The 72,089-nt window shown below is 41.9% G+C and overlaps 2 protein-coding genes across 2 annotated transcripts; one reads left to right on the forward strand and one right to left on the reverse strand.

Moving 5' to 3' along the window:
* Nucleotides 1-593: 593 nt before the first annotated feature.
* On the reverse strand, nucleotides 594-34,965 carry syn2a (synapsin IIa; the record flags this gene model as incomplete). Its single annotated transcript, XM_084068083.1, has 12 exons — nucleotides 34,887-34,965; nucleotides 32,766-33,141; nucleotides 11,440-11,497; nucleotides 11,188-11,279; nucleotides 10,376-10,532; nucleotides 9,830-9,919; nucleotides 9,634-9,696; nucleotides 4,492-4,634; nucleotides 3,360-3,434; nucleotides 3,038-3,140; nucleotides 2,709-2,855; nucleotides 594-728 (listed from the first exon to the last, which is right to left on the reverse strand). The coding sequence occupies exons 2-12, from the start codon at nucleotides 33,131-33,133 to the stop codon at nucleotides 594-596; spliced, it is 1,431 nt and encodes a 476-aa protein (XP_083924209.1). The 5' UTR covers nucleotides 33,134-33,141; nucleotides 34,887-34,965.
* A 2,641-nt stretch (nucleotides 34,966-37,606) lies between these two features.
* LOC311052935 (transcription cofactor vestigial-like protein 4) lies at nucleotides 37,607-50,512 on the forward strand. The gene is made up of 6 exons (XM_084068252.1): nucleotides 37,607-37,753; nucleotides 39,650-39,784; nucleotides 42,394-42,559; nucleotides 43,881-44,106; nucleotides 44,739-44,853; nucleotides 47,051-50,512. The coding sequence occupies exons 2-6, from the start codon at nucleotides 39,703-39,705 to the stop codon at nucleotides 47,251-47,253; spliced, it is 792 nt and encodes a 263-aa protein (XP_083924378.1). The 5' UTR covers nucleotides 37,607-37,753; nucleotides 39,650-39,702; the 3' UTR covers nucleotides 47,254-50,512.
* Nucleotides 50,513-72,089: the final 21,577 nt, after the last annotated feature.

The following is a 72,089-nucleotide window of genomic DNA, read 5'->3' on the forward strand; positions in this document are numbered from 1 at the left end:
GTAATTTTTTTTTCTCCTATCAAACATGCAAAACAAAAATAAATATCTATTCCAGCTATATGTATGAAAATAATCACCACTACATACATACGCACCCACGTGTACATTATTCAGATATACACACACATCTCAAACTGCACAAGAATGGACCACAGTCTGAACGATATTTAAAGGTACACAGCAAAACGGAGAACGGAAAAAAGGGTGGGAGGGGGGATAGCTGGGTCACACAGAGCAGCACTGAGTGTAGGCACAATCATCATCATCAAACAGCCCCAAAGAAACAGAATCCACATCAGCTTACGGAAACAAGGGTAGACCTCTACAAGCACACGAATCAACAGGTCAACAAGTAGACACAGTACATATTGACACTGCATAGAGGAAAACAAAACCCAGTCCAGGACGGCTTTTTTTCAGCAGCCGGGCCCGAGCCAACGTCACCAAGATCGGAGTCTAGCTAGTATCAGCATCCCCCACACGCAACACACATACCACTTCTTCTTAGTGTTTGTGTGTTTGGCTAATATACTGTACATCATGGTTTATCTCTAGACGTTTATACTACCTCCCTTTCTCTCCGGGTGACGTGTTTAGTTGGCCTGGACTGGTTTTGGCCCCACTGCAACGCCATTACAGTCCAGAATGTACTGCAGGCAACCTTGAGGTGGGTGTGCGGTACCGTTCTTAGTGGGTTCAGGCACCAGCTCTCCCTTCTGGCCACCACCCTAAAAAACAGAGGCGGATAAATAATTAATGATATTAAAGGTCTCTCCACCGCTTTAATAAACGGAAAATGCATTTTTCAGGGGGGTTGCCAATTTCAACCAATCAGGAGAGAGTACCCAGTTTATCAGTTTCAATTTTATAGTGTTCCAGTTAAAAAAAAATTGTGTCTGCTCATTTATTTGTGTCAGCACTTCCAATTCCACTTGTTTATCCTGTATGTTGTGTGAGTTCTCTCTCCTGATTGGATAAAATTGATATCGCGACCTGTTTCCTAAAGAGCTGGAGAGACAGGGAGACTCCTGTTATTGAACAAAAACTCTATAGCAAGGAGTACAGAATATAGACCTGTTTAACACATATTTTAACAAAAATAAAATCACTTACCCTACCTTTAATTCAGTGACATTTTGATAAATGGTAATATGCATTGACTACTGTGATACATGAATGACAAACGCTTTTTGTTGTTTCCTGTGCCATAGTACAATTTACAATTTTGACATTTAGCAGACCCAGCAAATCCAAATCCGACGTACAAGGTCAGAGTAACTGCAATGACACTTATCTAACTATCAACCCAAATGGTAAGTGGTCAAGGTGCTAAGATAACAAGAGGTGCTAAGATAACAATATGCAGTGGTGGGTGGAAAAAGTACTCACATTTTGTACTTAAGTAAAAGTATCAATAGCACAATCTAGAAATACTCAGTTACAAGTAAATGTCCGGTATTAAAAATGTACTTGAGTAAAAGTACAAAAGTACAATATTAAAATATACTTAAAGTACCAAAAGTAAAAGTACTCATTATGCAGAATGTCCCATTTCACAAGTTCAATATATATACAAATCTTTTGAAAATAGCAGATCTACAAGCTCACAACGCGTTGCATCACTACGCGTTGTGAGCTTAGAGATGAGGCTATTTTCAAATAGCTGAAGTATATATAAGGCTAAAGTGGTTCATGCATGTTTTGTAATAATAATCAGAATCTACAAAGTAACTCGTAAGTCGTAACTAAAGTTTTCAAATAATTGTAGTGGAGTAAAAGTACAATATTTGCCTCTGAGATGTAGTGGAGTAGAAGTAAAAGAGTGCAAATTGGAAATACTCTAGTAAATTAAAATATACCTAAACATTTGACTTAAGTACAGTACTTGAGTACATACACTTAGTTACTTTCCACCACTGCAAGTACAGTATGCGCTTAGGATGCATATAGGAGCTGGATATAACAAGCAGAAATCCAAACGTGGCATCTATCCAAATACCATTGTTAATATCTGTCGACAAGTAAACAACACACTGCATCCCAAGCTGTTAGTTGGCTGAGGAGGCATTTCTCGGCATGCCTCGGGCTGTGTCTGTTTCTGTGTGTCTTGTTCTATTGCTGTGCTATTGTCTTGTTATAAAGGAAAGTGCTGGGGGGAGATCTATGTTGTATTTGTGATGAATGTCTTTGGTTTATGTTCATTTAGAAGAGGAAGGGAAGTCCGCACACTGTGTAATAGCTCCCAGTAGAAACCTTTATTAAAGTTTAACAGCCCTAGCGGGTCATCATCAGGTGATGAAGACCCGCTAGGTTTGAAACGATGTTAAAGTTTAATAAATGTTTCTACAGGGAGCTATTACACAGTGTGCGGACTTCCCTTCCTCTTCTAATGTACGTATTTTAGTTCAGCTTATGTTCATTTAACCACATGAACCCTTGTGTCCCTCCCTGTTCCAGGGCAACCGTTTGGTGAACCGAATAGCTGATCTACAAGCTCACAACGTGTCGCAGGCGCGACTGCGAGTCTGTTCCACTGTGCAATGTAAGTCAATGGGTAGGCTATTTCGGAATATCAGTTTCTAAACAGTGGAGCAATTATTGAAGATATCTCATCAGTACTTGGAACGACATCATGGCACGGCAACTACACGACCCAAACCTCTACCAAAGTGTCATTGCGCTGTAAACTGAGCTTCCTATTTGTTCACCTGAGACGGCTGTATGGTGGTGGGTCTCTGGGCCGTGTTCGCTGTCTTCTCTGAAGTCTGCTCCATTCTTGTCAGCACCAGGTCCGCAATGAGCTGCCTGTCCTCAGCCTGGTGTTCCCCAACCAGAGGCATGGAGGAGCCCACCACCTGAGAGCATTTTTGAACAAATAAAATAAGATTCTGGAAAGCTTTCACCTGATGTGCTTGAAATAAGCAAGGCTTGTACTAAGACAGTACATAGTGAAATAAGTTGTAAATACCCAGGCATGGTAAATTAAGCAAATTCCTTTTTAAATTCAACATAAACCTGTAAAACAGTGGCCTAGTACCTCTGTGATGTAATCTTTCCCATCTTTCCCGTGGATGGCTTTGACCGCGCAGATTTCCAGACCACCGAAGATTTCTGAGCAGGTATCCACCCACAGCTTGTACCTAGACACAAGAGGACGAAAATCAATGCTGACAATTGAACAGCCTGTCTTCTCAAAAAAACAGCACAAGACTAGACTCACTGCCAGAACAGTTTTGAGAGTTGTCCTCTCAAAATGCCCTTCTCATGTTCGATCGTACTGATTTGCTCTGTCAGTGCCAGACGTTTGCCAACCTGTTGCAGGGTGCGAGACATTCACAGGAGGGCCTTCCAGAACTCACCTGTCAGTCATGGCCACCTGTTCCAGCATGGCTGAGCCGGTGTTGGTTTTCCAGTTACCAGATATAGACGTTCTCCTGAAGTGTAGAAAAATGACATCACGAAAGATGTTACCAGATTTTAAAGAACTTAACCCGTTCAATCCGAGAACGCATCTGTGTCATTTTAGATTTTGGCTGATAGACATTATTTTATTCTTTGGCTATTCAAAAATAGATAGATATACAAGCTCATAGCATGAGCTTGTAGATCTGCTATTTTTGAAAAATCATGACAATGTGTTCAAAACTTTGAATATATATATATTTTAAAGCAAACATCTGTAACTCAAATCTTTGCTTCTGGGGGGACCCTAGAACAAAATATTTTGGTCCACGACCACATACATATAATTTTGGTGGTCCTTGACATGAAAAGGTTAGAGAACCACTGATGTTATAGCAACATACAGTTTTCAAGAAACTGTTAGGGTCTAGAAGACATTTGTAGATGTGTTCCCGGATTGAATGAGTTAAGTTTGACCGTTTACTCATAAGCCCTATTATATATGTTACAGGGAAATTGGAGAAGGCTTGCTCGTTTTTACCACCCACCCAGCAATTCTGTAGAACCAACACTAGAGGGAGCCACGAATGCAAGGCACGAGCCAGGCTTCCCAACAAAAGTGCACAAACATATATGGCCGCGACCACACACACACACACGCATCCACGCATCCGTGGGGGGATATGCGCACATGATCTGGCAACCCGGGAGGCAGCCACGTAACCATGGCGACAGTGTTTTACACAAAAACGCTAATACAGCTGAGATTTGGTGATATCGAAAAACGGCAATGGCAATTGCTCAAGCCGCTGAGGAGAACCGGAGCAATTTTGGCCTCACCAACCATGACACCAACCATGACAGAGGTTTGTCAAATTATAGAAGGATTGTCATACGAAGAATAGCGAGAACAGCCGATCTACAATCTCAAAAGTTTCGACTGCCGCCTTAAGTGGTCAAATGGGTGGGTCGCATGCATTATCAGAGCATATATCATTAAAATCTTACGGTTTTGACAATTATTTGGGGGTCCACATGTTGAGAATCACTGAGATAATGCATGCCCAAAGTGGTTAAATGACATCATACATGTACGCTTTGTAGTCGCTGCCAATCTTCTGGATTCTGACGTCATACTTGGAGTCGATCAGAGGTTCTGTGGTGGTGTAGGTCTGGGTCAGAGCCACCACACTGGCAATATCCTGGAACTTAGTATGGTTCTCCACCTTTACCTGTCAATAAAACATATGTTTTCACTGATATCAAATGAAGGCATTGTATTGAATTGCTTTTGATGACCAAAATAAAACTACTACTACAACTAATAATAATAATAATAAACAGTCAAATACCCACCCAGCACAAAAGGACACATGGATTTACAAAAAGCAAATATCTTTTTCATAAATAATTCCCCAAATAGAACTATTCTATACTTTGTTGCAAAAGTAGCGAGAATAACTGTAAGAAAGGCCATGCAGGTGTTGCCAATAATGATTACTAATGATTCAGGTGTTCTTACTTCCAGTTAATTGTGTATCATGCCAGTTCCTTAACAGACAGAAGGGCTTTATTGGGCAGTTGGATATTGAAGCCAGCCTACTCCAATTATCATTTATTGTGTTCAGGTTAACATGGCCCAGAGTGTCAGTCTAGTTTGTTTGCCTCCAGAGCAGACTGTGCAGTATGTGTCATTCCTGATAAGTGAGTACTTTATGTTGTAGGTTGTGTGCTTCTGTTCTGTATTTAATGCAGTTTGTTTGTACTTTGTGCTAATTTGTTAGTTTGGTACAGTGTTGCTTTCATGAATATGAACGTGTGTTTTTACGGGGCCAGGCTTCCAGCATGGACCCGTATTGTTATTCGCATTATTACGGGGCCAGGCTTCCAGCATGGACCCGTATTGTTATTCGCATTATTCCATTTCTTCTTCTTCTGCCGTTTTTGCCAGTTCTGGCTGAACCGTGCATACGCTTTTTATGAAACTCGGCCATATGATAGATGGTCATGAAAAACGATCAAAAAATAAATCTCACAATCTTTCGTCAAAAGGTGGCGCTATAGCACTCAGTTGAAAATGCCAACTTTGAACAGGTACAACTCATGCCCTGTTTTACCTACAGCCATAAAACTTCAATACACACATGCGTCTCCTCATGATGAACAACTTTCACACTCTGACTTTTGACCTCTGACCCTTAGATCTCCCACCATTTCGAATTATATGAAAAACAGTTAAAACCTATCTCCTCCTGGGATTTTTGAGTAATCTGCACGAAACTTTTTACACATGAACTTTGGACCTATACCAAAAAACGTTTGCAAAATATCTTCCATAAGTGAAAAAATGAAGCTTTAATGAGCCAATGAATATTGCAGTTTTATGACAATTATTCATCTGCCCCTAACACATACATGCAGACTTACCATTCTTTGAAACTTTGCAGAAATGTAAAGGGCCATTCCAAATATCACTGAAACCAATCTTACTCCAATTGGTCAAACGGGGGCGCTATAGCAATTTTTTGAAAATTGAAACTTTAAACAGACAAAAGTCATGCCTCGTTTGGCCGACGGCCATTAGACCTGCTTACACATGTGCCTTGACTAATGAGGAACACATCTATCACGTTAACCAGTAAGCACCGCCCTTATATTGTCCGCAATCTTGAGCAGTTTGAAAAACCCAGGATTTTTCAGCTATTTGCGTGAAACTGTATCATCTGTGTGATCTCCTTTCACAGGTTCTTGTCTGTTGGTGGCTTCTCGCTTAAATGTGTGCCCCACAACCTGAAGGTCACCAGTTCAAGCCTCACTTGGTGCAGACTTCATCTAAGTTGCATTTCACCCAACATGACTATCAATGAATACATCTGCAATTGTTAAAGATAACATGAAATACTTAATTGAGTGTTTTTTACATACTTCATTGTGAAAATAGCTGATCTACAATCTCACAACTTTTCAGATAGCAATGAGAGTATGTTTTTTCAATGTATAACATACTTCATTGTGAAAATAGCCGATGTACAATCTGACAACTTTTAAGGGTTTGTGAGCTTGTAGATCGGCTACTTTCACTAGTTTTGGTTCTGAGGAGATGTACAATTTCTTCATTGGTAAATGGTTTGTGAACGAGTGATCTTTGTGTTAGTGAAACAGGGGCTTGGGTCATGACAGAAGGCAAGAGTTTGTGATCCTCAACAGACAATATCAGCCTAGACAAAGCTATAGCACTATAGGTAGTGTTTCAGCTACCTAAGAGTGCCTCACGATCGCAAGGTTTCCGGTTCAAGCCTCACTTGATGCAGACTCATTTAAGTTGAATTGCAAAAAACATGACTCAATCTATTCCGTTTCCATGGCTCTCTCTCTCTCTTCAATCTATTCCGTTTCTATCTTCAATCTATTCCGTTTCCATGTCTCTCTCTCTGTCTCTTCAATCTATTCCGTTTCTATCTTCAATCTATTCCGTTTCCATGTGTCTCTCTCTCTCTCTCTCTCTCTCTCTCTCTCTCTCTCTCTCTCTCTCTCTCTCTCTCTCTCTCTCTCTCTCTCTCTCTCTCTCTCTCTCTCTCTCTCTCTCTCTCTCTGAGGGTCGGCCATAGCTGAGTGGTTAGGGAGCCAGAGGCTCTGGTTGACCCAGGTACGATTCCAGGCCAGCAAATGTGTCGACGAAATGAAATGTGTCCCTGAGCAAGACTCTTAACCCCTAATTGCTCACAGGCCCTCATTGGAAACAAGACCGCAAGGACTTTCATGAACTGACCTGTTAAAGGAATTATCATTTCTCTTTCTCTCTCCTGGCCCCGTATTATCGCTGCTTGCAGCTATATTTCCATTTCTTCTTCTTCTTCTTCTGCCGTTTTTGCCAGTTCTGGCTGAACCGTGCATACGCTTTTTATGAAACTCGGCCATATGATAGATGGTCATGAAAAACGATCAAAAAATAAATCTCACAATCTTTCGTCAAAAGGTGGCGCTATAGCACTCAGTTGAAAATGCCAACTTTGAACAGGTACAACTCATGCCCTGTTTTACCTACAGCCATAAAACTTCAATACACACATGCGTCTCCTCATGATGAACAACTTTCACACTCTGACTTTTGACCTCTGACCCTTAGATCTCCCACCATTTCGAATTATATGAAAAACAGTTAAAACCTATCTCCTCCTGGGATTTTTGAGTAATCTGCACGAAACTTTTTACACATGAACTTTGGACCTATACCAAAAAACGTTTGCAAAATATCTTCCATAAGTGAAAAAATTAAGCTTTAATGAGCCAATGAATATTGCAGTTTTATGACAATTATTCATCTGCCCCTAACACATACATGCAGACTTACCATTCTTTGAAACTTTGCAGAAATGTAAAGGGCCATTCCAAATATCACTGAAACCAATCTTACTCCAATTGGTCAAACGGGGGCGCTATAGCAATTTTTTGAAAATTGAAACTTTAAACAGGCAAAAGTCATGCCTCGTTTGGCCGACAGCCATTAGACCTGCTTACACATGTGCCTTGACTAATGAGGAACACATCTATCACGTTAACCAGTAAGCACCGCCCTTATATTGTCCGCAATCTTGAGCAGTTTGAAAAACACTTAAACCCAGGATTTTTCAGCTATTTGCGTGAAACTGTATCATCTGTGTGATCTCCTTTCACAGGTTCTTGTCTGTTGGTGGCTTCTCGCTTAAATGTGTGCCCCACAACCTGAAGGTCACCAGTTCAAGCCTCACTTGGTGCAGACTTCATCTAAGTTGCATTTCACACAACATGACTATCAATGAATACATCTGCAATTGTTAAAGATAACATGAAATACTTAATTGAGTGTTTTTTACATACTTCATTGTGAAAATAGCTGATCTACAATCTCACAACTTTTCAGATAGCAATGAGAGTATGTTTTTTCAATGTATAACATACTTCATTGTGAAAATAGCCGATGTACAATCTGACAACTTTTAATGGTTTGTGAGCTTGTAGATCGGCTACTTTCACTAGTTTTGCTTCTGAGGAGATGTACAATTTCTTATTTTGTAAATGGTTTGTGAACGAGTGATCTTAGTGTTAGTGAAACAGGGGCTTGGGTCATGACAGAAGGCAAGAGTTTGTGATCCTCAACAGACAATATCAGCCTGGACAAAGCTATAGCACTATAGGTAGTGTTGCGGCTACCTAAGAGTGCCTCACGACCACAAGGTTGCTGGTTCAAGCCTCACTTGATGCACACTCATTTAAGTTGAATTGCAAAAAACATGACTCAATCTATTCCGTTTCCATGGCTCTCTCTCTCTCTCTTCAATCTATTCCGTTTCCATGTCTTTCTCTTCAATCTATTCCGTTTCCATGTCTCTCTCTCTGTCTCTTCGATCTATTCCGTTTCTATCTTCAATCTATTCTCTCTCTCTCTCTCTCTCTCTCTCTCTCTCTCTCTCTCTCTCTCTCTCTCTCTCTCTCTCTCTCTCTCTCTCTCTCTCTCTCTCTCTCTCTCTCTCTCTCTCTCTCTCTCTCTCTCTCTCTCTCTCTCTCTCTCTCTCTCTCTCTCTGAGGGTCGGCCATAGCTGAGTGGTTAGTGAGCCCGCCTAGAGAGCCAGAGGCTCTGGTTGCCCCAGGTACGATTCCAGGCGAGGTAAGCAAATGTGTCGATGACGTGAATTTGTCCCTGAGCAAGACTCTTAACCCCTAATTGCTCACAGGCCCTCATTGGAAACAAGACCGCAAGGACTTTCATGAACTGACCTGTTAAAGGAATTATCATTTCTCTTTCTCTCTCCTGGCCCCGTATTATCGCTGCTTGCAGCTATATTTTGGTTTTGTATTCCAGACCATACTGTCAGACTGTCATACTATTCTACTGTCACTAAAGTCAGTAAAGTGGAAATCAACTATACCAAGGTGGTAGTCCTGTGTCCATTTGTTCTAACCGACAAACAGGGCGAGTGGCAAATCTCCCCCATATACAGTCCTTTAATTAACCCTCAGCTACAATAACCGAACTACAAACTCACAACACGGCGCACAGTGACTGTTGTGAGCTTGTAGAACGGTTGTTTTTGAAAAAAATCAATCATTTCATCTGCCATGACATGCCAAAAATATGGCATACGACAGGTTCAAAGTGGTTAAGTCCGTCTGTGGGTTTTATAAATATTGAACCAATAAAAAGCAATGACAAGAGCTTGGGACTAAATAATAACTTGTAAAACATTTCCATACCTTTCCAATGCCAGAGTGGGCGTGTCCAATCTTCACAACAACAGGGAACGTTGGCATGGCAACCTGGTGTGACAGAAACCTGACATTGATGTTTTATGTTCTGCTACATTGTTTTGTTTCACAATCTCCCCCTTTGAAGATACTGAGTTTATTGCCTTTATTGTCAGTGTTGGATGTGAATGATGATGATGCTCACCATCTCTTTGTAGTTTGGATAGAAGGTTTGTTCAATCAGAGGGAACTTCTCTGAACCCAGCTTCCTGAAGGTGTTGATCAGCTGGGCAAACTACACGCACGCACACGTACACACACGCACATGCACACGCACACACAAAGGCACACGCACACACATATAGAAAGAGGGTCAAGATGCTATTATTGATGATCTCTAAAAGCCGATTGCACCTATTTACGTGCATGCGTGCGTGCGTGTGTGTGTGTGTGTGTGTGTGTGTGTGTGTGTGTATATACTGTATGTCGAAATTGAGATGGAACACAAATATTATGTTTGGGTGTATTATTTTAAGTTTAATGAGAATGCATGCAGGCTGTATGCCTACTGCACAGGGCATGTGTGGCAGAGATTGTAGATGATAACCAGCAGGCTGCTGCTGTGTGCCTACCGCCCAGGGCTTGTGGCAGAGGTTGGAGATGATATGTATGACAGTAAACCAGCAGGCTGTTTTACTATTGTAGATGATATGTATGACAGTAAACCAGCAGGCTGCTGCTGTGTGCCTACCGCCCAGGGCTTGTCGCAGAGGTTGTAGATGGAGTCCAGGGAGTTGATGCTGGGGACGCCTCCATACTGCAGGCCAATGATCAGATTGCGGAAATCCTCGTTCTGGGTCATGCTGAAGGCATGTTGACGGATGAGGACAAAGTCTGGCTTGAAAGACCTGTTAAAATAAGAAACATAGAAGAGATGTGGGAACCACAGTAAGAGGCTTTGTTCAGACCGCGGGCAAAATCTGATTTGTTTCACTAATCTGATCTTTAGGACTAAGTAAAGATTTGTGTTAAAAAAAAATCTAAATAATTAAAAAAAAATCAAACACTTTCAAGATCTTTCAAAAATACTCAGAAAATATATTCAAAAATACTCAGAAAATATATTCAAAAATATAGCAGAATGTATTTCTGCTATTTTTGAATAGCCAACGTATAACATATGGATAAAGGGGTTTAAATGTATTAACACATTTTGCTGGGGACCCCCTGGAACAATAATTTGGAATCATTTCTGGCCATGCTGTTCTTTTTTAGTCTGAGGAAGAGCATTTAGCTCGAAACGTCACAGCTTTCTTTGGTGCAATAAAGCATCTGTCGCATTGGAGCCCTCAGAGTACAGTGCGAGCCTGTATTTGTTTTCTCTTTGTACTGTTCGTTGCTCAGTACCTGCCTAAGTTAATTGGGTTGGGACTGTGCATGTTGTTTCCCCCCTTTTCTCTTTCTTCATGCCGTTCTTTTTCCCACCCTTGTGGCAGTATTGTGTTGTCTGTATGTTTTTGCGTGCGTGCGTGCGTGCTGTATGTTCACATGCACCCATCTCACCTGACAACCTTGGTACCATTCCTCAGCACCTGCATGTCAACGGTGCAGGTCCCATTGGCATAGGCCACGATGTTGATCTCATTGAACTCTGCCTGAAGATGGATAAATAGATTCATAATTAAAAACAAACTCCACACAGAAGGTAGAAAAATACGATTCTGAATTCAAAACAAACACTGCCCCGAAGCTAGATAAATATATAGACTCCTAATTAAAAACAACAGACAACGTGTGAAGTAAATATTATATCACCTGCTCCACTCTGATGTCAAAATCTCCTTGCACTTTCTTCCCCCGGAACAGTTTTGCCCTAAGAAACAGAAACACAATGAAGTGAACCTTTGATAGAATACACCCAAACACCACAAGTCTTCCCTCTATCGATCATCTACATTGTTGCTTATGTATCTCTTGCAAACAGCACACAAAAAATAACCAAGAACTGAATCTAACACAGTTCATTAACTTAATACATCAGATTTACAGGCTTTCGCTAAGCACATTCGATTCATATTGGCAAAACAATTTCATAAACACAGCAAGCCTTTGAGATTGATGAAGGCAAATGTGTGCATTTTAACATTTCTATTCATTGCTTCTACTCAATACACTGAGCTATTTTCCAGCAGTGCGTAATCCATATACAATAGATTCTATTTGGCATTTCACTATGAATATTACAATGCCATTGCCACCTAGTGGGATATTGGTGAATGATGCAGTGCAGTCTTATATGCCTTCTGAACAGGGCAATGGCATAAAATGGCTGCAACTCACTGAGCAATTTAACATTGTTCAAATTCAAATCACATCTCAGAATCACAATCTCTTCATTTGCAGTATGCTCACATAGGAATTTGACTCAGTCTATTGCACACAGCCAGACAGGGGAAACAGATACACAAGATAAGAGATAATAAAGTATATAAAAGCAAAAGGTATACGAGTATAAAAGTAAAAACAGGAACATGAGGATAATAGGTGTATTGGATGTGTATGCTCCACTGTGATGACATGGCATTCTGTCATCATACATATCATCTTTTAATAAACAAACCAATACATACATTAATTAATTAATTGTAATGAATTGAACAATATGTATAAAATGCTCTGATGAGACATGTATCATCTTCTGCACAGACCAGTAAGAAATACACCAGTAACATTGAACAACAGGTTATGCTACAGGTATTGTACAGTACAGGTGGAAACCTGTGCTGTCCAGAACTGTTACTTTTGTTTTCAGCATTCAAATTCAAGAATAGCAAAAGTAGCAGATCTACAAGCTCAAAACGTGTCGCTTCGCGCCACGTTTCGAGCTTGCAACAGATCTGCTACTCTCGATACTTATGTGTGACGCTGTAGTATGATCAAGTAGGGCATTCATTTACGGGAAAAAAAAACAAAATATGGAGATAAGAGGTTTCTGCCCGACAGCAACGTTATTAGACATTGCACGTGCTTAGAATTAACCGTGACCCGGCGTCCTGTATGACGTTTCAGTCTGCTGAAAACAAGTCTGATGGATGGGGATTGCTGAATGTTGAACAATGTCATTATACTGGTACACTGACACTGATATTAACTGTGGTCCATCGTGCACACTGCAGCGGCAAACACTTTAACAACACAAACTAATGAGCTCTGAAGCCTAGTATCGGGGTGGGTAACATTAAAGCACTCCCATCTCCCATTCACTCAAGTTGCCATGGTATGGAGTTAGTCTCAGTCAATTTATCCCATAAAGCTTCCCAAGGTACAACTTAACTTGGCAGGAAGCCTTAACGGCTGATTTATACTTAGTCGTGTGACGGTGCCTCGCGCCGGAAACAGGCGATCTGCGTGCTCCCAACGCGCCGCGGCGCCACACGTTGTGGGCTTGCAGATCTTCTGTTTTCGGGGTGCGAGACACGATGCACGACCCAGTATAAATCAGATCACTGAATGGCAGTAAAGTACTGGGAGTGTTAAATTGATGTCACACTGAACACACATTAGCCATTGAAAAGCTGTGTAGCTGTGAAGAGACATTCAGAGGATCTGGGAGCCCTAGCAGGCAGAGGGTTACACATTTCAATGTCTCATTTAGTTAGCCTACTTAAAATTCACCTTTCCCATTCGGGCATGTAAATGATGTCGGGGTGAGGTTAAGCCATCAGTACAAAAAAGCTCCCTGTTTGATTTGATCAGAGGTTTAATTCCCTTTGTCGGAATCCCCTCTGCAATATCAGCTGAAACTAATAGGCCCCCGTGTTAAACAATTATGTCCCCTCCCGCTCGTATGTGAGTGACAGACTGAACTCTCTACTTTATTTTGAGTCGCGGTGGGAAGACGCAGACGGTGAACAGAATCTTTATTCTGATAAGTGAGACAGCACCATCTGTTTTCCCTGCCGTTGGAGCAAATATGGGGCAGCTCTCCTTGGAGCAGAACACGCTTTTCTGTGACTGACATCTTAATATGATAAATGAGCCGGGGTAGGTTGTTTTGAACCAAAACAACAGCTCCGCTGTCTCTATATAATTAGGGGAGATCAATTCATTTCACACAGCACCGATGTGATGATTTCTCTAGGGACATCGCGACCCGGCCGCCGCGACCACGTCCTCTAATGGTGATTGCATCTCGCCCACAGCCCTGTCATCCACGTTCACAATGAATCAATGCAGAGACACAGACAGAAGGCCCTGGGTCTGATAGCAAAGGAAGGTGATGCCAGCAACCAGGCAAGTGTCTGTGGATGGTCTTTGAGTGAATTGCCATGTGCCGTGAGCTTGTAAATCTGCTATTTTCGGTGAGCGACACCAACACCATTGTTTTCATGGAGTATAAATTAAGCATTACACAATAAAGATTCTTGCGTACACACACCTGCGTAGCCTGCTTGATAATGTTGACTGGGCTACTCAGAATCTGTAATGGCTGTCGCCGCGCTGCGAGCGCGTACACACACCCGCGTAGCCTGCTTGATAATGTTGACTGAGCTAATCAGAATCTGTAATGGCAGCTGGGGGAGGGGGGGGGGGTTATTTATGAATTAATTAATTAATTAAACGACCATTTTTGTCTCCGCCAGGAGACTATGTTTTCGTTCTCGTCCTTCCGTGTGTCCACCAAGCTAACATTGGTCACGTGACACGTGACAATATGTTGAAAGGGTGTGCTTTGATTGGCTAGCGAGACGCATGATGAAATAGAGACCTATAAATAGGTGTGTCACTTCAAAAGATCATTTACATCTTTTGAAGTGAGGTAAGACAGGATTAATCAGGAACAGTACTGGCGGAGACCTGTGCTCCGAGGAGCACATTTTCTAGTTTTAAAATACATCTAAAATAGCAGATGTATACCGTGTACATCTGCTATTTCAGAACATTTTAGAAAAATCTTGAAAGCGTCAGTCTATTCAGGGGGTCTTTTGAGAGCTAGTTTGACAACTACTGATTTAGAAGGCATTTGTAGAATCTGCCTCAGGTCTTAATGGGTAGGCTACTGTTAAACCCTAGTTGACCAGAGTAGCCTACTCCAGGGGTCTATACTCGGCCCCCCCTCCCTTTCCCCCTGTACACTAAATATCTTTGCCAAAAGTAGCCAAGCTACAAAGCCGCAACGCATTTGGAGCCATTTTTGCAGGATGTTTGCCCAGTATGACATGCCCAGAATAGGGACTCTAGGGGTTCAGGAGGTTCAATGGCTTTGTTCTCACCAACCTCTAGCTGCACGTGTGTGTGCGTGTGCACCAAACAACACATACACTGAAAAGCTACTCAGTAGTTAGTTGACCTGGTCGACCTATGTGGATTTCTAGGCAGTGATATTGATGTAAACTATGTCAACTGTGAGAGCAGCCTGAATAATAACTCTTCCACAGAGGAGGAAGTTACAGACGGGGTCAGATATGCTCTAGTCTAGTCTGCCTAGATAAAGAAAAAAAAGAAAAAGGGCGGACAGAGAGACTAAAATGATGCAACAAGGGATCTAAAAAAAGATCGGGCCATTTTCAAGGAAAAAATAATATTTGTATTCATTGGTTCATTCATTGTGTTTCCGTCTAATTGCTTTTTGATTAGATTAGCTTGTAAGATCACACAGCACTAATGGGGGTATGATTGGAGGTCATTTTCGGCCCTCATCGCCTTGTTTTGCTCATTATAAGGGTCTGTGATTAGCCTTCTTTCAGGCTCTTTGTTTAGCACCACTTAAACTCTAATCAAGTTACATACGTGTTTCAGCCAGGAACACTCACGTCAAACAAAAGTGAGGAGCTACTTGAAAAGTGCAGAAAACTACGAAACGTAGTTACTAATTTGATCAGAAATGCCAAAAAGAATTTCTTAAATGAGAACATAGAGGCTAACAAAAGCCACCCACAAAAACTGTGGGATGCACTAAAACAATTAGGCTGCAACGGAAAAATTCAGACAAAATCTACAAACATTTGCATTATTTCAAGTGGCTCGCTCACTACCGACAAGCAATTGGTAGCGGACTGTTTTAACAGTTTCTTCACCACAGTTGCAACCCAGTTGGTAAGCAAACTCCCTCAGCATTCAGGTCTGTATGGCCCCGACCACATTCAAGCTCACTATGAGAAACTAGGGGCTAAAAAGGATTCTTTCTCTTTCAAACCTGTTTTGACTGTTGATGTGCAAAACAAACTCCTCGCCCTACAGCCAAACAAGGCCACCGGCCTTGACAACATCCCCACCAGATTCCTCAGAGACGCAGCGGTCTCCATTGCTCCCTTAGTAGCCCATATTACAAACTTATCCATAAGTCAGTGTCATGTCCCACAAGAATTCAAGTTGGCAAGAGTAATCCCTCTATTTAAAAAAGGAAGCAAACTAGATCCTGGCAACTATAGGCCTGTTTCCATCCTTTGTTCAATCTCAAAGGTTATAGAGCGATCAATCCAAGAACAAATCAACAGCTACCTCAGCGAGCGTAAGCTGTTGTTTGAATTCCAATCGGGCTTCAGAACATCCCACTCCACTGACACATGCCTACTGTACTTGACCGATCACATCAAACGTGAGGTAGACTCGGGCAAATACTGCGGCATGGTCATGCTGGACCTCCAAAAGGCATTTGACACTGTAAACCACGAAATTCTACTTGATAAGCTGAGGGCGATTGGTTTTGATTGCACATCACTAAATTGGATGAGATCTTACTTGGAGGGTAGAGAACAAGTGGTTGACATCAACGGAACCATGTCCTCATCCCTCCCGGTGAGCTGCAGGGTTCCTCAAGGCAGCATTCTAGGGCCGTTACTGTTTCTTCTGTACATTAACTACATGAATGCTGCCTGTAACTGCAAACTGTTCCTGTTCGCTGATGACTCGGCACTCCTGATTTCGGGTGAGGACAAGTTGCAAGTCGAGGAAGCTCTCAGCTCTGAACTCTCAAAAATCTGTACCTGGCTTACCGATAACAAACTGTCACTACACCTTGGGAAAACTGAATCCATCCTATTTGGGACCAAACATTCCCTCAGTAAAATGAAGGTAAATGACTTCAAGGTCAAAGTCGATGACACAATCATCACTAGCAAAGAAGAGATTACCTATTTGGGATGTATTCTTGACAAACACCTGACAGGTGAAAGCATGGCAACAAAGGTGTTCAAAGGAGTAAACCAGAGAACCAGATTTATGGGCAGAGTTTCCTCTTTTGTCAACCCTCAGGCACTCAGGACCCTCTCTGGGGCCCTGATTCAGCGCCTTTTTGACTATGCTAGCTCCTCTTGGTACTCCAACACCTCAGTGTCACTGAAGACTAAGCTTCAAACCTCCCAAAACAAACTGATTCGACTACTTCTCGGACTGGGGCCCATGACCCACCTCTCTCCCACTCACTTTGCCAGCCTAGGCTGGCTCAGGGTGGAAGACAGGGTTATACAATTAAAAATGGGACTGGTCTTCAAAATTGTAAATGCAGATTTGCCCGAAATGCCCCCTATACCTGCATATCTGTATAAGTACCTCGAAAAAGTTAGTGACACCCACAGTCACAAAACTAGAGGGAGCGTAAACAACAATCTGGTAACACCCACCCATAAAACAAACGTGGGCAAATTCTCCTTCTATAGCACTGCCACCAAGGAATGGAATAGTCTAACCCCATCCCTCAAAAAATGCAGTTCGCTGGGCTCATTCAAAACAGCCCTAAAAACTCATCTTTCTGGAGGCCTAAAGAGGAGCTAGTACCAGTTTCCCTGTAGACAGACGACCCCCCCCCCCTCCCCCTTTTTTGTACATACTTTTTATTTTATTTTGATCATGTTTTGTTTTGTATATATTTCATTATTTTCCCATGACCTTTTTTGTACATAATGGTATTTTTTTTTCCCCTCTGTATTCTTATGTTGATTTTTGAACTGTTTGGTTGCTACTATATATGTCTATGAAATTAATTCAAGGACCCCAATGGAAACAAGCCCGCAAGGACTTTTTTGGCCGGACCTTTTAGACAAAAGCATTATAAATGTAACTGTGTTGTTTTACATTCTTTTGCCTAATAAAAATTTCAATCAATCAATCAATCAAAGTAGATTTAACCATTTATTGCAACAAATGGAATACAGTTAAAGGCTCCGCTCTGAATTTTGTCCAAGCAGCATGCTAAGCAAAATCAGGGAATGTTAAGCAAAACCCCCATAGGGATACAATATCAAACAATAAGCAATACATTGACATATTAGTGTGAATTAGCACATATAATATCACAAGTATTTGAGCCTATGCCAGACTCTGATCAACAGGTGGAGGCTGGGGTGGAGGAGGCAGCTAAGCAGCAGTGAAGCAGGCAGCAAGACAAGCAGAGACCAAGTGAATGCAATGCCGTATTTAAAGGGACCTCCTTGTTAAGACGTGAGCTCTGATTGGAGTATGAATGTGTGACGCAATGACCAGCAGAGCTATCAATGGGGAATAGGAGGCTAGGCTGATGTTCACATCAGCTGACTGGCAGCCGATTACAGCTGAGACTTCCGTGTCCTGCATGAACTAACGCTATGCTTCATTTATACCTTGAGGAAAAGTACAGGGCAGGTGGCACTATGTTTTATGTTCCAGGGCTTTTTCATGCTCCCTGTTTCCAAATGCCCATACAAAGACTAGAAAAGGTATTTTTACTGTACATATTCTGCACCCTCTGCCTGGAATTATGGTCAATAAATCCCTGCCGTTAAACCATTTTAAATGAAAGAATTGGATGCACAGTCTTTAGAATGTCATTGTTTTATCTGTCTAATTACTAATGTTTACCTGTCTACTACAGGTAGCTGAAACTGTGTTTGTGTCTACCTGGACCAATTTGTTTGTTTTTGGCTGCCTTTCAAAGAGGGGATTTTTTTCTTCTTTTGAGTTGCCAATTATTTTTACCCCTTTTTTCTCCCAATTTAGTCTTTATACCAATTAATTCCTCCCACTGCTTGCCACTGCTGTCAGTGAGCAGCCCCCACTGGGAGGAAGTAGCACCTCCATCTTACACTCAACATTCCCCACTGACAGGCGCCATCCCAGCCAATAGGGCTACATGCAGTGACAAGTATCACTCCTCCTCGCCTGGCTTCCATCCCCCAAACATGGCCAATTGTGTTCATTTTAGACACTCAGCAAGCCGGTTGTGCCGTGATGGATTCGAACCCACAGTAGTGGGCACTGGGCAGGTACTTTACCCCTGTGTCAACCGAGCGGCCCCAATGGGATTTCTCTCACAGTTAAATAAAGGAATAAAATAAAAACAAGGGCTATCGCCTTTTAAGTCTCCCTTTCACAAGCGAGCTCCCATAGGCCTCCTGAGTCATTGTTGTCACTCAAACACTCAGAAACCATAATCTTTCTACTTTTTTCACTGGCGGATACATAATTGGTTGCTGCCACACACAGAATTTGTATGGGTTTGTCTCCGTTAACCCATTAAAACCGGGAGTGCGTCTGTGTAACCACTTTAACCATTATTTTATACTTTGGCTTTTCAAAAATAGCAGACAATTGAAAAATCGTGAAAGTTTTTATAAATCTTTATAAAGTTTGAGGACCACTGACTATAGCAACATACTTTTTTTGTTAGGATTTAGAAGACATTTGTAGAATTATGAAAGCAGATCCTAACTAGACAGTCTGACTAAACTGACTTCTTAAGGTTTATCGTGGATATTTTCTGAGCAATTTTTCTCCCTTTAATTATAGTACAGTGGAGAGATGACAGGAAACAGGGGAGAGGGTCGGGGAATCACACGCAGCAAAGGAATAGCCTGCCATTTAATATAAGAGCCTCTCAGTCCATAGAAAATTTTAAATCATTATTGAACACATATTATTTTTTTCTCCGGCTTTTGAGCACAGCTAATCTGATACTCCATGACCACATTCCACCTCACAATTTTTTGCTGTGCATATTTAACTTAATGCATGTGTTTGTTGTATGTGTCCTTGTTGTTTTCTCCTGCTGTGTTGTATAGCACTTTGGTTGATTTCAGTCATTTGAAATGTTCTCTATAATAAAATTTGAGTTGAGTTGAGCAAAGGTCCGTCGGGCTCTAACCCGCGACCTGCTGTCTGTCAGGCTGCATCAGAGCCTATATAATGGGACGCGCCTTACCCACTAGGCCATGGACGCCCCAGTTAATGTCACGGTTAAAGTTAATATTTTTAGCAACATTGCTACACTCCCTACAGCTGTGTGACTGGGCATAATACTCTTTGTCACCGGTTCTCAACGTCGGGTCTGGGGACCACCAGGGGGTCCAAATCAAGGGTTCCCAAACCTTTCAGACCGCGACCCCCCAAAATAATCATATTTGAACTGGGGACCCCCCAAAATAATCACATTTGAACTGGGGACCCCCTAAAATATTCATAATAATCATATTTGAACTGGGGACCCCCCAGAATAATTATATTTGAACTGGGGACCCCCCAAAATAATCATATCTGAACCGGGGACCCCCCACCCTGACGAGCACGAGGAATTGTAGGCATTACATTTAGTTTGACTAGGTTCCACATGATAAATATTGTGAAAATAGACGAACTACAACGCATCGTACTGCGAGGCATTGTGGGCTTGCACAATGTTTACCTCTTTCTTACGTAATATTTGACAATTTGGCCAATTTGGTATAGAAAAAGTCTTAATTCATTGTAATTTTATAAATGTGCAGATAGATACCCTGTTTACACGTATACTGTATGTTGGTTTGTTTACTGTTGACTGAGGAAATCAATGTTGCACATTAAGCTAATCATCTGGGGACCCCCCAAAAGTATTTGGGGACCCCCAGTTTGGGAATTTCAAAGTGTACTGTAGATTGGGGTCCCAGAGACTAAACATTTCATCGAGCGGGGGTCCGTATGGCCAAATACATATCAAACCTATTAAAAGGTTGATAATCGCTGCTCTTTGTGACGAGCCGTGTTGCTTTCGTTCTAGCTCAGATAATAGTCATGGCTGAGGAGTCCTTGCTATTAGTAATAATAAGTCTGGAGAGCTTTTAAAAAAATAAATTGGCTCTATGCACAGACACAGCAGCCACATTGGAAAGAAATTGGGCCTATTCCTTCACTATTACCAAATACCAATGATACTAATGAAGGCTCTGTTCCATTCAGGTCAAACACAGTCAGGGCTCACTGTTGGCTCACTGGAAACACTGCTACACCAGTGGGTCTCAAAGTGTGGTCCAGGGATCCTTATGGTTCCTTGAGGGGGTTCCAAATGGCGCCTTATGAGTCTGTAACGCTGAGAGTGTACAAATGGAACCGATTGGTTCCATTTGTACACTATCAGAGTTATGATGGTCCTTGAAATTAAAAGGTTTGAGAACCACTGTACTACACTAAATTGAACAGAGCCTTCATTAGAATCATTGGTAACAGCTGTGAAGGAAGTGAGGAAGAGGCCCAATTTCTTTCCTATATCGTTCTGTGCATAGAGCCTATTGGCCAGTGTCCTGGAGGGGCCAGCGGCCAGTGTTGTTGTCAGCCTGGCTTCCATGAGCAGCAGTGTGTGTGTGTGCTGACGTCATCCCTCCCACGATGAGACAAGGCCATAAAACATCCCTCCGTCCAAAACCTTCATCTAGTGCTAACATCACAGGAGCTGCTATAACATTACTAAAGGTATCTGTCTGGCAGTCAGCGGAAACGGTGTCAACAACAGTACGAGTCATTGTGTATTCCAACAAGGATCCTTTTATGCAAGGGCTTTCCTACTCCCACGGTTGAACATGAAACGCTTACCGTAATATTTAAAAGATAAAAGAGATTTTGAAGTGGGAATATTACTGGTAAAAATAATTACGGTAAAATAAAGAATAATAAAATAAGAAATGTCAGAGTTAGTGCTCACAGAACTGTAATATTCATGAATGAATACTCCACATAAGCTGCACCACTCTTTCTTAACTGCTGGTCCCTGTCATAAATACAGGTGGTCCATGGGTATAAAAAATATATATTGTGCCTTTTTTTTGTTTCCAAAGTTTTGTTTCCAAAATACGTTTAAATAATATCAATTAAAGGTCCATCGAAGATTGTGAACTGATTGGTGTAGTGTGAAATGAGATATTGACTGTTAAGGGCTTAATATACTTGGTTGCACGCGGTGTCACACACAGGAAATAATCTATAAGCTCACAAAGCGTTGCAGCACAACACATTGAGAGCTTGTAGAACTGCTTTATTCGGCGCACAACTATAAATCTGGCTTTAAGATCATTACCGTTAAATATGAATAAGAAATGTTTGAATGAAATAGAAATAGCTGAGTTATGCCCTCTTGTTTACTAAACGCTCACAACGCGTCGCATACAACATAACACGTCGCAATGTGGTGAGCTTGTAGATCTGCTATTTTTTTAATTTATTTTTTACATTTTGAAAGTCAATCTAAAAGTGGTTAAGTGTGTCTGTGTGTTTTATAAGTATTGAACCAATGGAACGCATTAACCCATAAAGACCTGGAACGCATCTGTGTCACTTTAGATTTCTTTGGCTATTCAAACATAGCAGATATACAAGCTCATAGCGCGGCACCGAGTGCCGCGCTATGAGCTTGTAGATCTGCTATTTTTGTAAATAATGGATCCAACATTGGGATCCATGGGAACACAGGTTTTTTTTTCCATTTCCGGAAAAGTAACAGTTTTGGACTTACAAGGTTTCCGCCCGACAGCGACGATATGTTAGTGCATTGGTCTAAAACGTTTTCAAGTCAAAGACCCCCAAATTGATATGTATTCGGTCACAGACCCCCATCTGAGATGAGTTTGTGCCAGGGACCCCTAGAAGCAAAGATTATGTGTAAATAATACTCGCTTTTTTAAAGAAAAATATTCAAAGATTTGCACAAATCGTCAAGATTCTTCAGAAATAGCAGATCTACAAGCTCATAGCGTGTATATCTGCTATTTTTGAATAGCCAAAGTATATAAAACATGGTTAAATTGGTTAAAATGATTGTGACGCTACATTAATACATTTAGTTGGGGACCCCCTGGAACCCCTCCAAGGACCCCAGGGGGTCCCCGGACCACACTTTGAGAACCAACGTGCTAGTGGTCCAGAGTTTAAAAAAATCACACCCTGTGTGAAGGTAGCGGCGCCTTTGATACATTTTGTCATCGATATGTGTTTATAATGTGTTTATAGCCACGTGTCATGTGAAGCTTGACCAATCACTTTGTTGATGCACCTGACCAATCTGAACGTTGACGTACGCACACGGACAAAGTCAGGTATAGAGTAGTCTGGGAGGCATTGCCTCGGAGTTTGGACAGCGGGGGCGCGGCCACTGTGTTGTGATTCAAATCAACAGCCAATGAAGAAAAGGGGCGGGATCCACATGCAGTGGGTGTTGCATCTACATAGGATCGACGGGAAGCAATTTCCCCTTGAGAATTTGCGGCCGCCATTGTTGTGTACTGCTGTTTGCCTCTCGTCGGACTTTTTAGACGAGTTGCACAGCTCCAGACCGGTAAGAGGCGTGTCCGCTCAGATTCAGAGCGTAAATTACATCCCGCCCACAAATCCCAGGGCTCTGGCCCAGAAGTTCCTCGCAGAGCCGGCGAAAACTTCTGGGAACTCAGATTAGGTATAGAGCGGCTAGTGCCGCTAAAAACGGTTGAAAGCCAAAGAGCTATAGAACACTGAATTATAGACCTCGGTCTACAGCCAAAATATAAAGAGTCTCAAGGCACTGTCACTGAGGTAGTAAAACACGAAAAACTCCCCACTCGTTCACTCTGACAGACTCATAATGTAGGATATATACGCCACACTTCTAACAAGGAGAAACCCTTAATAACATGCTCAGTGATATTTCAGAGATATGCTAAATGGATGCACAGACATATTCAGACACGGAGGCGGATTTTTGGGATGGAGACACCGGTCGAGCCAATGACTACATGCAAGTAATAAGAACCAAGGAGGGAAATAACTAGGCAGAATTGTACACTAGAGATCCCATTCCCTTAACCCATTGAGACCGGGAAAGCACCAGTGTCATTTTTTATGTATTTGGGTATTCAAAAATAGCAGAAATACAAGCTCGTAGCGTGGCACCGAATACCCTAAGAGCTTGTAGATCTGCTATTTTTGAAAAATCTTGAAAATTCGAGGCAAAATCTTGGATTACATATATTTTTAAAGTGAACATTTGTAAAATATTTAGTTCCAGGAACCTCCAGAAGCAAAGATTTTGATTACAAATGTCTGCCAAAAAAAAGGAAAAAGAAAAAAAACTTTTCATGAGTTTTCAAAAATAGCAGATCTACAAGCTCATAGCGCGGCAATGAGCTTGTATATCTGCTATTTTTGAATAGCCCAAAGAAATCAAAAAATTACACACAGAATGCGTTCCAGGTCTTAAGCGAATGGGTATTATCCTAACAAACCCTTGTCCATCTCTCCTTCTGTCTGTATCCATTTTTCTGGGTTGCATGGCCAGTTAGTCTTGTGGTGCACACATAAGTAAGGTAGCATGCATGAGGCTTAAAGTGGCCTACAATGATGCCCTGAGGATACTACTAAGGTCCCTAGATGGCATAGTGCCAGTCACTTGTTTGTAACATGTGGAATCCACACTTGTGAGGCTCTCTTAAGACACTCTATGTATGGATTCATGTCTCGCCGATGAGTCCCGGAACAGTATTATTGAGGATATAGTCAATCCTGGGAAGAGCTGTCTCCGGTACTCGTCCAGGCTGCGTAAACACTGGAGAGTCAGCCTATATGTATGTATTTTATGTGTTTTTTTATGTTTTGTTATGTATTTGTTGTGTGATATTTGTATGTACTCTATGGAGCCCTGTGTGTCTGGAATAAAGTTTGAATTTAATTGAATATATACTGTATATTCAAAGATTTACACAAATGTTCACGATTTTTCAGAAAATAACAGATCTACAAGCTCATAGGGCGGCACTTGGTGCCACGCTATGAGCTTGTACATCTGCTATTTTTGAATAGCCAAAGACATCTAAAATGACACAGATGCGTTCCTGGACTGAATGGGTATTATCCTAACGAAAAACCATTGTCCTTCTGTCTGTATCCATTTTTCTGGGTTGGCCAGTTAGTCTGAAATTGCACGTGGGCATTGATCACTGGTGTTGACAGGAACGGTCAAAGCCGATTTTGCCATTTCCCCAAACGTAAGCGGTTTATTCACATTTTTGGCAAGCCTGCTCGTACTATAGTAACTTGGGGCACACATCGCTGGGTATGGATTAATACGGGATAGAGATCGATTCTGAGCCAAATATCACTTAAGTGGTTTCATGATGGTTGAATTAATACTCGGTAATAAAGAAATGAGTCATTTATTATGAAATGTTAATTTACGAGAAAAACGAAAAAACAAATAAACGCTCACATCTTGGATTGGATATAATACATATTTTATGTCCTTATTCCCCTGATCCCTCTTATGAAAATTAGTGCATATAGTCATAGACTTGGCATCGTTCCACCTGACATGGGGTCAGATCTTATTAGCATTGATCGGGTTGCCATTAGCCCTCCTCACAAAACATGGAAAGTGCACTTAGCATGGCTGAGCCGCCTTAATTAGGCTAGCCTTTTTAGTTGCGGTTACAGAGCACATTAATGTGAATATGAATTTCCTCTAAAGAGACATTCGAATAATGTGGAATATTTACATATAATGGCATAGTCAGTGTCGCCTTCACTTCTGAAAACGTACTTTTATATCGAGACCTTTTCATTGTTTTAATTGCCTCTTTCATCTGTTGCTTATTTCCTTCTATATACCTTTCCGTGTTTGCGTTGTTCACTTGAGTGGAGATTTCAACTTGCATTTACACAAAACGATGCCTCATCCTCCAAGTATGGAGAAGAGCAGCACATTAACATGCGCTGTGTCATTGTCGTTCAGCACAGATGGTCCCTGAGGCAGATTCTCTGTGCCATCTGCAGTGTTTACAAACTGACCCAAGAGAATGAGTCTGTGATCTATGGTGTAACAAATAAATTAGATCTTGTTCTTCAAATTAGGTTAGTTCATATATTGAGAAAAGAAAGACAAAAACATATTACACCCAGTAGACGTCTAAATCAGAGTATATTCTTTCATTCTCTGCAGCATGTTGGGATACTGTCTGGAAAGCTCTTAATCATAAGCCCTAAATACAGTATACATTACGATGAATACGGAAAATAGCCGATCTACAAGCTCACAACACGCCAGAATGTGAGGCATAGTGACCTTGTAGTTCTGCTATATTCACTATTTTTGAAATGTTTACAAAATATAAAAAAATTGGCTTATAATATCATGCCCAAAATAGGGAAGTCAGGGTTAAAGTGGTTAACCCATTAAAACCCGGAAAGCTTCTGCGTCATTTTTGTTTTTTGCGTTGGCTATTCAAAAATAGCAGATATACAAGCTCACAGTGCGTCACTTCATGCCACACTGCGAGCGTGTACATCTGATATTTTTCAAAATTTTAGAACAATCTTGACAGTGTGAGAACTACTGATTTAGAGGGAAGTTGTAGAATCGGCCTCAGGTCTTAATTTAACTGGAGTCTACAACCAAATTTAGCTCTGAGCTATGTTATTCTTTTACCCCAGGAACGGAAGGATGTCTTTTCTGGGTGGATTCTCTCTGGATCAGCGTACATCTGTCTTCAAATGAATTAATCAAGCTCATTAAGATTAAAAGGTAAGTTAAAAGGAACATTTAAAAAAATATTCCTGGTCCATAAGGTCTGTCTCTACAGTATGCACGTATTGTATTCAGTTGGTATAATACATTTAAGTCCCAGGTGTCTAGTTTCTAGCTTTGAGAGGCAATTGACGTTAAAGCGGCACAATGTAACTTTTTTTTAATGAAAGAAATGTAATTTTGTCCAATCTGTATGGTAGAGTACAGTATGTTAATACAATATAACTTATACAATTGGGGTCGTTGTATTTTGTCTCCCAGCTCTTCTATTGAGACATTTAAATCTTGTCAAAGGTCATGTCTCACCTAGACACAGGATCTGACACGAATTTTGACCTGAATGTCAAGATTCAATTTATCCGCTGAGCAAGCAGGCAGGCATAGCTCAATGCTAAATGTCACGGGCAGGCCATGCCCGTGACATTTACTTTGCATGCACATACACTACACAGCTGCTTCCGATACCAATCACCATCAAGCCGGCTGGGAAGTGTGGGTTTAATAGTGTTGTGTTGCATGTTTTCTTTAAAGTGTACATCTGACATTTCACACAAGGACTAAAAGGGTTTTTAACATGTTTATTTATTGACCCTATGTGAAGAAGTTTAATTATTGGTTGGTCACCTGTCTCTCCTCTGCAGTGCTGGCAATCCTGTTGATAATTGGGAAGGTGCCAAGCACTGCAGAGGAGGAGGGGTGTAAGATGTTTGTATCATGTTTTGTCTTATTTCAATAATGTGTGAATGAATTGCGCCTGTGAAATATAGTTGAATCGGTTTGGAAATTCCTTTATCATTAAGAGTAATTGTGTAAGATAACTCATGGGCCTTAGTTAGTAGTTAATGAGCTACCAATTAATGATTACTGGTATGGTTTGCCTCACCTGCTTAAAAAGCATGTATGCTACATGTGATTGAGGTTGAGTTCAGTTTTGCTTGGACTAGAAGGTGACATACCAGGGGAGAGCAGCCAGACAGAAAGAGCATTTCCTGTGTTTCAGTTTCTTAAATCTTGGTTTGTTGTTTTTCCTTAGTTTAGTCTTCAAGTGGTTATTCCTTATTTCCTATTTTTGGAACTTTGCTTTTGACCAGTTTTATTATTCATGTTTTTTATTTTGTCGCAGGCTTGCACTGTTAATCTTTTGGAGGTAAATAAATACCCCAAAAGTGTATTTGTGGATCTGTCTACTTTTTGGAGCCTTGAGCCATCGGCCAACGTTTCCCGGTAAAAATTGTCAGCGATTGCGCAGGAAACCGGGTTCAAATCCTGGGTAGAAGAGGAAGTTACATAGTGCTGCTTTAACCACTTGTACCCTCTGAACTGGACCTGAGTTGGCTCTGTACTTTGGACCACATTTTTGTCTCTACGCCAAATCTCCTTGCCAAAAATAGCCGATCTACAAGGTCACAGCTCGTCACAATGCGCCGCGTTGTGAGCTTGCAGGTCTGCTATTTTTGGATAATTTTACCCCCCCCTCCAGAATATGGATGCTGGGGTTCAAGTGGTTACTTGAAGATATAAAATATAGATTTTGTTGTCTTGAGCATCTTATATTATACAAACCAAAATGACATCAGTCTTCAGTACTCACATTAAAACCGGGAAAGCATCTGTGTCAATTTAGATTTTAGCGTCGGCTATTCAAAAATAGATATACAAGTCTTAATGGGTTAATAAAGGGAGTCTTGCACGCCTCAGCTGTAATGGGCTGTCAGTCAGCTGATTGTAAACAATCGGCCTAGCTTTCTATTCTACATTCACAGCTCTGCATGGTCATTACGTCACACTTTCATATACTGCAATCAGAGCTCACGCTCTTGACAGAGAGGTTCCTTTAAATACGGCTTTGCATTCGCTAGATGTCTGCTTCTCTTGCTGCCTGCTTCACATCCACTGCTGCTTAGCTGCATCCTCCACCCCAGTCTCCACCTTTTGATCAGAGTCTGGCATATAGCCTCAAAATACTTGTGATCTTATGCCTGCTGATTCAAGCGAATATGTCAATACATTGCTTAGGCCCGCTATTGTATTCCTATGGGGGTTTTGCGTAGCGTTTCTTAGCACGCTGCTTGGGCAAAATTCAGGGAACATCCCCGAGAGAGCGGAGCTATTAACGCCAAGTTTAACTGCATTCCATTTGATGCAGTAAATGGTTAAATATATTTTGGCGTGAGTGTTCCTGACTGAAAAGATATTCTCTTTAACAAAATAATTCTGAGAATCACCACCCACGACCAACCACCCAGAGGGAAATAAGTTGAAGCGCCTGTACTTCTTTGCTATAGATTTCTTAAACGGTTTCTCCTTTAACACCAAGCTGTATTATTCCGGCGAATAATAAAAAATTCAGCTGGGTAAGGAAAAAAAAGAAATTGTCAGAGACAGACAGAATTTTATACTTGTCATCCCCTAAGCCTACAGGGTGTAAAATTGTCTCGAGCAGCCAGACGATGAGGGATCTCTGGCTCTATACTGATACGTGTGGGGAAATCTAAGGTCTTCGCCTTGGTTCTGTGATGCTGTTATTTCTTAAATGTCTCATTATTTCCACCAAGTTTATTGACTGTACTGTAAGTGTTAAATGTTATTTATACATTGTGGGACTGGGCAGTGTTGGAAAAAACACTCAAATGTTTACTTAAGTAAAAGTATCAATACCGCAATGTAGAAATACTCTTTATACTAATAATAGAAGTCCGGAATTCAAAATGTACTTGAGTGAAAGTACAAAAGTATTGGTATCAAAATGTACTTAAAGTACCAAAAGTAGAAAGTACTCATTATGCAGAATGTCCCCATTTCACAAGTTTTCAAATGTGTTTCCCTGTTGGATAGTTCCAGTGATCCTGGACTGCACCAACACAGAGTAAATAAGGTGGTGGAGTGGAGCGATAACAACGCTCTTATCAGTAACACAAAAAAGACAGAGGAGATTGTTTTTGGTGCCCCACTAGAGATACACAGATCCCCCATAACTATTCATAGTGAACAGATCAACCAGGTATGTTCGTATATATACCTAGGAGTAGTAATTGACCACCTTCTGTCATGGAAAGAACAGATTGAATCAGTGGGTAAGAAGACAAAGCAAAGAGTCTATTTCCTTCGCCGTTTGAGATCTTTTGGTGCTAGTAGACAGATTCTTCTTTTGTTTTTCACTTCTGTTATAATGAGTGTTCTTCAGTACTGTAGTACCACCTGGTATGGATGCCTGTCTGTAGCCTTAAAGTCACAACTGCTGCAGCAACTGAACATTTGTTCAAAGATTGTTGGACAGCCACTTCAGAGGCTCTATACAACTACGTATAATGATAGTATGATAAGGTTGGCAAGGAATATCACTTCAAACACTAGCCATGCTTTGTATGGATAATATAGGTTGCTGCCTTCAGGAAGGAGATACGGTGTTCCTACATACAATAAGGTCAAACTGAAGAGGTCCTTTGTCCATCAGACGACACTAAGGCTTAATCAAGATTTATAGGCCAAGGGTAGGCTGAGAGGTGGACATTGCTCTTGTCTTTGTATGTCTTTATGTATGTATCTGTATTGTGTTTTGTTTTTCTTGTGTCATGTCAAATGTGTGAACTGTCTATTGTTGCATACATGGCTGCTGGGTCGCAAGACAAATTTCAGTGTGAACTGACAATAAAGTATTATCGTATCGTATCGTATCGTATCGTATCGTATCGTATAAAATGTATAGCAATCGTTTGAAAATAGCAGATCCACAAGCTCACAATGTGACACATTGTACTTGTACAGTACTAGTACAGTACTTGAGTAAATGTACTTAGTTACTTTACACCGTTGGAATTAGAATTCCAGAATTAGTCACCAGACGTCTCAGTAGGCGGAGACCTCTGAAAGTCCAGCTATGTGAGACTACTGTAGGTGTAAAATGATATTTATAAATTGTGGGACTGGGTGTAATGTTTTTTTGGTTTGTTTTAAGAATTTGTACTGCTTCATGGCAGTGGTTGTCAACCAGTGGTCCTTGGGGAGGTACCAGGGGGTCCCCAGCTAAATTAGTTCACATAGCGTCACAATCATTTTTAACCACTTAGCTTTGGCTATTCAAAAATAGCAGATCTACAAGCTCATAGCGCAGCACCGAGTGCCGCGCTATGAGCTTGTAGATCTGCTATTTTTGAAAAATCTTGAAAATGTGTGCAAATCTTTTAATATATTTACAATGCATTACATACATTTTAACTCAAATCTTTGCTTCTGGGGGTCCCTGGCACAAAACATTTTCAGATGGGGGTCCGCGGCCAAATGTATATCAATTTAGGGGTCCTTGGTTGTAACAGTAACAGTGATATTAGTGATCAGTATTATGAAATAATCGTTTAATGCTATGTACTGCACTCTTGGAGGAATAGTTCAAGCAGGCTAAAAGAGATCTAAAACAAACCCGAAAGGAGGTGAAAGGAGTGCGGTCTGAAAAGGTGCTTAATTGCTTTAGTCTACCTCTAAGAACTCAAAGGTGAATGACAGCCAAATCCGTTATCCACTTAAACCCTATACATCAATGACAAGGGTCCCTCAGGGCACTATAGTTGGCCCCCTCCTTTTCTTCCCCGCCTACACCAAATCTCTTCCCCCGAAAAATAGCTGATCTACAAGCTCACAACGCGCCACAATGTCAGCTTGTAGATCTGCCATTGTTGGCAGAATGTTTGCCTGTTATGACATGCCCACAACAGGGACGTTAGGGCAGTGGTTCTCAACCTTTTCAGGCCGTGACCGCCCGAAATAATCATATTTGAACTGGGGACACCCCAAAATAATCATATTTGAACTGGGGACACCCCAAAATAATCATATTTGAACTGGGGACACCCCACCCTGAAAAGCACTTGGAATTAGGAGTTGAGGCATTACATTTAGTTTGACTCGGTTCCACAAATAAATATTGTGAAAAATAGCTGATCTACAAGCTCATAACGGGAGCTTGTAGATCAGCTATTTTTCACATGTTTTTTGCCTCTTTCTTATATTATTTCATTTGACAATTTGGCCAATGTTTGACAAGTTGTATATTTTGTTGATTACTTTTGATGCAGCAAATCGTCTTTTTTTCATTTAATTTATTTTATTTGTATCTTTATTTTATTTTTTTTAGGTATTAGGTATTAAAAGTCCTTAAATTGTCACTTCACTGTCATCTGTGGACACCCCCCAAAAAATTACATGGGGACCCCCTGGGGGTCCCGACCCACAGGTTGAGAACCACAAAATAATAGCCTGGATACCGAGGCTAGGGTATTAGTGGTCCGTGTAAACCTGCTGCGATCCACCTGCCAAGAAGCTGACATCTGGCTATTTGGAGCGGCCTTAGTTTGACCTTCAGACAACACCATTATTGAATTTCCTCCTTTATTTCCTTTGATAACTCTACGTATTGGCTGTTATTATGATCACTAAAGGAGCCATCATGTGCTGCAGTTCCCTGTGTGGGTCATGTGACCTGCATGCTATCGGTGAGAGGGGGGAAACCCCCATCCATGAAATATGAAACCACTGCAGTCCCCGGCCTACTATAAACTGTACTGTAACAAGACAAGACAAGTGCCTTTCCCTGTTGCTTGCAGCCTGTTGAATATTAATAATGCGTTTCTTTCTCGAATGATTCAGAGTTGTGAGGGGGAAACCCTCATCTGACGATTCCATTTTAATTAACTGAGTTCATTTAAAAACAAGTCAATGTGTCTTGTCATAAATCTGTAGCCAGACACGGATCAATGTATTGGCAATGAAACGCAGCTGAAGCAAATTGTTTTCGACAAAATCGCCCACAAACTGGCAAAAGACAAGCTTTCCTGTTAACGATTATATCAGACAATTAACTCAACAAAATATCAGCAGCTGCCCATGCAGAGAGAATGGACGTCCGTGAAAATCTTCCATCTTGCTGTAATGTAATTACTGCTGAGAATCGATCTATTCCATACCTGTGTGTTGTGTTTCTAAACTGGACCTGAGTTGGGTCTGTACATGGACCGCTTTTTTCTGTCTACACCAAATCTCTTTGCCTAAAAACAACAGCCGATCTACAAGATCACGACGCGGCGCGTCGTGAGCTTGTAGATCACCTATTTTTGTCTAATGTTCCCCCCAGAATATTGATGCTGCTGGGGTTCGCGTTAAACCATTAACTACATGCACAGCACTATAATATATCTCACACACATTACACTGAAGCATGGGGGGTTAACATGCATCACAAGGAAAGGCCGTAAAAGGGTTCATTTGGTCACAAGCACGCTCTCAGAGTTAATTGAACACTCAGGGTTTTACAGTGAACCTATGAATTATTCAAGCCACACACGCGCGTATACACGACTGAGTGGAAAGCAGCATGTCGCCTCACCATTCTTGCTGTGGCTCGTCAATGACAAGGAGAGTCTTGAACTTCTTCGGCGTCGTGACTTGGGTCTGCTCCACCAAACCTGCTGAGGCAGCGGTCTGTTTGACCACGTTGGAGAAGGAGCTGAAGAAGCCCACCCCGGCGGACTGGGACTGAGGTGGCGGTTGGGGCTTCCTCTCGGCAGCTGGGGAAGTAGCGGGAGGCCCGGCCGCCGTGGGAGACTTGGCCGGACCGGAAGAGGCGGCAGTAGCAGCAGCAGCAGCGGGCGCAGGAGGCTGAGTGGGGTCAGACCTCTGGAGGTCTGTCATGTAGCCATTGGGCAGGTTGGAGATGAAGGTGCTGTCAGAAAGACGCCGGCGTAAATAGTTCATGGCTGTCACTGAGAGAGAGAAGCGGAGTCAACAAGGACAGGACGTTGAAAAAACGTGATACCGCTGTGTGTGTGTGTGTGTGTGTGTGTGTGTGTGTGTGTGTAGGGGGGGTGGAATATAGAATATCACCCCTATGTTAGATTATTCTGCAGAAAGGTACCCGGTTCCCAAAGTGAGGCTGCGAAACGGCTCAGTTCTTCAGTGTGCAGCCTCCCAGATCAGCATCGCATCCTCAGAGCTCCCCCTCGAGTGGCAGTGATGTCATACGATTCCTCAGCCAATCACCGTAGCCTCCGATACCCTGGATGACTGCGAAAGATGCTCCCTCTTCTCCTCTCCTCTTTGCTCTCTCTCTCTCTGCTCTCTCTCTCTCTCTCTCTTGTGTGATTGTCTCCTCTACCCCTCCCCCATTTTGCACTGCCATAAAGGCGTCACGCATTTTTCAACCACTGCAGGAAAAAAAATAGAGGGGTTTCCAGTGGAAGCACGGGGGAAATTATTGAGGAATCCACCACTACTCCTTCATGTTTAACACCCTGTGTTCCTCCTGTTCTCCCTGCTCTCTGCCTCTGGTTTTCTACCCACATAACATGCAAAGGGAGATCTAAAATGGCTGTTAGGGCTAAGTGTTTACGGGTGATGCAGAAGGGGAGAAAAGCATCCGCAGCCATCCCTTGAGATAATGTTGGTATAGCATATAATTAACCACCTGCCTTAATTAACTGGTTCCAGAACCCTCATCGATATCTTGAATTTCATCTGAACTAATATAAGTCTGCCCAACAGTCAGTTAATCACAGGGGGTTTTCCTATAGGAGGTGTTTTGCATCAGTATTTTAGTGGACTGTAAGGTCCTGTCCGTGATGACCAATGTGGTGTGTAATAATTATATTGCACATGATTATAGGGCTTTGGCACAGTGCAGCATCCCCTACACAGAAGCAAAACGTACAATTCTGGCACACCTTGCTATCATTTGCAGGTCTTTTAAACAGAAACATGCAGGCAAAACAACCAAATAGGACACCAAACCTGAGAAATATATCTGCTTTGGGATTTGGATAGAATGGCACTTAACTAAAAGATCTTTGAAAAGTAATGGTATTTGTAATCATTTTACTTGTAATGGATTACTTTTTAATGGCTCATGTATGGTAGGCTACTCTACTGATATTTTTCTGTCTTCTCAAATGAATAATGCATGAATGAACTGGTATGCAGATTTGAAGGAGAGGCAAACATAGCTTTCATGTTGTTGTTTTTTCATGTTTGTTTCTGCTATTGGGGAAAATATTGAATATTTGCCATTTTAAAGTATGGTAAAATAATAACATCCAAATACCAATGGAATGATTTTGAATCACTGGCACTGGAAAAAACTAATCAGCCTTTAAAATAACCTAAAATAACCTGTCATCTAACTGCCAGTGATGCAACTTGTTTCTATCATAAATACTTGATATAGAGCAGTGGTTATTGTCATTCATTCATACTGTCATTCATTCATTGATAATGAATGCCATGCTGATCCTAAGTCAGCAGTGGTCAGTAGTGTGCAACTCTTTTCTCCCATGAAAATGTATCTCCATGGAAACAGGAGTTAGGGAATTGCTTTCTTATAGTGTGTTAACTAGGCTCGCTAGAAGTGACAATGATATAAATATACCGAAACTGTGATTCTCTTGTTGTCTGCCAGAGAAAACCAGCATGTCTTAAATTATGATGCATGAAATTTGGCCAATGAAGAACTTACATGATGAGCGTGTTCTGTGCAGGTTGCCTTGCAGGACACAACTGCTGATTGTGCTGTGGTGCTGTTGCCCCCAGTGGTGGGTCACTGTGTTGCAGAAAGGAAAACAAGATATTAAAAAAAAGAAAGAAATCAATTTAGAGAGCAGTTCATTTGCTTATTGTTGCTGTTGGACAGAAACCTATTATCTCCATATTCTAACTTTTTGTATTTTTTCTTAAATGAATGCCCTACTTGATCATACTACAGTGTCACACAAAAGCATCAAAAGTAGCAGATCCACAATTTGAATCCTCAAAAGTGACAGTTTTGGACATATGAGGTTTCCACTCAACAGAGTTGTTATATTTATTCCTTCATGGTCAGTCAGACTGTGACAGAAGGAAAGATGAGAGGGAGCCATCCCAGGGGAGACACATGGAGGGCCTACAGGATTCAATCTTAAAACCCTGCTCAAAATTAATTTGCTTGTCCATTGCTGTGTAATGGAAGCTTGACGACCAAAACACAATTTACTCCACCTGGTGTTGAGGTGCAGTAGATTAGCATATGAGGATAAATAGACCAGATGTGTCCTATTGTGTGCCATTCATTATTTGTTCAGATTGTAGCTAAGGGCTAATATGAGCATACTAAATCAAAGATATATTTTTTTTAACTTTACACCACATGGCTCTCTTATTCAACACACATTGTTGATGAGCAGTAGCCTTGTTCTATAAAGATTACAGAATGGGAACATAAAGCATAGGAGGATTTTGCATAAATAAAAAAAACCTAGTCCTGGGACTTAGTGACAATAAAACCCATTAACTGTATTTGATAGTATATAAACCTATAGTCCTGGGACCTATAGTGACAATAAACCCCATTAACTGTGTATTTGATAGTATATAAACCTAGTCCTGTGGGACCTGACGATAAAGCCCATTAACTGTGTGTGGAAAGTACTAATTATGCAGAATGTCCTATTTCACAATTTTTCAAATGTATAACAAATCTTTCGAAAATAGCAAACACAAGCTCACAGCTTGTAGATCTGCTGTTTTCAAATGGCCGAAATGTGAAGTGGTTAATGTATGTTTTGTAATAATAATCAAAATCTACAAAGTAACTAGAAACTAAGTTTTCAAATAATTGTAGTGCAGTAAAAGTACAATATTTGCCTCTGAGCTGTATGGAGTAGAAGTAAAAGTACAGAAATTTGGAAATACTCCAGTAAAGTCAAAATAGGCTACCTAATGTAGTACTTTAGTTACTTTACTCCACTGCCTAGCCCTAGTGACAATAAAACCCATTAACTGTGTATTTGATATAATATACAGTACTTAAACCAGTGGCAGTGACTGTAAATGGCCACTTGTGGGCAGTGTTGCCAGATTCTGTGAGAGAAACAAGCAACCAGGTCTAGGAAAACCAGCCCAAAAGAAGCGACTATGGCCCACATGAGCACTTTAACATATACATCAGCTATTTGAAAATAGCAGATCTACAAGCTCTATCTTGTAGATCGTCTATTTTCAAATAAAATCTTGCGGGGAAATTATAATAAGCAGATCTGGCAACCCTGCTTCTGCTTGAGGGTTCACTCACTTGTGTGTTTGTGCCGCGCCAGGACGGCTGTTTGTTTGCGTGACGGCGTCGGCGACGAAAATAGCAGCTCTAAAAGCTCACGACGGGTCGCACCATGACGCGTTTTGAGCTTGTAGATCTGCTGTTTCCCGCAGCTAGACGCATCTTCTTTTGTGTGAACGCTGGTGAATGTTCTTCTTAATCACCAGTGTTGCCATGTCCTCTTATTATAAGCGACTCTGGGCTTGTTTTTCTGTAAAGTTGCTTGTAAATATTGATAGTTCCAGGTTTGCGTTTTTTGGGCTTGTTTCTAAAGTGTAGTTGCTTGCTTAGTTGGGCTTGCTGTGTAATGTTGTTCAAACCAGTGATTCTCAAACATTTTCATGTCAAGGATCCCCAAAATGAATACATTATTCTTCAACAAAGAAGTGTTTTAATCCCGTTGGTTTGCTGGTGACATTTCAGGGCAATCTAGAGGGTGGTCAGCCCCATTTAGGGGGTGGTAGACTCTCGTAGATATAAAAATGTCAAAATCTAGCTGTAATACAACTCTCGTAGACGTATTTATGATTCTGACGTTTTCAATTTACGAGAGTTGTAGGGTTCACGCCCCAATGGAGACAGGGACTTTCTGCACTATGCCCGTAGACACTCCAAACATGTACAAATTGAAAATAAAGGTGCTTACCCCCAAGACCCAAATGTTAACTGTCTCTACGCGGTAGTAGTTGAATGTAATAATCCATATCTTTCAATAAAGAAGTGTTTTAATGCCGTCTGTGGCCGAACGCCATTTTTTCACCCTCGTTTACTTCCCGTTTACATTTAGTGTAATTCCGGGTTTCACCGGATGCGCCCCGTCACTACCCATCACTATCGCCTCACTACCGCCCATCGGGAACTTCCGACCGAATCGGCCACAGACGGCATTAAGACACTTCTTTATTGAAAGATCAGAACATGTTTTATGCCAGGGATCCCCATTCCTTCGTGTTTAGTTGTTTTTGAATAGTAGATCTACAAGCTCACAACAACGCGACGCAGCTTGTAGATCTGCTATTTTCGCTTCTATTTGGGCTTGTGTTTTCATAGACCTGGTTGCTTATTTCTCTCACAAGTCCTGGCAACACCGTTTCTCTTACTCGCCAGTAGATGTAGAGCTGAGCTAGCCAGCGTGCTAACAGCCAGCTAAAAGCGACGGTATTATTATTATTTACTAACGTTTGCTTCGCCTTGTGGTTTTTGGTGATTGGTTGGACCGTAAATAAACTACTTCGACTCCAGAACGTTGACATATCGTAAGTTGTCATGATGGACGTTTCGCTCCAGTTTTGGGGGGGGGGGGGTTTATACAAACTGTAGCGAAGTTACGGGCTTTTTAACGTTAGTTTGACCCCCTTTTCTCGACAAGAGCAGGGTTGCCATATCTGCTTATTATAATTTCCCCGCAAGACTTAATTTGAAAATAGCCGATCTGCGGCTATTTTCAAATAGCTTATGTATTATGTTAAAGCGCTCGTGTGGCCCATAGTCACTTCTTTTGGGCTGGTTTTCCTGGACCTGATTGCTTGATTTCTGTCACAGAATCTGGCAACACTGGACAAGAGTCGCTCGAGCGACGAAAACGACGTGTTTTATTTTAATCGAACAAAGTGTCGACGTGAGAAAAAAACATGACGTGTTTAATAAACTATGGGGAGAAAAAGTGTGTCGCAGTTTGAAATGACGTCGTTTTGGTTTGAGCGAAATTAAGGCTCGTGCGACGAAGTATGGAAGTGGTCTTTTTTTAATAGTTAGCTGAAGTAAGCTAACGCGGCTAGCTGGTGTCAAAGTGGCTACGGGTTAGCTCGTGTGCTAACTTACGTTAGCACAACATTCAACCAGTGGTGGAAGAAGTACTCACATTTTTTTTGTTACTCAAGTAAAATGATCGATATTGCAACGTAGAAACACTACAAGTGGGAAGTCCGGAATTCAAAATTTACTTGCGTAAAAGAGCAAAAGCATTGGTATTAAAATGTACTTAAAGAAGTACCAAAAGTAAGAGTAGTCATTGTGCAGTCTGTCCCATTTCACAAGTTCAAAATGTTTAAAAAAGTATTTTGAAAATAGCCAAAATGGGCTGAAGTGTCTAGAGTGTATGTTTTGTTGTAATAATACAAATCTACAAGTAACTAGCTAAAGTTTTCAAATAAATGTAGTGGAGTAAAAGTACAATATTTGGGAGGTGGAGTAGAAGTAAAAGTATTGGAAATATTCAAGAAAGTACAAAAAACTCAAAATGATGTACTTAAGTACTGGACTTAAGTAAATGCACATAGTTACTTTACACCATTGGTTCTCAAAGTGGGGTCTGGGGATCCCCAGTTAAATTAGTTAAATTAGTTATAGCGTCACAATCATTTTAACCACTTTAACCATATTTTATACTTTGGCTATGAGCTTGTAGATCTGCTATTTTTGAAAAATTGAGAACATTAGTGCGAACATTTGTAGCTCAAAACTTTGCTTCTGGGGGGTCTCTGGAACAAATTATTTTGAGATGGGGTTCCACGTCCAAATACATATAATTTTGGGGGTTCTTGACATGAAAACGTTTGAGAACCAATGCTTTACACCAAAGGTTCTCAAACCTTTTTGGCTCAGGTCACCCCTGTAAATAACCTTTTCATCCACGGCACCCCTGAATTACATGATACTAGCACCTTACATTTATGTCATATTACGGTACATAAATATGTACATCTTTCCCCCTGAGATACAATATGTCATGAGGAAAACTTGAGAGAATGTCCGTTTCCATTTAGGACAGATTGAAAATAACTTTATACTTTAACCACTTGAACCCCATCATCATCCCTATTCTGGTGGGTAACATTCACCAATAATAGCAGATCTACAAGGTCAAAACACGTGTTTCACGTGATGCGTTGTGAGCTTGTAGATCTGCTATTTTTGGTGAAAAGATTTAGTGTGGATTGAAAAAGAACGCACATAAGAAAGTGCAACTCAAGTCCGTTTTACTTAGTATAAATGGTCTAAGTGGTTAAACTGAAGTGATATTGATAAATTCCAAATATAAGTATTCTGCGGCACCCCTGGACTTGCGTCACGGCACCCTAGGGTGCCAAGGCAACTACTTTGAGAAACCCTGCTTTACACCACTGTTTTCTTTGTATTTGTCTCTCATGCAGGTTTGTGTGTGTTGCTGCTAACATCCATGTTAGCAACCATCCAGCTCGTGTAAATGCTTTTCTCTAGGATGGACCTGCTGAACCCTCAGTTCCTGGACAAGATGAACAACAACATCGGGAGACTACATTACGAAGGTAACGTTATAAAGGTTCATTAATCCATTAAGATCAGGGACGCATCTGTGGCATTGAAGATTTCTTTGGCTATTCAAAAATAGCAGATCTACAAGCCCGTAGTGCGGAAGTGACGTGCTACGAGCTTGTAGATCTGCTATTTTAGGAAAAATTATGAAAATGTGTTCAAATCTTTGAATATATCTTTTGTAAATTGAACATTTGTAACTCAAATCTTTGCCTCAAATCGGGCCAAAAGATCAGATTTGAGAAATAAATCAGATTTGATGTGATCATGTGACTGCAGTCTAAACGGGGCCTTAATGGGTTATAACCAGTGATTCTCAACCTTTTGAATGTCAAGGCCCCCTAGTTTGACACATATTAGGCCAAAACCCCTTCTATATCCTTTTTTAAAAATCTCTGGGACCCCAATCTACACTGTAAAATCATTTTATTTTAAATTGATTGAACACTGTTTTTTGATTTATACATTTTCAAACAGTACAGCAAGTACAATTACACAAGCGATGATAAAAGAATAAAACAAAAAGCCCTGAGGGATTGTTTCTATTGTGGTTCTATGTATTCAATTCATAATCAGGACATACAGGACATGCAATGCAGTACAAATCATCATCATGATCCTCAGTGTTGTTACAGACCCGTAAGGGTCCATTTGGACCCCTGTTCATCCCCGGACCCGACGTAAGAACCATTAATATTAAAACCATTTGAAGTTATTTTGAATTCTAAAGTTCCTATTCTCATCCGGGGAAAATAGCAGACCTACACGCTCATAAGATCATGCACTTACAGGCGCATGCACTGACACACGGTATGTGAGCTGCTATTTAATGTTCAAGTTGAGTGTAGAGAGAAAAGAGCGAGGGGCCCCAGTATAGAGCCCTATACTGGGCTCTATACTGTCAACTTTAAGCATGTAGTGGTTAATATACACATCCAAAAAGTCATCGCATAATGGTGTCGCTTGCCAAAAAGATGTGATGCGTTGTCAACAATTGATCACATATTCAGGTACGACTGTTAGTTGTTAGTTTTGGATACCATCTTGGATATTATTGACTAACTGAATTTTCAACAATGATTTACACACCGATAAATATTGGTCTGTGCCAAGACATTTTTATTCTGCCTAAATTACATAACATAAGATCTGCTGCTCTGCTCATTCATACATGTGATTATACTTAAAGGTAGTGTAATTGACATTGTCTTGCTAAAATAAGTGTTAAATAGTTCTATATTCTCATTGACATAGTGTTTGTTCAGTAACAGGGGTCTCCCTGTCTCTCCTGCTCTTTAGAAAACAGAACATGCTTTTTCAGGTCTGGCTACCTGCTTTATCCAATCGGGAGAAAACTTTCATAGAACACAGATTAAACATGAAATTGAGAGTGATGGCACTACGAAATGAGCAGACAACATTGGAACCTCAATACTACAATTGAAGCTGATAAATGGGTTCTCTCTCTGATAAGCTGGAATTTTTCAACCCACCTGAAAATTAATATTCTCATTAGTAAAGAGCTGGAGAGACGGTACCCTGTTACTGAAATAACACTATAGCAATGAGTACTATCACAATATAGTGATCAAACCTTTTAGCAAAAAAACGTTTTGTTTTAACCGAGAATATCAAAAAATATCATTTACCCTACCCTTTTTAAGGAAAAAAAAGTGTATTTGTTTAAAGTAAACTTCAGCCATTATGTACAGGAATTAGTTGAGCTCTGCAGCACTTGTCTTCCTCATATTATCAACTCCTTTTCAATTTCAAGATGGCATGCAGATTGATTATGTATATGATGCCCTCTCTACCCTGCATGCTGTATCTCACTGTACATTGTGAGATGGCAGAGGGGGGGGGGGGGTAATTATGGTTTGTGTCCAGAATTACTGTTTGGGTTCCTATGGGGCATGATACCCTAATTAATATGCGTGCAGCGATTTTAATCATCACCTACATGATAGCTGTTGTTGCCTGTTCTTCAATATAGAAAACCATTCACTGTAGGCTGTTGTTGAACATATTTATTATGCCCGGTGGTCAGTCAAGTGCACTTGGCCATAACCAGGTCAGTTTTTAGGTCCTTAAGCCTGTTTTTATTGGTGATGGAACTCGCACCTCACGCGATGCCTATTACCCATGACCCTATTTCTATCTACTGATGACTTATATATTATGCACACCTGACCAGCCCAGGCACAGAGGGCCATGTCTGAGGTTAAGTCATCTTTATTGTATTTTATATTGGTGTCCTATTTTAACAAGAGTTACCCTCTTACTTATTCTGTACTGTAGTTGTTCTCTACCCTTATCTGTATATTTGTTCCATCCTAATTGCGGTGCTGCTATGGCACAGGAATTTCCCTCAGGATCAATAAAGGTCTGTCTATCTATACTGTTCAAAAGTATTATTGAACACCTTGATCCCTTAATTCTTTGGAACAGTATTTTTTAGCAGTACACGGTATGCATTGCTCACGAAAACTGCTCAAACTAAATTAAGGGACTAAAGTATTCCGTTAATTTCATTGAGCAGTGCAGTTGGTTATCATGTGATTTCTGGTAGATTGCTTTCCACAGCTGAATTGTGTCCCTACAGGTGAGTCCAGGATGCCCTCCCTGCCTACTGCCATGTCCAACATGAGGACTGGGCCACCTCCTATCTGCCCCAGTAAAAGGAAGTATGGAGAAGAACAAGTGGACGACCACATCGACTGTGATAATGACCACATGACCAAAATGAGCAGACTGTTTGCGGCTCAACTGTAAGTGCTCTGAAAAGAGAGTGATATATTGATGATCCAGCACTTTGCCAGTCAGTTCTTAAATGTAACACAATAGGGCAGAGTGAGTTCAGAGCTGAAAGGAACACACAATTACATACCATTTAGTAAATGATGAAGGTAACACAGAACTACCACCACCCTGTTCCAACCACTCAAGTACAATTGTTTAACCACATGGCGCCCTATTTTGAGCACATTTGAAAAATACAATAGTATTTAAAATAATAAATGTAAAGAAATTTGCATTGTGAGCTTACATAGATCGGCTATTTTTGTTATTTGTTGTACAATGAAGTATATACGTAGGGCTGGTGGTTAATTACCTTGGGGCGCCCGCTAGGCGCATACCACATATGCTGGTAATCCAGCTTGACAGCGTGTCGCGGGTTTGACTCCCGATCCCGACGACCCTTGCTGTGTGTCTCTCCCCATCTATTTCCCCATTTCCTGTCAGCCTACTGTCCTATCAGTGAAGGCATAAAAAAGGCAAAAAAAATTACCTTGGGGTGGGGGAGATAGACACATCCTTGTGCTTTTCTCAGCACACAAGCTTAAGTGTTAACCCTGGTTTAACTTTACAGGACACTTAATTGAATCCATGCTCACCTTCTGCAATTCAACCTTATAACACCGCTAAATGCAAAACGAAACTCTCCCTCGCAAAATAATTGGGTTCACTCCAACTCCCCTATCAGATCTGGACACCTGGTTAGTAATCAGGATCAGGAAAGCCACTCATCAAGCAGGACCCCTCTCACCTCCTCCCTCTCACAAAACATGTCTTATTCCCTCTCAGATAAACACTCGGAACAAATTAAAATGGTCACTGTATTCTGACTTGTTAAAAATGTTCTTGTTAGTGTTTGTGTGCTGACTGAGGGACCAGTTGATTGAATCCCATAAACGTCTTTTTAAACAGACTTTTTGTGCCCATCTTGTAGTTCCCATGGGCCTAAGCTGTTTAGTGGTCGACACTCTCTGCATTATTGTTCAGTATTCCAACAGCATGAAAAGAATTGAAAAAAACGCCTCATTGCTAAAATTGCCTTTGTTTAAACCATCTGTTGGGATTCTAAATCTTGTAGTCTAGTCACAGCTTAAGTAAACACGGTGTCCACGGCGCTTTGAACAACTCGTGAGCTGAATCCTTGCACCCTCATTAAGCGTTGTGCTGCTCAGTCAGACTCCTGACATCAAAGCGGGAGCAAGATTTAAGTGGCCCTATGAATAGACAGAGCTGTTGGTGGTCTGTATGTCAAGTCACAGGGGTAATCTGCCTCTTGCACTCTTCTTTATCAAGGGCCCGGCCTACTGGCGGAGACAACCGCAATGAGCACTGGAGCCTCGGCCACAGCCCCGTGGAGTGCATTACGTCCTCCTCCAACGGTCTCCATGGGAACCACCTGTATGCTTCCATCCCTGGCTATGCCTCAGACCAGCCTTTGGCGTTGACCAAAAGCAACATGGACGTGGGCCTGGGGAGCAGCGAGCGCTCTGCCGTGGCTGGCTCCGTGGAGCGGCAACAGGTATGTATGTCTTCGCGAAAGCGTTAGATTACACGCATGGAGGTGATCTTTAATGTTGGTCAAGTCTGTGGACCGAAGACGGGGGGGCGGCATTCGTTGATTAATCAGGGTGGTTTAATGTTTACGGAGAGGTACAGTAGATGTAAGGGTATTTCTGTGAGGTAAATGTTAGGCCTGGGCAATATATCGAAATTGTGATGAGATATCATCTGGGGCTTTGCATATCGTACTATAGTGATATGGAAAAAGTGTGATCTTTTTCCTTTAAAAAATGTACAAAAAAATTGCAGCCCTAGAAGCTCACTGTGTGTTGTGTGTATTTTCACTTTTTTGGCAATGTTTCAATATTTTAAAAGAAAATTACATACAACGTCACAATACGATGCTATTTGGTACAAAACATATGTATTTGATTTTGTCCACATCACCCAGCCCTAGTAAAAGTGCAATTCAAATGGGCAACTAAATTCTGTCCCTTAATTACATTCATGCCATGTCTTTCAAAGGCACGTGTCCAGTGAATTAACAAACTAGTTAAATACAGAAAATACTGTATATTAGCAAAATATCGTTTTATTTACGTTCGATTTAAACCTTTTGCTAACGTGCTAATCTGTTGGATTTCTGTACAGAATCGTCCATCTGTCATCACTTGTGCCCCTGCAAGCAACCGAAATTGCAACCTCTCTCACTGCCACATGAATGGCTGTGCTCCCAGTCCACCCATTGATCAGAGGAAGACAAATGGTAGGTTCAAGTCTTAAAACAGTTCATTGCATTTCCAGCATCTTTGGTAGTAGGGATGCTTAAGTTCAATCATCTCACCGATTTGAGTGCTCGATTCCACATCGATTTATGGTGGGAGTTAGAATCGATTTTTAGATTGCATCTTAGCCGAGCTTCGATACTGGGTGTACATGGAAAATACACTCATGCATATGCACACAACGGCTCACATCGATGCCCAAATTATTCATATCATAGTCGGCAAACCCTTTAACGGCATGGTGCTGTAGGAGGCTAGCCGTTAATGGAGATTGTGTGTGTCTGTTTGTCCGGAGCTCATCGTCAAATCTTGTATGCTTCCAGTAGGCTAAATTATTATTATTTTTTATTTTTTTATATTTAATAGTTTGGTAATGAAAGTCATACAGGCTCAGATCTGAAACCTTACCCAAATTTGACCGTCATAGATACGTCATAGTCTCTCCTCCGCGTCATCAGTGCCCATACCCTAGGTGGGGTTGGCGAAAGGGCCTTTCTGTGTGGAGTTTGCATGTTCTCCCCGTGTCTCCTAGGGTAGGTACCCTCACAAAAACATGCAGTAATCCTGGTCACTATACTGCCTTGGAATAACGTGTTCCTTCCACGTGCTACGTCCAACCAGGGAAACTCTCCCCTGTCAGGTGACAAGAAGGTCAGTTGGCTCTCATGCATTGAAGGAGGCATGAGCTCGGCCCTGGCCTCCCTAGGTTGGCAGAGGGAAGGTAGTGCCCAGGATTACATAGACAATTGGCACTGGGTGTAAAAAATAGGGTTACAAAATCGTGGGATAAAAAATGTTTTAAAAATAGATACGTCATAGTGACATCACAGGCTGGCCACATGAACATGGGAACGTCGTGGCTCCAATGTGTATCTCGGACTTCATCATGGGGTCCACATGCTTAGATTTTTAGCGGCGCTAGCCGCTCTATACCTTTAGGTATAGAGCGGATCCTGACTTTGTCCGTGTTCACCGTCAACGTTCTGATTGGTCAGACCCGTCAACGTTCTGATTGGTCAGACCCGTCAACTTTCTGATTGGTCAGACCCGTCAACGTTCTGATTGGTCAGACCCGTCAACGTTCTGATTGGTCAGACCCGTCAACGTTCTGATTGGTCAGACCCGTCAACTTTCTGATTGGTCAGACCCGTCAACGTTCTGATTGGTCAGACCCGTCAACGCTCTGATTGGTCAGACCCGTCAACAAAGTGATTGGTCAAGCTTCACGTGACACGTGGCTATAAACACATTATAAACACATATCGATGACATAATGTATCAAAGGCGCCGCTACCTTCACACAGGGTGTGATTTTTTAGCGGCGCTAGCCGCTCTATACCTTTAGGTATAGAGCGGATATTAGCCCTCTATGCCTGGCTTTTGCGTCAACGTTCTGATTGGTCAGGTGCGCCAACGTTCTGATTGGTCAGGTGCGTCAACGTTCTGATTGGTCAGGTGCGCCAAAGTTGTGATTGGTCACTATTCATGACATCACTATGATGTCATGAATATAGAATTCGATGTCTATATAAACGATGACAATGACTTCATCTTATTATTCATTTGGCTAAAGTCTCCGTCTAGGTAAGTTATTTAAAGTTAATATGACGAATAGAAAGAGAAAGATACAAGAACAGATGAAGGGTGAATGTATAGAAAGTCTGAGTTCGGGACCCAGTCATCCGTTATGACAGAATGGTTTGATAGAGACGATCGAGAATCCAAGAGTCCGTTAAGGTTCTGATTGGTCAGGCCCGTCAAGGTTCTGATTGGTCAGGCCCGTCAAGGTTCTGATTGGTCAGGCCCGTCAAGGTTGTGATTTGTCAGGCAAGGGGACTATTCATGACATCACTATGATGTCAAGGTTTATTTTTTATTTCCTCATGTTTTTTTTGTATATATTTTTATTTGGCTAAAGTCTCCTTCTAGGTAAGTTATTTAAAGTTAGATCCTCAATTTAACTTTATCTGTCGTCGACGCTCTGATTGGTCAGACCCGTCAACAAAGTGATTGGTCAAGCTTCACATGACACATGGCTATAAACACATTATAAACACATATCGATGACATAATGTATTCAAAGGCGCCGCTACCTTCACACAGGGTGTGATTTTTATAATTCCTTCTAGATTTCTGGTTGCCATTAAACTCAAAACATTTCTCTGACTCCTTGTTCAGCAAACACGGTTTGCGATCCTGTGATCGAGGAGCACTTCCGCCGCAGCCTCGGGAAGAACTACAAAGAGCCTGAGCCCGTCTCCAACTCCGTCTCCATCACCGGCTCAGTGGATGACCACTTCGCCAAGGCACTGGGGGAGACCACCTGGCTCCAGATCATGGCTAAAGGAGGAGGTCCCCAAAGCCCAGAGGGGAACTCATGAACCAAGAGAAAGATTGCTCGCCTCAAGTGCCGATTAGTTGAACCACAATCACTTCCTTCGTGTTTCCAGACGACAGCGCAGATCCACCGCTGTGCCATCCTTTGCCAAGCATTAACCACTTAAACCCTGTATACTTTCGTAGGACGTCAAATCGCGCAAATAGCCCATCTACAAGCTCGCAACACGCCACGACCTTGTACATCTGCTACTTTCGCAATAGATTCACACATTTTCGTCAAATATACGCGCCTATTATGACATGCCCAGAATAGGGACGCTAGGGTTCATCTGGGTGACTTCCTGTAGCTACGAACAACATGAGTGATGTATTAGTTTGAATATGGTGCTCAAATAGGCTATAAACCTATAGGTCAACTTCTTTTCAAATGGATCAACATTCAGACTTTATTCTAAATTGGCAAATAGTCCTTTTTTTCCTAGAAGAAAAATGAAAACTTCATTGAGTCAACACACATTGATCCTCATTTATCAATCTAATGTAGAAACCATGAAAGAAAATCAATGTTGCGGTCGACAGTGGCGGAAATAAATTCAATCACTCATTTCTCGGCGACACTTTAAAAGAGATAAATGAAAAGCTAAATCATTATAGCCAAATATTTTACTAAACGCGTTTCAATCTCCCGTATTGAATAAGCCACCTTGCCAAACATAATTCTAGAAGTGAGGATTGAGGTGAAGTCCCGTCCCGTGTCGTCATACGGTCCCCAGCTGGGTCTGTAATATCCATGGCTTTCTGGCTGCAGTGGAAGATCCAATGGCATCCCATTATCGCAATAATAATATTGTGCGGAACCCCACAGGTCAGAATAAAGTATTTTCCAGGCGTGCCTTGTACAGTAGTGTCACCCCCGCTGATCCAAGCAGCCCAACGATCGAACGCAGCGTTCCACTGTGGCCCGTGCATATTTTGGACACCCTGTGGAACCTATACAGCGTCTCAAGTCTGGTCTGCGCTGAAAAACATTTGCATACATGAGCTGAGACATGACGTGGGATTTGATCGTCGGCTACGCTTGCGTCAAATCGACGACAGATTGATAAATGCAGAAAATTGCATTGAAATAAGTTCGCCGATTTTTTGGGGGGTCGGGGGAAAGTTTGATAAATGAGGGTCATTGGGTTGAGCTGCCTCAAGCTACAGAAACAGGAGATAGGCCACATGGCTCGGCAAGGCTTACTTATTGGGTTGACAGTCTTGATTTGGCTTGTGGAAACTGTACAATCATAGATTTGTTAGATATTTGCAAAATTATCAGTTGATACAGGCTCGTAAAGAAACTGCTCTGTGCCTTGTTAACCAAAGAAAGTCCCTGCCTTTTCCAACTACATACAAGCCATAGGTCTGGTTCCAGTCTTTGCGCAGTACTAACACCCCATCATCTTTAAATTCTAAAATCATCCTGCTTTTTTGTCTGTTTTTACTTGAAAAAGGACAACTGGGTCTGATTTGCACTATTGCGTTTGAGGCTGTTTTCAGGCAGCATTTTATCTTTTTTTTTCTCCTTTTTTATTATTATTTGAGCTAACTGGTTGAAGAATGTGTGTTGTGTTTGAAATGGTCATAATGCAATCAAGGCTCTGGTCTCCGATGGCCCCTAAAACTTTCTTAATCTGAGTTTTCTTAGTTATTCAGAACTGGACTTATCCACTGTTAACTAAAGTTTGTTTTGTCTTGAGTCTTTATGCTCACTGTGGTTGAACACTTGGTAAGGTAGTATCAAGGATAGTAGGTTATTCCTCTTAACTAGGAAGCATGTTTCAAATAGCTGGTTTCTATTACAAACCTTATTCTATACTATTTACCCTCAGAATTTATTTTTTATCAGTAACGGTTTAGAAATACTTACTGCTGGTACAGTTGTACTCAATATATTTTTTGTATCTGGTTTTCATTAGTATATGTAGGCCTATACTTTAGCAATGGCATCCATCTACAAATCACATAACAGCCTCTGGCAAGGTTGTCTGAAGGCAGTATAATGGGCTAGATTGCTTTGTTATTCTGTGGTACTGGATGCTATAGCGTTATGCATGACTGAATACTGCTAACATAAGTCTCTGCAGAGAAGTTCTACCTGACAATTGACATGATAATGCTGTTGGTAATGGATTTTATTTATTCGGGACATAACATAGCTTCACATTAACTTTTGCCATAACTTTAGATTCGGTAAAAATCGCTTGCCTGTTTTGTTTCCCTTTCCCTTCAATCGAGCATCTGAGAACATCTACATTCCTCCTTTGCAAACGCCGTTTTCCTCTCAATTGTAAAAGGCAATACGCCTCCCTGGCGTATTGATGTCTTTAATGTTATGATTGCGCATAAACATTCCACCAACACCATCTAACATTTGTCACTTCAAGTGTTGTCTAATATGAGTTGAGTTTTGTGCGCGGGGGTGTGGTGTCCACTTAAATATAGCTGATGCTTTAGTGTGACCTATAAGGATCTATAGAATTGTGCATAAAAGTAGGAGTACCAGTGAGTCTAAGTCGTTATGCAGTTGCGTTTTGTTTAATTTGTACGTTACCACCCATCTGAAATTACCTATTAACGTAGCATAACCCATGTGTCAACACTGATGAGAAATGGTATTGTAAATTGAGATTTTCCTTTAAGTCAACTGTCTGCGAGAAAAGTATGCTTGTGTACTTGCTTTTACTAATTTACACTGTTTTGAAAAATGAATATATACGCTACCGTCTCTTCGTTTATTTTTAGTTGGATATCGAACAACAAGACTATCATTATGCCGCGCGTAATGATCAATAGATATATTTGTTTTATTAAGAACAATATACTCGTGTAGCATGGATCCTCATTATCTTCTAACCATGCATTTTTATCTCTTTAAAAGTTGATCTTTTTTTCCACCATTGTCAGAGGTGTAATAAGTGCAGGAACACATCAGTCAATTAGTGAAAAGACTTAAGTACAGTGTCATGGTGACATCGGTACTAACCGGTGACAGTCTGTATACCACAGTAAGGGACTATCACAGGATCTACCTGTTTGACACAAGTTGATCCTCTGATACGTTTATTCCAATGTTATTTAATTGCTCTACTTTGACTGCTTCTGCCTCTAAGACAAGTTGCTGAAACTAACTCCAGGTGTCATTCACATGGAAAATAAACATTTAAATATATATATTTTTTGGGTTAACTTTTGGCCTTATTTCTCCAGAAGAAAATGCCACTGTTTTGTACTTGATTTCTTCTAAATAAAGATACAAATGCATTTTGGAATATTTATTTTGTGTCAATTGATATCCTCCTAAAATGTTAGCATAGTGTAATCACCACAAGTCAAAGATTATTTTTCTCTGATTCTAAAAAACAGTTTGATGACTGACATTGTTACTACAGGATATAATTAACATTTTATTGTCTATTAGGACAACCCCATTCTGGAACCAAGAAGCCAAGCACCTGACTTTACCTAGTTTATCCACCAATTCATACGGATCCAATTTACAGTAAATCTTATCAGACAATTTGAAAAGAGTATTCCTGTCCCTGCTTTCTGTTTTAGCATCAATTGGCATCTTCAGTTCAGACAGGCAGAGATGCAGTCAGGGGTGTGCCTAAGCGGGATAAACACCCAGAGATAAGCCTACAAACTTGTCTACATAATAAATCACTGAATTAACTGGGACATTAAACATAAACTATAAATACTGCCAACCTGGAATTGTGTTTATGGCATAAGTTAGTCTTTTAGCAGAAAGTAGCAGGGTTTGAGTTTAAACAGACAATTGTGTTAGTCTTCAATCATGTTTTCTATGATAAGTTGATAACTGATACTAGCATATTGTAATTCCCTATGGCTTGTCAAAACAGCCAGACCCAATGTTTTAAGTACTTCTGGCTACATACAGAACATTTGCCACTAGATGGCACTTCATAGCCAAAGAGGATTTAGTCTGGTTCATAACACATAAGTATGTTCTCCAAAGTATCCAGCTAGCCATTCATTTGACATTTAAACAATGGCATTATGCAACTGTAGCTACAATAGCATTCTTTATTTTTGTACAAGTGGTTAATCAGACAAAGCAGAACCGGATCTACCACTAATGGCACGTGCCCAGGGGGCGAGGGGCCCCTGTGCATGAAAGTGCCCTCCATAGCCTGGACCGCTGGCGTAGTGGTCCAGGCACCTAGGCTCAATGTAGCCTGACAATTGTGTCGCAGGTTCGACTCCTGATCCCAGGCTTGCTAGCTCCATATCTACTTTTTACAAAAAGCCTTTTTAACCCCCTAATGGCAGAAATTGGTGCACCTATCCTAATTGATGTTGTAATTGTGTGTTGCTGTCTTGTCATTCTATTCACACAAATTGTATGTGATTCATTGTTTGATTTTATGTTGTAAAGCACTTAGTATCATTGTTAAAAAAGGTGCTATATAAATAATCATATTATTATTAGGCTATTACACTGACACCATTTAGATTCAGTTGGCTATTCAACGGTATAGCTGTCCTGTTTAATTTATGATTCTACTTACCCATAACAGTTTCATCATCATCATCATCATCCTTATGTTGACGTGGTTGTGATCATCATCCAAACATGTAGCCGCTGTGGATCCTGAAAAGAAGGTAGCCTAAGTCACGAGATTGATTGATTATTTTATTGACACAAATGCATATCCTATGGCTTATGGCCTACATGGCCATATATGTGTACCTATCTGTCAAAAGGATAAAACACCAAAAAGCTTGAGAGCTTATTTCCATTGTGGTCCTTTGAGTGCAAATGACGTGTGACAAAGCATTAAAAATGATACAGCTTTGAGTTTAGCTACCCATGAACTGACCCCATTCTTTCACACTTATATTATGGTGGTGGTGGTGGGTACATTATCTGTCTCTCAGCTGGTTAGGAAGAAAAATAGAGATTCACTGACCGAAACGACATCAATGCTGTGGCACAGCATTGATGCGGTTTCGGTTCTGGTGAATTTTGTGAGTTTGCTACTTTTATCAGGCTTGCTTTAGCTTTACTAGCATTGGAAAATGATGGGTACAATTTCATCCATGAAAAAAATGAAAAAAGCAGAAATGAAAAGGTTCTCAGATCTTATTCTCAGGAGGTTGTAGGCTACTGACCCTGAGTTCTGGGAAACATGAAACATGAACATGAAACATGAGTGGTTTTATGGTTCTGGCTGATCAGAACACCATATGGCTTATCAAAGTTTGAGTTAATGGACCATCATGGGAACAAGCCTCCTGGGCCTTTTTGTGTGTTTTTTAGCATAACCTTTGACTGTAGCCTACTACCTGTACTGTTAACAAACCTGCTAATAAAGTATTCAATCAATCAATCAATCAATGAACTTGTGGAACTGAACTGGGAACGAACCCTCATTATTATTCTCAACCAGCAGATGGCAGCGTTGATCCACTGAAGATTCTCCAAAAGTCTAGTCATTGGAGAGCAAACAAAGACATGAGCACCATCATCACCCAGGGAAGATTGAGGTGAATCCAACATTTCTTTCTATATACTGTATCTATTTGTATTCATTGTGTAAATATTCATTTTGTATGTAAATAAGGTAGCACAACTTGAACTTGGTAGAACAGGTGTTACTCAACATTGGTCAAGAGGTTACATTGGTTAGGATTGGATTGGATTGATATATTGTTTGACCATTTCTTCTTCCCAGTGGGTGTAATCAGCCATATGTTCTAGAGGCATAATGTTCAACTACCATATCCATTATAACCTTTAGGTATAAATAGAATCTTTGGAGTAGCCTCAAATAGAATGTAAAATGAGTCATATTCTCATAAACACATTCATCTTCAGTTTGCCTATCATTTCAATTTGCCCAACAACCTTAGCTAACCTAAATCTTCAAACTGGAGGAGAAGCATCTCTGGGTTTCCTTTTTTTGTGTTTTGTTTGGTACTATAGTTCTTCTCACCCCTCAGGCTCAAATCTGCTCAAAAGCCTCTCCAACAGACCCCTGCCTCCACGAGATTAGGCCCCACCATTCACCAACCACAATGCCAATGCTTCCTCTCTCTATGCCATGCCTTCCAAAGACGCCCAGTTCCTATGGGATTATACGCCGACCGACGCCGAGATCCACGTATCCCTGCCTGTGCAAAACCAATGGCAAACACACAACACGCAAACACACGCACGCACGCACGCACGCACGCACGCACGCACGCACGCACGCACGCACGCACACACACACACACACACACACACACACACACACACACACACACACACACACACACACACACACACACACACACACACACACACACACACACACACACACACACACACACACACGTACGTATGTATTACTGTACTTGTGAGGACATCCACATTTTAGGACAACAATTTCATGAATGCCATTTTGACCTTTTCATTTCTAACCTTATAACCCTAAAGCCTGTTACAGTATGTATGGAGAGATAGATACTGTATGTTGCAAAATTCACAAGCAAATACATTTGATTTGAGCACTGGTAACCACAATGTTGTGAGCTTATAAATTACGTGGGCAATTTTCAGTTTCACGTGCACGTAGACGTTTTCACCTTAAAACGACCATTTCTCCTGTGAGTAGACCAGTGGTCTAAAAATGGTCCTCAGTCTATTTTTCAAAGTGTATACACGTTTATACTTGTGGCCCTCACAAGTATAGTAAGACAGACACACACACGCACGCACGCACACACACACACACACACACACACACACACAGGTTGGTATTACTATACTTGTGAGGACATCAACACTTTAGGACAGCCATGTTATGAATGCCTTTAAAAAATGTTTGCCATTTTTAACCGTAAGCCTAAAGCCGAAAAACAGCAGATCTACAAGCTCACAACGTATGACACTGGTGCATGACACTGGCGCGCAACTAAGTATAAATCATGTTTAACTCTTAATTCCAATCCCTAAACCTAACCTCTAAATGTCTAATCCTAACCTGAATGTTTTTCTAATTGTAAACGTATCTCTAAAAAAAATTGTTTAACTATAAAACAACCATTTGTCTTGTGAGGACCAGGAAAATGGTCCTCACAATGTATATTTCTTGTTCGTGGTCCTCGCAAGTATAGTAACACACACACACACACACACACACACACACACACACACACACACACACACACACACACACACACACACACACACACAGATATCAGAGCACAGTGACATGTACATGTACATGGGGGGGGGGTGTAGATCAGGGAGACACTTCAGGGTCATGCCACATCCAGGCTGGCTCTCTTTACAGTGTGAAGGTTGTGAGGAGCACCATGACACCAGAGCTGCTCCCTCGACCCCCCTGCCTCCTCCTATTGAAGCTTGTGAGCGGAGGTGGAGGGTAAACTAAGTTAATTTACTGTGCACAGGAATGCTACGCACAGCAAAGTCTTTGTACTCACATTCTTTACTTAAGTAAAAGTGCATTGCATACTGCATTGTAGAAATACATTCCGGAATTCAAATTTTATTCAGTAAAAGTGCAAAAGTATTGGTATCAAAATGGACTTAAAGGTAGGTTAAGTGATATTTTTGGTATTTGTATTTTTTTTTTTTTAAAGGTTCAAGTACTATATTCTGATAGTAATCATTGCTACAGAGCGTTTGTTTGGTTACACGGGTCTCTCCAGCTCTTTTGTAAACAGAATATAGTCCATTTTCAGGTAGGTGACAACATTTAAACCAATCAGGAGAGAGCACTGAACTAAAGATTTCAAATAATTGTAGTGAAGTTAAATTACAATATTTGCCTCTGAAATGTAGTGGAGTAGAATTAAAAGTACTTAAAATTGGAAATACTCCAGTAAAGTAAAAAATACCTCAAAATTCTACTTACCGTAAGTACAGTACTTGAGTAAATTTACTTTGTTACTTTACACCACTGGCAAAGTCTTTGTAGTGGTGCCGGCCTGCGGCAGAATGGATCCAAATGATAGTCTTCAAGAGACACTAAGGTGTCCGCACACACTGGCAGCTAAAGTGTCAATATTTTACTCTGGACACAGAGTAATGAAAACCAACATTTCCGGAGCTTACTGCTATCTTACTCTGAAGAAGGCAGCAACGTTGGTTTTCATTACTCTGCGTCCAAAATGATAAAATATTGGCACTTTGGCTACCAGTGTGTGCTGCCACTTTATTGTCTCTTGAAGACTATCATTTGTACATTTACCCAAGCAAATTTAACTTAACCACTTAAACCCCATATGTTTAAGTGGAGTCCCTCAGGGCTCTATGGCTAGTGTATTTTCTGTTTTCTGTTATTGTGGGGTAGGCTTTCGCTGAAAATAGCCGCTGGGAAGCTTGACAATCTGCAATTTTCCTGAGAAAGGAACATTTTGTGTACTCCACAATTATTTGACAAGGCAAGTTTTGTGTACTCCACCACAATTCTTTTATAGCTTTAGTTACTCGCTACTTTGCAGATTGAGATTATTAATACAAAGCATACAATAACCAGAGAAGGCTATTTTAAAATAGCCAATTTAATAGATCTATTTTCAAAAAAGTATGACAAATTTACTTTGAGTACTTTTACTTTGGAAGTGTAAGTATATTTTTACTCAAGTAAACTTTTGAATACAGGCCTTTTACTTGTAAACAGAGTATCTTCATATTATTGTATTGATACTTTTACTTAAAGCTGCACTATGTAACTTTCCTCTTCTATCCCGGATTTGAACCCGGTTTCCTGCACAGATGCTGACATGTTTTGCCATTGAGCTAATAGAGCCTGCCTGCTTGTTCAGAAGATAAATTGAATCTTGACCATCAGGTCAAAATTCCCTGTCAGATCCTGTGTCTAGGTGAGACCAGACCCGTATATCAGAGAGTTACGCCACTGAGGGGGCAGAAAACAGCACCGGTCACATGGTTCTTGTAACTGGAAATAGTGACAAGGAGCCATAGACTCAATGCATTCCGTAAACTTCCGGTTTAGGGCTTTGTCACTATTCGCCAATAGAAGGATGTAGAAGACCTGGCCCGAAGAAGTGGACGCGAGTGTCAGAACTCTCTCTCTCTAGGGTCTGGGTGAGACTACATGACCTTTGACACAATCTAAATGTCTCAATAGAAGAGCAGGGAGACTAAATACAACAACCCTAATAGGCTCTATGCACAGCAGCCATATTGTGAAGACATTCACAGGTGTTGTCAATGATACTAATGAAGGCTCTGTTCCATTTTTGGTGAAACAGAGTCAGGGTGCTGATATTGTGCATGTTGGCTCACTGGAAACACTCTGCTACACCAGTGGGTCTAAAGTTGGGGTCCAGGGACCCTCATGGGCTTCCAAATGTCTCCTTACGGTTGTGTAACTCTGAGAGTGTACAAATGGAACCAAATCATTTGGTTGGTTCCATTTGTACACTCTCAGCGTTATGGGGGTCGTGGAAACCGCTGTGCTACATTAAATGGAACAGCCTTCATTAGTATCATTGGTAACACCTGTGAAGGAAGTGATAATATGGCTGCTGTGCATAGAGCCTATTGTATAAGTTATATTGTATTAACATACTCCACCATTCAGATTGGACAAAATTACATGTATTAATTAAAGAACAGTTACATAGTAAGTACAAAATACGAGTAGGCTACTTTTTCCACCACTAACATCAGTGCAGCCCCTGCCTCTTCTTATTGAAGGTATAGCGAGGAGGATCATGACATCAGCGCCACTGGTCCCTGCACCCCCCCTGCCTCCTCTCATTGCTGGAACAGGATGATGCCATTGCTGCCTTCAGACGTTGGTCAAGACACATATCTGTCCAACCACGCGCTCGCCATTTTCTCCTTGTGGTTACGCAATGGGAGAGAGGAACCAATGACCAGCCTGGTTGAAACAGTGCACTCATGGACATGGGATGGAGATAGGAGTGCAACAGTTAATTGAACTACCGTAATCAATTGGAATAGATTATAACAATATATTTGAAAATAATTTAAGAATAAAAAGAAATACCAAAAATAGCAGATCTACAAGCTCACAACATGTCGTATAGTAACGTAGAGCTTGTAGATCAGGGGTTTTTATTTCTGTTTTTGTCTGACAGGTACGATAAAACATAAGAGAGGGCTCAAGTGGTTAATCAGATTCCTCAATTTATTATGACGATTATCGTTGATATATATGAAAAACAAACCAAAAAAAAAACGTGCTTCTCGATTATTCGATTAATCAAAAAAAGCAATCAATATAATATTATTATACATTTGCAGCCCTATAGATGGAGTGGTCATTAATTCCATGCAGGATAAAAGAGTAATTTCACGGGGGTTAAATGGAAACGTGTCCCTTTCTCTGTCACACGCGGAGCCAGCGCGTAGGCTCGCGCAAATGTCTGATAAAGATCTCCCTCCATCCCTCGTTTTGCATAATTCCAAATTTGCTGTGACTTGATCAGAATGCCAGGCTGCAGCAGCAGCTACAGCATCTGCAGCATCCGTTGAGTGCACAACGTTTCGGGAGAGAATTTGCATGATTGCTTGTAGATTATTTGAACATTATCTATCCCACCCCCACCCCCTCTTCCTCTTTCTTCCGCGTCTCTCTGCTGTGACGATGCACACACATCCTTGGGGCGAAATAATCTAAAATAGATCGTACAAGCAAACTGGAGTACAGAGGCGCACACGGCAGCGCATGCATGCATGCATGCAGGAAGGAGGGAGGCAGCGCTTCATGGGCAGACTTGAGTCATGCTGGCAAGATCATGCACCCTGAGCCCACAGCCCAACACACCCGATTACCAAGCACGTCATCTCCAGAATGCAGCCACGGCCCCGCGATGGGTCGCCAGCAAAGGGGAAACATACCACAGAAACAAATACACGCACGCACGCGCGTGCACACACACACACACACACACACACACACACACACACACACACCTGTCTGCGAGGTGTAGTGTGGGGGTCAGTGATGGTGTGGGGTGGAGCGTGAAGGTTGAAGAGAGCAAAGACTTCCAACCTTTTTGACCTCGAGGACGCCTAGTGTGATTATGCGTTATGCCACGGACGCTCGGAGGAAAGGGTCCATTTGGTTCCTAACTATCGACCAATTTAAGCTGGGGACCCCACGGAAACCCCTCAAGGACCCCTGGAGGGGTCCCGGGACCCACATTGAGAACCGGTGGAATAGAGGACTGATGGAGGTTCTCTCTGGCCTAATTTATACTCCGTAGTGCAACAGTGTTGCAACGGTGTTGGGACACTGTGGTGCGAAGTGGTATATCACTATTACTCAACATCAGGTCCAGGGACCACCAAATGGACCCTTTTATGGGACCATAACTCTGAGAGTGTGCAGATGGAACCAAATGGACCCTATCTGCACACTCTCTAAAAATAAATAAACACTGTGGATTTTACAGTGTAGAGGTTCCAGAGATTAAAAAATATATATCAAATGGCGGTCCGAAAGCCTATAATCCGTATCAAACCGGTGGGGGTCCTTTGAAATGAAAAGAGGTTTGAGAATCACTGGTATAAATGAAGCTTAATGGCGGAGCCTCATTCATTGTGTCATGTGTACTGCTGGCGATGGCATAACCTCTGTGGAAGGAGGAGAGGACAGGGCCGGTCACTGTGGATCACGGTCTTCACAGTGAACAGAAACAGACCCTGTCAGGGCGTCTCAGCATCAGTTTGCCGCTGCATGCGCACACGACCAACGCCACACTCTGCCGATCGCTCTTCCCCTCCTTCACTTCCGCCGGCCATCGGTTGAGACGTCTCCCATTTGTTAGGAGCCTTCCTTTGCGTGTCGAAGCCCTAATGATGTATAGTCCCGTCGTACGGCGGTGTCGCCTGCCAAAAGACGAGTTATTTTCAGCGAAGCGATGCCGCTGCACGGCGAAGTATAAGGATTGTCTTCAGTCCAATCGTGTTCTCCATCGGTCTCTGAAGTGTTTGACCTCTTTCGGAGCGATCGTTTGGGCCATTTTATTGGGGTTTTTCCTTGCTGGCCGTATGGCGCCTGATACAGCCAGCATATTTTAGGGACACATTTGGCGTAGGTTTCATGGAATTATGCATTATTGATTCTTATTTGAATGATTGATTATGAGGACCATCTGCTTGTAAGACAGCATGAGTAGCTGTGAGGGCAATAGGCTATATGATATTATTGCCCACACACTTTTATTCTTCCCGGAAGATAATGAATTGTTTCCAATTAGAATAAACAAATGGTCTGAGGTTAGCAGCCCTTGTTAAACAGGGGTCACATTTTTTTCTTCTTACCTTACAAGATCAGTAACCCATATAATGATCTTTTATCATGTGTAAACGACGTACAGAAAGAGGTTGGTAATGGAGACGGCATGGGTTTGGGCTCGGAGCAGCAGATGAATGAATGCTGAACCATCACTAAGGGGCATTCTCATGTCTCATTATCAGGCTTGTTAGGGCCCTACATTACAGCTGCTTGACTGAACAGCCTTAATAAGGAAAGTGACCCAACACCAATAGCAATGTTTCTCCACTCATATCCATCTACCATGGCCCAATCTCTCTCTCTCTCTCTCTCTCTCTCTCTCTCTCTCTCTCTCTCTCTCTCTCTCTCTCTCTCTCTCTCTCTCTCTCTCTCTCTCTCGTTCTCTCTCTGTGTGTGTGTGTGTGTGCGTGTGTGTGTGTGTGCGTGCGTGCGTGCGTGCGTGCGTGCGTGCGTGCGTGCGTGCGTGCGTGCGTGCGTGCGCGCGTGCGTGTGTGTGTGTGTGTGTGTGTGTGTGTTTAGCAGTCACATAGTCAGCCATGTGTGTGCTGAAGATGTTACATAATGCCCTCCTTTCACAACACTCCAGATCAAAGGGAACAATCCAGTGCAGAAAATTGCTCCTCACTCGATTTTCCTTCTCTTCTTTTCCACCATATTGTTCTGGGAGCCTCGCGCAGCCAGCAGAGACCAAATACAGTATATTTTCTGCATCATCATTCCCCTTCATGTTGAAAAAACCCACGCAGAACGATCATCAGCGGCTTACGGTAGCAAACAGACGACCAGGTTACGCGTGATGATCAGCACAGAACGATGGCACTAAAGACACTTCAGATGCTGAGATCTTACAACTGCCTATATGTGATCTTCTCTCATTCATTTTCAGCCCATTGTGTTCACTGTAAGAATAGGCTTGAAAGATATTCCAGATGCCAGGGAGAGATTCATTCAAATGAAAGGAAAAAGAGTCCACACACACCTTTTCTTTTTTTTATTAATCACATTACATTTATTTTCCAAGACAACCAGTTTCACATCCAGATGAATGCCCTTGTGACTTAAAACAATGATGTTATGATGATGAAATAACTGCACTCGCAAGCCTCTCTCTTGACAATGTAGATTCCTTTTTCGTTAGCCACTTAATTTCTCTTTTATACTGTATATCTTTATTTGCTTTTTTCCATTCCAAGACATACATGACCACATACAGAACAGAAGGAACAAAACAAAACAAAAAAGAGACAACAACAACTACTATACACCAAAACAAACCTTCACAATTATCCACCCACCTTCACCTACCCATGCCCAGGGGGGAGTAGAATAAATTAGTGAACGCATGCAAATAAGAAATGAAACAAAGAAAATTGTAATAGTAGTGATAACAGAGTACAATAAAAAATAAATACAAAAATAAAAATAATAGAGGGGGGGATTGTTAACTCCTTATTTAGATTGTGGTTAAGGAGTTAATGTACAAAATAAATGGGTCCCAGGTTCTGTAGAAGTTTTTCAACGAACCTCTAACCGTGAATTAATTTTTTTTTCCAAATGGAGAAACGTTAAGTCTTTTAACGAGGATGACACACTAGGAGGGTTAGGGCTCTTCTAGTGGAGCAATATACGACGTCTGGCTGTGAGGGAAGCAAAAGCAGCCAAGTTGGCCTGGAATCTGTTAAATCTGCCTGCTGCAGGAGACACACCAAAGATGGCAATTAGAGGACAGGGAGTCACAGAGAATCCCAGAACCGCAGTGAGTGTGTCAAAAAAGGATTTCCAAATAGAAGCAAGCTTTAGGCAGGAATAAAAGGTTTGTGTACGGCCACTTAAACCTTGTATTGACCGGAGTCCCCCGGGGGTCCATACTACTAGATCCCCCCTCTCTAAATCACACCGAAACCGAAAGCAGCAGATCACAAGAATAGGGAATGCTAGGGTTCATGTGGCTAATTATTGTGTGTGTATTCTGCCTCCCACTGAATATTTTGGCACCGATACACGATAAAACACGGGCAGGTACACATCCTCAGGCTGAGATGAATTGGGTGGATATTACAAAAAAGTCAACAAAATCAGAACTCATATAGGCTACTGTATATATATATGCAAGATGAAGATTTTTGCTAAATGGCCCCACTTGCCCTTCTCATTTCTGCAGGGTCATCAGAAACTGCATGGAGAAACAGGATACAGTAGGAGCGACGAAAAAGAGGAAGGTTGGCTAGTCTTACATTGCAATAAGAGAGAAAGAAAGCAAGAGAGAGGACATCAAATGCTGTCAGATAGGCTGTGCCTGTCCACAGTCTGGTGAGGATTGAAATAATGAGCATGCACTGGGGAAATACTGCCCCAATTCTTCTGGGTCCGTAGGGGACATATGAAGCCAGCGGTCGAATAAAGGGCAACCAAAAAGGTCAAAGGGAGGAAGCAGGTCCCCCGAAAGGGAGGTAAAGATGATTTAACAAATAAATATAAATGTGCCCCCTTAGCTGCTGCTGTTGTTATTGGCCGAGTACATTTTGCATCCGTCTGCATTTATCGCATCATAAGTACGGCGCTAAAGGACACAAGGACGCTAAACCAGGAGGAGCTGAGGATTGAACCAGGAACCTTCCGGTTCACAAATGGCTGCTCTACGTTCTGAGCCACTGCCACCCTATTTAGGAAACATACTACTTTACATTTTTACATTCCCATAGGTTGACATATAACACCAGTGTATGGACATCAGTAATGCACAATGCTCACACAATCTGCGAGTTTTGGTGACGATGAGGCCCTGGCTCCCCCCCCCCCCCCCCCCTTTACTCCTATTGTTATGTTTTTACGCCAACCCTCCGTGCAGAGTTGAATTAATGAAGTTGTGTTCAAGTTCAGGAGTAGAGACCACCCTCTGCTAGGCCACTTCCCGTTCTCAATCGCTTCCCTATCTACCACACCTGCCTTCACTCATTAGCCACTCCCCATTCACAATCACCTGTATCCACTACACCAGCCTCCACTCGCCACAGCCAATCCTTGTTGCAATCACCACAGTATAAATACACCTGCGATCTCCCGCTCGGGTTGTGTGTTCTGCTTCACGGTCTCCTCCACCCCCAACCTCCCCCTTCCTCCTCGATTCTCGCTCTTCTTCCATATGTCTCTATTTCTCTAGGAATCCAGAGGGGGCAGTGATGGAGCAGAGACGACCGACCGTTCCCCGAGTAGAGCAATGATGGCCGTCAGCTCCTGAGACTACGCCCCCACCCAAGGTAGAGTCTCGCCTCTACCGTGGGTTCCTCATCCCGTTCCACATTCATCTCATTACGTTTCAATAAATCGTTAAACTTAAGTAGAGGTGTGGTCTTAGAAGCCTTAATTTATCCCCTCCACAGTCAGAGCTACTGTGTTGCACATGGTCGCCCCTCTGACTCTCAGCCAGGGGTGTGGGGGGGGTGTGGGGGGGGGGGGCTATAGTGCAGGTGAACCGAGAGTGAAAGCATCTTTAGGCTATTGAAGGGCATGCATGCGTGTTGCAGTAGTGCACAGTGTGGCGATGGCGTGGCAGCAGGAAAGGGGGCTTCACAGTGGGTTTTTGTTACACAAACCGTTATCACACCTGACAGTGTCTGGTTGTGGATCCAGTGGTGCACATGGTGTGCGTAGGTGGTCTGGTCATCATCTGTAAGCCAGGGTGGTAGAGTGCATGGAATGAAGCTAAATGAAATGTTATGACTGAACCACTTTGTCCCAATCTGTGATTTGTGACTTAGTGCTCTGTTTCCTATTTTTTTTTTTTTTAACACAGTATGTATTATGATTCTAAAACCTATGTTGCTGCGGTTCTAGATTGAGGCTTTGACCTTTGCTTTTATGAAATATCCGAGACCGAGATGTTTCATGGAAGATGTTTCTGAGCAATAGAATAGGCTACATGCCTATTCTATAGGCATGACAACTGAGAATTTGAATCCATGAGAGTGTCTGGCCGTCTGTAAAGGCAGGGTGGTAGGTAGAGGGTCAGAGGATGTGTTTGGCAGCCCACCTCAGAACCGCACTCTGTCAGACCTGCTTGTTGGTTCTGAGCACACAAGATGAGGCATTATTTAATACATTTGTAATATGGTTGTGTCATCACTTCTTTAATTAATATAAAGAATACGCCATCCTGTTCAGTTTGTTGATGTCACTCCTCAACTCACTACCATAAAGAAGAGGACACTGATAACAGAGAGACAGAGCCTGTAGCCAGCACCTCAACTGAACACATGAAAACACAAGCTGATGTAGACGACTGTGGAACATCACAGCCAACTAGTGATGACCAGCTCCTCTCTTCACACTGTTCTGAATCAGACACTGAAGACAGTGATGAGTGGGAGGAGACTAGGGGAGATCAGTCAGCTTTAAATACACTGAAATCACACAAGACACACAATGTGGGAGAACAGCACAAGCTGTCCCAGGACCTGAAATCATCAAAAATAACTTGCACAGGGAAGAAAAGTTTTAGTTGTTCAGAGTGTGGCAAAATGTTTAATCACAAGGGACATCTGAATATACACACAATGATTCACACAGGTGAAAAGCCCTTTTCTTGTACAGTTTGTGGTAAAGGCTTTACTCAGATGGCTCATCTTAAATTACACATGAGGACTCATACAGGTGAAAAGCCCTTTTCTTGTACAGAATGTGGTAAATGCTTTGCTCAAAAGAGTGATCTAAAAAAACATCTGAGGACTCATACAGGCGAAAAGCCATTTTCTTGTACAGTTTGTGGTCAAAGCTTTGCTCTCAGAAGTGCTGTAAAAAGACACATGAGGACTCATACATGTGTGCAAGGCAATCCTTTTAGTGGAAGTTAGTCACACATATATGATCATTCAGACAATGAGAAGGATACTAAAGCAGAGGAATCACATAATCTGACATATCAACATGACTAAATCATCTATTTGTTTTAGTTTATTGTGTATATAGTTTTAGCTTTTGTATGGATCTGGAATGAACTCCCCTCTGATGTCACACAGCGCATTCCTCCGACAGCGCAGTGCTCCGACATTAAACAGTAAACCCGAACCAAAGCCGCACCCTAACCCTAACCGCACGCGGATGCCACATAGTCGGAGAAAAGGTCTGTCGGATTAACGCATGCCTCCCGAGTCACTGCCCGTCTTTCGCCGCAGACTGAAAACCCACCTCTTCAGGAAACACTACCCTTCCTCTTCGCCTTGCCTGCTTGTTGTTAACTAGTTGTAGAAACTCTTGCTTTATTATTGTATTGTTTTATTGGATCTTGTTTAGTTGATAAACTTATATGTTTTAGCTCTTGCTCATTTGATTTTGCTATTTGTCTCATCTGTTTAAGAGAGTAGGTAGCTGATATATTGCACTTTTACCTTAGCGCTACGTATACTCTTGGTTGCTTGTTTTAGCAGAAAATGCACTTAGGACTGGTTATTAGTAGTTTCGTTCCCTATGTTGAATGCACTTATTGTAAGTCGCTTTGGATAAAAGCGTCTGCTAAATGACTGTGATGTAATGTAATGTACACTGGCGACTACACACTGTAGTGTAGCCTGTTGCACACTTTGAAGCACCTGAGGCTCCTGGGCACAGCGTCCCCTTCCTGTAGAAAGTCTAATTTCTTGAGCTAAAAGGTTTGGGAACCACTGCTGTAGAGGGCCTCAATGTTGTCAGTCCAGTCCAGTGTTCATGTGTTCACTCCTAGGAACTTCTTAGATGTCATGACCTCCACCTCCTCCACTTGGATGGTGATGGGAGTTGTGAGCTTCCTCTTGCTTGCTTGCTTGCTGGCCAGTAGTCCACGACTAGCTCCTTGGTCTTTCCATCGTTGAGCTTGAGATGGTTCTTGTCACATAGAAAAGGTGACAGTAAAGGTCCTTGGGGAGGACCGGTGTTGCTCACAGCACATCTGACAGGCTGCCCTGCCCTGGTCTACTGATGGTAATCCATCCCACCAAGCCGTGGGCCAATGGTGATTTTTTCCCCCCAGGGGAACGGTATTTTAATGACGTCACATGCATGCGCACGCACGCTCACCGCCACTGGTAAAACTGTTATGCAAAGTAGCCATTTGGGTACTTAGCTTGTGAATCCAGGGGGTGAAAATTTACCAGTGGAACGCTGTGGTATCCCGACCAAAACACTGCTGGTAGTGGCTGTATGAGGCACTGGAGAAGTCGAAGATGATGGTCTCATCCATATGGAGTTTTGCCTGCATGGCACGCAAACTGTAGGGAGTCCGGTCAGGGAGTCACTTGTATTTCTGTGGCTTATTTCGAAGTCTCTCCACCGTGTGATTATTCACACGGTGGAGAGACATTTGTGTCACCTGTGTCCCGTTTGCCCTCGGCCAATCCATGTGTTGATTGTCCTTGAGTTCATCTGTATCTTGTCAGTTCCCAGTGTATTTATACCTGTCTGTTTTCTTAAAAGTTTGCTAAATTGTTTGTCTTTGTAACTGGTTTTATAGTCAGTTCTTGTTGCATTTCATAGGTTTTGTAACCTATACTGAAAGTTCTAGTTAAATATTATAATGTTCTCAACGTCAAGATTTCATAGACTAGAAAACTAGAAAATCACCTTGACAGTCATGTCTTGAGCACCCTGGGCTTGGTGTTGTCTGGTTCTTTGGCTTGCGTGCCATGTCGCTGCGACGCATCGCGAGCTAGTTAGATCGCCAATTTCCGGTTGCGGGCCACACAACAAAGTCTATAAATGAGGCTTTATTAGGTTGTGGTCTGATCCTGTCGAGGGTGGGTGGGGGTGGGTGGGGGGGGGGGCTAGTGGAGGACTGTAGCTGATGTGGAGCCCGAGGAGAACGAGGGGAAGGGAGCGCATCATGCAGGGCTGCTGTGGCCCTGCCTGATCCTCCTCACTCATCAGTGAGCACAGAGCCTGAGTCTGTCTGACAGATCACAATGCAAATCACCACATCACAAGTATGATTCACTGCAGCCCCCGAGTCCCACTCTGTCCTGAAGGCCCTTAGACCCAAATCATTGCGTGCGTGTTTGCGTGTGTGTGCACGCGTGTGTGTGTGTGTGTGTGTGTGTGTGTGTGTGTGTGTGTGTGTGTGTGTGTGTGTGTTTGTCGTATAAGGCTGGAGAGAGCGAAAGAGAATGGACAACGGCCGGCCCAGGGATTACATACAGTATATAACCCATTAAGATCTGAGGCTGATTCTACAAATGCCTTCTAAATCAGTAGTTCTCACACTTTCAAGATTTTTCTAAAATGTTCAAAAGTAGCAGATGTACAAGCTCGCAGCACGGCACGGAGCGACGCGCTGTGAGCTTGTAGATCTGCTATTTTTGAATGGCCAATTAACGCGTAAAATCTAAAAGTCCGGTTTTAATGGGATAAATGAGCTGGGAGCTAACTCTGGTGCCATTGTCCCTGTAAAACAAAATAATAAAAACCGAGAGAAAATTAAGGGCTTTGCATATTATGACCACGCTATGACGAGTTCCTTGTATGTGTGTGTGTGTGTGTGTGTGTGTGTGTGTGTGTGTGTGTGTGTGTGTGAGCAGTGCATCATAAACGCCTGCCATTGTGTTTGACTTTTCAGGATTCAAATAAAAAAAAGATCTACAAGCTTGAAACGAGTATCAAGCTTACGAATCTGCAACTTTTGATGCTTTTGCGTGACGCTGTAGTACGATCAATGGGGGGTTAATTTACTGCCCGACAGCAACGATATGTGAGTGGACTGAAGTGTGTGCCTTATTATGCACAGACATTGTAATGGGCAATCAAGGGCATAATCACATGAGCATGAAACGTCACGCGACAGCGGGAGCAGTGCCGTTACATGTGAAGCATGTCAGTGGGCTACGTTCACATGTAACAACCTGCCAAAAACCATCAAGTCACCATGAGCAGGCTCACTCAGACAAGCACATACACGCATACTGTATATGCAAACGTCGTGCACACACTTGCATGCACACATGCACACAAATACGTGCACAGCCGCACACACATGCACGCACGCATGCACACATGTAAGTAAGCACGCACGCACACGCATGCAGGCACACACACGCACACATTCTTGATTTCAGGTGTTAAAGGGGATAGTTCACCCCCAAAATGACTTTTTTTCTATCGATTACTCACCCCATGGGAGCCTTGAATTCATGGAGACCTTTGTGTTTTTGTCGCATTCCTAAGCCAATAATTTGATGACCGGCGGTCATTTTTTGGGTGAACTGTCCCTTTCAGCTGCATAGTAATTCACTTGCTACAGAGAGTTTTGTGTGTTGTCACTTCCATGTACAGTAAGGGCAGCCACACAACTTATGTTTTCAGTTTTTTTCTTCACAGGAAAGACACTGCTCCCTGTGGAGAGGAGGACCATTAGAGGAGCCAGCCAGACAGACAGACAGACAGACAGACTGGGGAGCCTCTCTTCACATCAGGACACAAGATCATCCAGAACAACCGGTGTGCATGACATGAGGGTGCGTAAAGCCTGTATACTTAGTTGCGCGCCAGTGTCACACGCCGAAAATAGCCGATCTACAAGCTCACAACACATCGCTCACCATGTGGAATTTCTCCCCTTGGCAAAAACTACTGTACTGTATATAGATGATGATAACATGTTATTGTTGCTATGAGACATGAAAACCCATGTCAACATCCTTTCAGCTGTTAGCACCACAGTAACCTTACTATTAATAATGAATAAATACATAAATAAATACAAACATACGGTAGGTATCATCTGTTGGCTGAAATGATGTTGTTTCCTTTGGCAACGGTTACAAACAAGAAGTTCACAAAGGATGTCATGTACAGGATGGTGGTTTATTGCTATTATTATTGTTAACAAAATGAAACTGTCACTTAATGTGGTGGTGGATTACACCAAACGTTCAAAAAATAATGCTCACAAAACAATTTACAAACTTTGCCTTGTAAATTTGCCTATTTTTGCTACTGAGCTTTAGTGGTTGGTTATACATGTAAACGCTGATTGTGCCATTTCCAAAAAGACATGAGTAGGTCTACACGCCAAAAACCACTAGCGGTGTTACATTCACATATTCAATGCATGTACCTCTTTCTTGCTTGTGTACGAAATTACAATAATTTACTTAATTCACTTTTGGGAGAGAGCGTCGCACCCCCCAATTCACTTTTTGCGTTTGGTTTTGCTTGTTTCTCTGTTTCTGACTGAGCCTGATTTGCATGCGAGCATTTGAGCCAGGCTGTAATCTACAGTGACTGTTCAATACGCCCGCGGCACACTGGGGACATGTTATAAACTGTGACAAAAGACAAGACATGCTTGAACAAACTCGCAGGTAGCTAGGGACAGTCCTCCTGATTAGTCAAAATTGCCATTTTTATTGTCTGCCTAAATTCCCACTCACTGATAGAAACGTATTTTAATCACCGTCGTGAAACCATATGGTACACTGTGCTGCTCACTCATAATAGTCAATAATTAAAATACCGCTATCCCCTCTTTTAATCACACAGGGATATGGAAATACAGTTGGAAGGGCTGGCTAATTCAAAGCAGTAGCATTATTTAGCCTATATACAGACTGACTAGAAGAGGCTTTTCCATGTGGATTTATGAAAACTGCCAGCGGGGGTTGGATGGGGGAGGGGTGATGTAATGTAAATTAAGCTCTCCTTTCTTTTTTTGAAGAGTGTGTATGCTTTTCGGAAGAGAGGGATTTGTTAAATAGAAACCTTTGCATATTCTTATACGGCAAACTAGATATACAATAAGCTCTTATGTATGAGGCGTTGACCTCTCTGATACAGGGGTTTAAAATCTGATAAGTCTGTTTGTACTGAGTGGTTAGGCCTAATTTATAGCGTACGCCGCAAAAATAGCCGATCAATAAGCTCTCAACGCGTCGCGATGTGGCGCGTTCTGAGATTGTAGATCAGCTATTTTCAGGTGTGGCACACACACACACACACACACACACACACACACACACACACACACACACATACGACTAAGTATAAATAAGGTTTTTCATGCCTGCATTGCCTCTACTATGTGCATTTCATCTACACTGTGTGCATTGCCACTGCTCTGTGCATTGCCTCTGCTCTGTGAATTGCCTCTACACTGTGTGTATTGCCTCTGCTTTGTGCATTGCCTCTGCACTGTGCATTGGCTCTGCTCTGTGTATTGCCTCTACACTGAGTGCATTGCCACTGCTCAGTGCATTGCCTGCAGCCTTGCAAACAACCACAATATTTGCTGCGTCACGAGGTGCTTTTATCATCACATTTCATGTGTTTTCAGGCTCCATCGATTATCTCGAAGCCGAGACAGCTGTGCTGACTTAAATGAAAGCCCTGGCATGCATGATGCAGGTTGTGTGAAAACAGGGTAAACGCTAAAAGTGAATCGGTAAACAAGTACATTTTCAGCATCGTGGTTCATATTCAGATTGGAGACCGGAGCCTGATTTGCATATATGCAGAGAGGTTTTGCATGCCTGACATCCCTTTCAGCCCCTTGTGCTGGAAATAACCGTGCACACAGCATCCTCTGATTACATTGATATGTAGATTCATGCATCGGCAAAGATTAGTTATTCATTAATGTATTTGATTTGAATCCTCGGGTGAGCGTACCTCAGATGGCTGTCTGGGAATCACAAACCATTACGCAAAAAAAAAAAACCTTGGTGACCCATACAATGCATTTAAATGGGGCAAAGGGGCTTTATTTTACTTAAATAACATAAAGGATCATCATTTATTTGGTGCCACTTTAACCATTTAAACATTTATACTTAGTTGACCGGAGTCCTGCAGGTGTCTCCTCCTTTTTTCCATCTCCGCCAAATGTCTTTGCCGAAAGTAGCTGATCTACAAGCTCACAACGCGTCGCGTTGCAACTCGTTGTGAGCTTGTAGATCTGCTAATTTTCCCCCAGAATAGGGACGCTATGGTTCAAGTGATTATAAGAGGCTGAAAACAAATAAACAAAAAACTATCTGAATGATTATCAATCTCCTCATCTTCGCAGCAGAAATAATGATCTCCCTCACAGTGGGCTGTGAGGATTATAGTGGGTTATGTGTTTATAAGCTGTAGCCTACAAAATAAAAATCCTCTCAGAGTTAATTTATCTGTTTGTAACTCAGGGAGTGTACAAAATGTGTAAGGGTCCATTTGGTCACATTTGCCACACTCCCAGAGTTAAAATAACACTGAGGATTTTATAGCTTTGTGTCATCCTTTCTTAAAAGCGTCATGGATCACCAGTTTGCACCTCTAGCCTGTCCTCACTGGCGGCCACACTGCGAGCATTTGTTTTAACTTTAAAAATAGGCTCTCTCTGCACAGACAGCGCCAAGAAACGCTCGGCGCCAAACATTAGTCCCTTTGCATGCTCGGATCTCTCCTGTGCACAACGTGGAGCTAACCAACATTTAGAAATACTCATCCTTAACCCATTAAGACCTGAGTCCCATTCTACAAATGTCTTCTAAATCCTATAACAGTTTTCTGAAAAACGTACGTTGCTATATCAGTGGTGCTCAAACCTTTTCATGGCTAGGACCCCCAAAATTATATGTGTTTGGCCGCGGACCCCCATCTGAAAATATTTTGTTCCAGGGACCCGCAGAAGCAAAGATTTGAGTTAAAATGTTCACTTTAAGAAAATATATTCAAAGATTTACACACATTTTCACGATTTTTGAATAGCCAAAGTATAAAATAATGCTTTGTATCTAAAATCTAAAATGACACATGATGTTTTCCTGGTTTTAATGAGGTTAAACATACAATACACACTATCCTATAACACCCAATAGTAACGTACTGTGTACACAAAAAAATATTTACGTTTATCAGCTACAGTCTGTATCGGACTATCGGCAAATACGAATCTGAAAATGATGATCTATTGCTTGTGTGGACATAAGACATCAGTTCCAGGTTGTTCGAGGCGGTGACTGGTTTTCATAGGTAATGATGCTAAATTGCACGTGTGGGAATAAGGGGAGGCTGGTATGTCATCCATCAACGGATCGTTATGGGAGCTAACATTAGAGGCATTATTCAACCTCAACCCCCCCAATATACTCACACACTGTTCCTGCCACCCCCCCTCTCTCTCTCTCTCTCTCTGTATCTGTTTCTGTCTGTCTCACTCGCCCACTCTCTCTATTAGACACACACACACACATGCACACGCACACGCACACACACGCGCACACGCACACACACGCGCACACGCACGCACGCACACGCGCGTGCACACGGTTTGCCACAAGCTTACCAGTGAGGACATCTCATTCTATTTCTCCATGTGCGAGCCATTGTTGGTGGTGTCAGCTGGCGCTGTCTCTTTTATCACACTGGAAGCTAATGGAAGCAGCAAACGCATGGGAGGTGGGGGAAGTAAGACGCAGGCGCGCGCGCGTGCACACACACACACACACACACACACACACACACACACACACACACACACACACACACACACACACACACACACACACACACACACACACACACACACACACACACACAGGACAGGGGAAGGGGAGGGTGTA

The sequence above is a fragment of the Gymnoscopelus microlampas genome (assembly GCF_963454915.1).
Source record: "Gymnoscopelus microlampas genome assembly, chromosome: 10".
Lineage (NCBI taxonomy): Eukaryota > Metazoa > Chordata > Actinopteri > Myctophiformes > Myctophidae > Gymnoscopelus > Gymnoscopelus microlampas.

Coding starts and splice junctions, on each gene's coding strand:
- LOC311052935 (XM_084068252.1), top strand. CDS start 39,703: ATGCTTTTCTCTAGGATGGACCTGCTGAACCCTCAGTTCCTGGACAAG. Junction 42,560..43,880: donor AGACTGTTTGCGGCTCAACT/GTAAGTGCTCTG, acceptor TTCTTTATCAAG/GGCCCGGCCTACTGGCGGAG. Junction 44,107..44,738: donor GCTCCGTGGAGCGGCAACAG/GTATGTATGTCT, acceptor ATTTCTGTACAG/AATCGTCCATCTGTCATCAC.